Source organism: Neospora caninum, chromosome VIII (assembly GCF_000208865.1).
Source record: "Neospora caninum Liverpool complete genome, chromosome VIII".
In the NCBI taxonomy this organism is placed as follows: Eukaryota; Apicomplexa; class Conoidasida; order Eucoccidiorida; family Sarcocystidae; genus Neospora; species Neospora caninum.
Window position 1 is genome coordinate 6202698 of NC_018395.1, and position 68598 is coordinate 6271295.

General features: G+C 60.3%; 5 protein-coding genes across 5 annotated transcripts in view; 1 reads left to right on the top strand and 4 right to left on the bottom strand.

Annotated features, from left to right (window-relative positions):
• Window positions 1–1349: 1349 nt before the first annotated feature.
• NCLIV_037830 (putative RNA recognition motif-containing protein) lies at window positions 1350–10391 on the bottom strand (the record flags this gene model as incomplete). The annotated part of the gene is made up of 3 exons (XM_003883984.1): window positions 1350–6586; window positions 6975–7221; window positions 8310–10391. 3 exons carry the CDS (start codon window positions 10389–10391, stop codon window positions 1350–1352), a joined length of 7566 nt encoding a protein of 2521 aa, XP_003884033.1.
• Window positions 10392–16701: 6310 nt separating this feature from the next.
• Window positions 16702–51852, bottom strand: NCLIV_037840 (hypothetical protein; the record flags this gene model as incomplete). Its single annotated transcript, XM_003883985.1, has 25 exons — window positions 16702–16803; window positions 17082–18402; window positions 18919–19764; window positions 20523–20911; window positions 21299–21464; window positions 21781–22075; window positions 22432–22693; window positions 23215–23552; window positions 24069–24174; window positions 24418–24573; window positions 24805–25038; window positions 25375–25545; window positions 25977–26172; window positions 26482–27812; window positions 28358–31119; window positions 31593–35236; window positions 35612–36213; window positions 36761–37433; window positions 37617–38053; window positions 38428–40533; window positions 40830–44618; window positions 44852–47470; window positions 47835–49122; window positions 49412–49890; window positions 50359–51852. The coding sequence occupies 25 exons, from the start codon at window positions 51850–51852 to the stop codon at window positions 16702–16704; spliced, it is 25806 nt and encodes an 8601-aa protein (XP_003884034.1).
• A 6167-nt stretch (window positions 51853–58019) lies between these two features.
• NCLIV_037850 (conserved hypothetical protein) lies at window positions 58020–59567 on the bottom strand (the record flags this gene model as incomplete). Its single annotated transcript, XM_003883986.1, has 1 exon — window positions 58020–59567. The coding sequence occupies one exon, from the start codon at window positions 59565–59567 to the stop codon at window positions 58020–58022; it is 1548 nt and encodes a 515-aa protein (XP_003884035.1).
• A 461-nt stretch (window positions 59568–60028) lies between these two features.
• Window positions 60029–61612, bottom strand: NCLIV_0378 (glycosyltransferase family 28 C-terminal domain-containing protein; the record flags this gene model as incomplete). Its single annotated transcript, XM_003883987.1, has 1 exon — window positions 60029–61612. The coding sequence occupies one exon, from the start codon at window positions 61610–61612 to the stop codon at window positions 60029–60031; it is 1584 nt and encodes a 527-aa protein (XP_003884036.1).
• A 2387-nt stretch (window positions 61613–63999) lies between these two features.
• The window catches only part of NCLIV_037870 (conserved hypothetical protein), a gene marked incomplete at both ends in the record, with an annotated part of 14261 nt that continues 9662 nt past the window's right edge, over window positions 64000–68598 (top strand). The window contains 2 exons of the mRNA XM_003883988.1: window positions 64000–68142; window positions 68423–68598. The exon at window positions 68423–68598 is cut by the window's right edge and continues 643 nt beyond it. Of these exons, the coding sequence (XP_003884037.1) occupies window positions 64000–68142; window positions 68423–68598 (4319 nt within the window). The remainder of the gene's footprint in view (window positions 68143–68422) is intronic.

The window sequence follows — 68598 nt, forward strand, 5'->3', positions numbered from 1 at the left end:
CCCACCTGCCGCCCTATCCCTTCCCAATCATATCCCGTTGATGTGCTCCCGCCAAGCCTTGTTTTTCGGACGAGACAAAACTCCCTTTTGAAGACGAGAAAACGTACCAACAACGCATTTCCTGTTTTTCCCGTTCATCCCTCTTTGCCCTCGTTGAGGAACCGGCTTCGTCCACCCGAAGAATGCACGCAAACAAGGTAGCGTGTGCTTGACAAGGACCCACCGAACACATGAGTGTTCTGAACCTCCCACTAGAAGACCGGCAAAAAGGTATTCCTTCTCTCCGAACGCCTCTGGAAGCGAGTCCGCCCCATGAGGTGGAACAGGAAACGGCCAGCGGGGTTCGTTCCATGCACAATACCAGAGTCAAGACTACCCGAGAAATACACATTTTACACAATCATCCGTAGTCCCATATACACACGCGAGGGGGGCGCTACGGGAACACCATGAGTCTGTCTATCCCTCTTTTCCACGTGTCCATGGCCTATACACACATACACTGAACTGCTTGACTTCCCACTGCACGCCTGTCGACCGGCCGGTGTAGCGACCGCAGTCGAAGGAAACGCACAAATCGGTGAACAACGTCGCACAACCTACACGGCTCACGACCGGGCCTCGGTGAGCCCCGAAGGGAACGTGAGTGCCAGGCGTACGCTACGGAGACAATAACCGAATAAACAGACGTGACAGCTGGGGCGCCACAGAAGACACGTGGCTGCACCTCTGCGCGTTCCCCACAGAGGGCGACCTGGATTACACCCCTAACTGGACCACGCGAAATTGAATGGTCCTCACACCAGAGGCCTGCGACACACTGAACATTGTGCCGGGGACGTGCAGCTGAAAGTAGCGCACTGTCAACCGCAACGCCACGTCCTCTGCACATGGCTTTTCGTTCTGTCAAACTCTGGGCGGATGAGGCTTTCTCTTGCTTCCTCTCGTCGCCTCGTAGGTTGTGAGAGGTGGGGCTCTCGAGACATCACCCGACCCCACAAACGAAGATGCAGGAAGAAAAAGAATAAATGCGTACGTTTTGCTCACGGCTTTATGGCTGCGGGGCCACTCAGTGGTTCGTGAAGTGCGCGAACGTCGACGGGCAGCGGAAAAAAATAGATGGCTGATCGTCGCGTCTTCCACGGGATGTTGGGCACAGCTGGCGAACACAGAAACGAGAACCGTCGAAGCGTCCTGACGCGAAAAAAAAATGTCGCCTGGACCCTATAACCGCACCTTTCGTCTCAGCCATCCATCCATCGTGTTGTCCGTCTTTTTGCTCTTCAGAGCGGAGGTATTGCGTGTGCGGCGCACCGGATCGTCAGAGATGCTCTGTCCTCGCTCTCCGTTCAGAGCCAAGTTCTCAGTCCCTCTGCCTCTTGAGTCGGACAGACGCCCGAGGACTCTGCTCTCGCCCCGTCCCCACTGTGTTCTCTCTTCCCCTCGCCGCTTTCGCATGGGTGTTTCTGCCGCTTGCTGCCCACCGGAGCCGCCTTGCTTTCCACCTCATTGCCTTTCTCTTTGCCTTTACCTGCATGCTGGCCCACGCCTCTCGGCGGTGTGTTGTTTGCACTGGCTGCCACCGAGCTCGCAGTCGTCCCAGACGTGGTCGGGGTCGCCGTTGGTGGCGTGCCGTTTTGAAGGCTCGGATCGGCCCAGGCGAGAGGGAGGCCTCCGCCCCCAAGCTCTGTATCTCCCTTCGTTTCGGGCACTCGAGCGGGAGCAACGTCCGGAAGGTGCGAAGGCGCACTTGCGCCGTTCACTCCGTCACCGTCACCACGCTCCAAGACTTTTCCGTCTGTGGCGCCTGATACCCACCAAGCCGCCTCCCCGCTCATCCCCTTTCCTGCTTGCGTGCCTCCAGGCAACGTGCAAGCAACCGACAGACGTCCAGCGACTTCTGCTTCCGCACCGAGCCAGGGCCCCCGGATCCCCTGTGCTGCCGCGACGTGCACAGCGACGGATCCAGACTGGAACGGAAAATCCGGCCTGTGGTGAAGCAACTGCTGACGGAGCGCCTCCACCTCTTGCTCCCTCGCCAGCTGCTGAAGAATTTCGACAGATGCACTATACGAACCGGCGTCTAGGCCGACGTTCCACCCCACGCCCGCCTGGAAAGACGCGACGTGTCCTGCGGCTCTGCACTCTCCACCGTTCAGTGCGCCGACGGACGCTGCCGAGGTAACGGGGACCGCAGAGCCGCTGAGATGGAGCTGAAGGTCGGACGAGAAACCTTTTGCCGGACAGGGGCGAGACACTTGGGAAAGAGTGGCAGCGCTACCCGCGGTGGGTGCGTACTTGCTACACCCTTCCGAGTTCCCCAGGCTGTCTCCGTTCGGTGCACCATGAAAGTCGCCACTGACGTCCGTGTGTCCAGCGCAGGACACAGCAGACACACTTCCAGCTGCACGCATGAAGCTGAGGCTCGAATCTCCGGCATCCTTCTTGGTCGCAACGCTTGGCCCCCTGGACTTTCTCCCTGATCCAGAGCACGTTCTGTGACTGAGCGCTTCACCAACGCCTTCGTAGCTTTGGCCCGACACTCCGACTGAGCCGTCTGTGCCCAATGCATGCGCACCCAAGCTGCTGCCTACCACGGCTCCGTTCCCTGCACCCCCGAGGACTGGAGGCAGATGGCAGGAGAAGGCAAAGCCGCCACCAGACGCGATTCTCCCGAGTCCCTTGTGTGTGGGGTCGCCACACGCTCCTCCGGATGATGGCCCTGCAGTGAGAGTTGACGGGCAGGGACGCAAACTGTTTGGAGCGACGCCTGCCACTCGACCACAAATGTTCTGCATCGCCGCTCCTTGGTGGGAAGAGGCTAGGTTTGCGAGAACGGAGTGCTGAGATTGGGGCATGTTTAGAAATGAGCGGTCACTCTTGTCTCTCTGTGTCGCATAGGCACTAACTTGTTCGGACGGGAAGACGAACCCCTCCCGTCTCTCGCTCTGCACTGCACGTCCAGCTACATGAAGAAACCCAGCCCCACCAGACGTCAAAAGAGACAAATCCGTCCGTTTGACTCGCCGCTGAGACGCTTTGAACGTCGGGGGCGGAGGAGCGATAGGTCCCTTGCTGCCACCGTTGCTAGCGTCATTCACGGCCTTTCCAGTAGGGTTCGATTCCCTTTCATGCACCGGAATGACGTCGTCTTCGAGAGACGGGAATGGCGAGGAGGACAAAGATGAGGGTCTGAGCCTAGCGTCAAGGCGACCTGAGATTCTTCCTTCGTCGTCTGGCAGCTCATGCGCGCTCGATCCAGAAAACCCGAGAGGCCAAGACCTTTCTCCATTCCCCATCGCTCGATCTCTCGTCGACGGGAAAATTGCAGGGATAGTAGGGGATGCCCCGTTGGCGGCACCTTCAGCAAGGGTTCTCGGCACTTCGTCTCGTCTTACACCATCGCCAAAATCCTTCAGAGACGCCTCGCCACTGGAGCCCCCTGCCGCCTCTTCCCCAGGCTGTCGGCCCAGCGAGGACGGGCCCTGACGGGACGAGTACCCCTCTATCTCGTTGAGGGCAGACTCTGCCGAGGCGATACCAACCCTGAGGCTCGCGGCGCAAGATGGCGATCTGCGCGCCTCACCTGTCTCGTGTCTCTCGCCTCTCACGGCATGGTCTTTGACTAGCTCTGCTCGTGTCGCGCTCGCTTCTCCAGCTTCAGCAGACCCGAGCAGACCAAATCGCGGCAGCGATGCACTCCCCACAGTGCCACCAGATGAAGTACGAGAGGAAGGCGACGAGATCGCCTTTGGGGGTGACAGGCAGTCTACGCGTTCAGGATTGGCCGCACTCCCCGGCGACGCCTCCAAGAAAAAAAACAGGGGCGACGAAGCGTCAAGCGAGGCCTCACGCGAGCGCGGAAAAGGATCGACACCCGAGCTGTGCACGGTTCCCTTGTGCGTGTCCTGGGCGTTGCGTCCAACAGCTACAGCATCACCGTGGCAGTCACCTTGATCTCGTAACACACTGCCGTCGCGGACTCCTTGACGCCCGTTCTGTGCAGCACCCGAAGCTGCGTTTCGCCCTGCCTCATTCTCCCACTGTTTCGCCTCTGTGGCGCCCTGCTGGCGGCCCAGGCAGTCTGTATGCAAATCTCTCGCCTCCAGTTTCTTGCCGGGATCCGCAGCTTCCGGGATCGGTAAGCGAGGGGGGGTATCTCTTGCAGTGCCTTCTCCGGCCTTCTGCTCTCCCGCCCCGCTTTCCCTTCCGTTGTCATTCCATCCTGCAAACTCTTCCTCTCTCTTTTCTCCGGCACTCGCTGGACTCGCCTCGCCCGCTTCTGTTTCCGCCTTTTCCGGCCAAACCCCCGAAGCATCTTGCGTGCGAAAGAAGCCCGCGGGAGACGTCAGCATCGACACACACTGCGCTAGCTGATGCACCAGTGTCCGCGAGGTGACACATTCGCGGGCTTGTGGACCAACGTCTTTGGCTCCCCCCGCTTTTCCGGCTGCTTGCGGGGCGGGACCGAGCTCAGAGCGGGGACTGCATGCGTTTGGTTCCTCAGATGGAGGGCACGAGAGCGCCCGGCTTCCAGTCTGACTGATGCGATATTTTCCGTCCTCGGCTCCCCTCGACACCAAACAGAAATCCGAAGACACCACAGTCGCGGAGCCCAGATGAGACGAGACACCTCGAGTGTCTGGACCGGGTTTCCGTGCGTCATCCGTGTTTGCCGTGGCGTCGCCTTTGGCTGTTTGCCGTCGGACGTTCAGGCGTCTGGGAGAAACAGCATCGACAGCTGGAGACGGACCGCCCTCCCCCGGTGTGAACTTTGCGCTACCTTCTCGGCACTGTCCACTGGTGCTCAGCAAGAAGCTGAACTCTCGAGACTCCGTGCGGCTCCCAGGGTCCTCGCTCTTAAAGAAGGCGGCTGCAGCTTCACTGCCTTCGCCAGTGGTGCGACCGACAAATCGTAAAGTGGTTGAGTCATTCTTGCCCCGAGGAGAGAAAGCGTGGGAGTTCTGAGAGAGCAGAGTACCAAAAAGGCGGTCGGGACCACCGCAGAAGGCTTCCCATTCTCCCACATCGGCGTCCTCTCCAGGCGTGGAGGAAATTGCCGTATACCCATGGACAGGCAGTCGCGTTCTCTCGTCCGTCGCCATTCCCGCGTCTTCTTCCTCACCTGGCTCGGTGCCCTGTCCCAGCGGCGGAAGGGGACCACCCGCAGCGTTCGGCAGAGCCGGCGCTGAAACACCGGGCGCTGTCTGTTGCGTATGCTGAAGGGACACAACATGGCCCTTTGCGCCTGAGCCGACTTCGGCTTCCGGCTGGGCGGCAGGCACCTTAGGCTGGTGCTGCGAAAGTCCGCCGACCAGGAAATCGCGCAGAGTGAACGAACTGTTACCTGTGCCCGAACCCAATGAGCCGGCGGCTCCTCCAGCCCCAGCCTCGGACTCCACACTCGAGCTCGCCACCGAGGGAACGTGCGAGTTTGCCACCTGACTGCCTTCACTCCCGTCTGCTGTCGGATGCCCGTCTCTCTCGCCCTTCGTGGCGTCTGGAGACGAACAGTCCTGACTTGCGGACTGCGTGAGAAGAAGAAGCAGCTGCTGTTTTTGGCCCGGAGTCATTGTGCTGAAGGCCTGCTGCAGGAGCAGTTGCTGCTGGGCCGTCATGCCCCCTCTGCCGCCACCACCGGACGCCGCCAGGAGTGAACACAGCCCCGCTGCAGTTACCGCCAAAAACGGGTCAGACGGTGCAAAGGTGACGGGGCCGGGGCCTCGTGAGCCGCTCGCGTGGCCTCCAGAAGTCGAGGAGCACACGGACGCAGTCGACGTGAATGCAGGCGACCCCGCTGACCCTGTTAGGCGGCCTGCCGCGCCGAGCCCAGTGTGCACGCCTAGCGCTCCACCGACACCCAGGAAACTTCCGCCCATCTGCTGACTGACACTGGAGGTACCAGCGGGCGGCAGGCTTCCAAAGCGTTGCACGGGCGAGCTAGGGACGGAATAGGGGAAAAGCTGGTGGCCGCCGGTCTCTGCGTGGGGTCCTGGCCCACGTGCCACAGGTCCAGGGGAGATGATCATGTTTTGTCCTTGCACCATCGCAGCTACAGAGGCGCTGCCTCCACCCCAGCTACGCCCTGACGGCAACCCTCCGCCGGTGGGCAGTTGTGCGAAGAAAGCGCCTCCAGGGCCTTGGCCGTCCCAAGGAGTTGCGCCCAGCCCCCCTCCCAGCACTGGGTTCCAGTTCGGGCTCGGGCTGGCAACGGGGGACCCGTTGTTAGCGATCGCCTTGAGCGCGGAGTCGAGCAGATGTTCTTCGCCGTTCTTGAGCTGAATCTTCAGCGCCTTTCCTGCCACCACCAAGCCAGAGAGTTGCCGGAAGGCGTCAAACGCAGCGCTCGTGTTGTCGTAGGAAGCGAATCCAAAGCCGCGGTTGTAGCTGCAGCAAGAGAGAAGCGTGGAGTTTGTGTTGCTGCTCCCAATCGGCCCACCCGCCGGAAAGTTCGACGAAGGCGGCACCACAGCGGAAGACGCAGGAGGCACTCGAATGCCAACAACGTGACCAAACTGGCCGACGAGAACCATAAGCTCGAGCTCCTTCCAGCACGCTGGGATGCCGTAGATGAATAAATTTGCCCCTTCGAGTAGAGCAGCACACAGAACGCACAGAGAAACAGAGATATCACGGCTCGGCCTACAGCTCATCAGAAGGTGGACGAGACGTCGAGGGGGGGGGGTAGGCGACAACCAGGACCTCGCCACAGAACGATTTCGAATACAGACGGGCGATGCCTCGTCAACCAGGAGAAACACGAAAACAGGCCGTCCATTTCTTCCGCAGACATACGCCCTACAAAACCTGGATGCGACTCCCCTTCCCCTTGCCGCCTCCGCGCTTCTACACGCCCTCTCACTCGTTATTTCAAGTGGTGTAAGAGCCCCGCAGGTCGCCTTTGTGGCAGTCCCACAGCTCTGTTTCTCCTCTGAGACCCGCACCACCCCGAAACTGAAGCGCTGGAGACGCACCTGGGGGACCGTCTCTCAGAAGTGTGAAGGTGGTTTTCCTCGCTTGCTCTTGAATCACTGCAGGGTCGAGCACACATGCCTTTCCTGGCACTGTCCGTAAGCCCTGGATCGCCGAAGAGGAGCCCAGAGTTCCTAACGCAGCGAGGATGCCTGTTGCCGCATTCGGCTGACTGTCGTCTTGGCCTCCTGCATGGGGCGTGACACATTGCACAGGACAGCTAGCCATGTATTCGCTAGTGGCGAGATCCTGGCGATAGCCGTTATGCGTGGTGCCATCCCTGATCGCTTGTAGCCCCAGTACCCTGCAGTTGCTATCGCTCGACGATGTTTGGCCATGCAGCTTGAAACGCTGATGCTCCTTTTTGCTGCAGCGCTGTCGCCAGCTGAGTAAAACATATTGCCTCTTTCATCACCTGGCGAAGACAGCAAAGTGGTGCGCAGCACGAACGAGCAGCGCCCCGTTCTGTCCATGTGGCACTGACCTGAACTGGATGATGTGGATGGTGCCGAGCCGCTGCCAGCTACAGAAAGATCTGCATGGCTCCATCCTGTCTTGAGTGCCGAAAGCGAAAGTGAGGGAGACGAAAGCTGGCCGAAACGTGGAGGTGTTTGAATTCCTCGACCGCCGCCATTCACCGACCCGTCAGACGACGGTGGGACATTCAAACACGGCAGATCCATCTTCGTTAAAGGAAGGCGAGTTAGAGGAAAATCTTTCGCGCAGCGGCAGCTGACGAGACGGTGAAATTCTGCATGCTGCGCCGAAAAGAAAAAGAACTCGGAAAACCATAATGCTGGCATCCCGCAGTTGTTTCTGTGCATGTGCCATGTACGGGAACGGCAAGACACACAGTTGGCGGGCGGCCAGTCAAGCTGGAATGAAAAATGACGAAATCTACACAACTCCGTCGGCAGCCGGGTATCTCCTCGTCGCAAAACCCCCCTCGACGGCCTAATCCCAAATACCCACGCATTCAGACTTCGTTGGAAGGCAAAGAAAAAAATACGCAAGAAGTTCATCGTCAGTGACACTCCACGGGGGCATGCTGACAGCCCGAACTACCAACGATCCACCGCGCCGACAGGTTGCTGCTCTCCGCTGTCGACAGTTCAACCATGTATTATTTAACTCAGTCAATTCGTGTTAGGTTTGATATTCTGTACCATCCGATCTAAAATCGTGATGTCTTTTTGTTACGTGACGAGCGGTGCTGTCGACAGCTGGTGTAACCCTGCTTCGTCTGTTCCTTTTCGACTCTACAGAGTTCTCCAGGACTGTCTCACGAACCCATGCTGGAGTTCCTTCGAGAAGTGTTGCGCAGTCCCCGGCCTTACCTCAAAAGCTCGTTTCCCGTGCATGGCGCTGGCGGCTCGGTCGGCCATGGTTGCCGTTGCGAAAATAATGTACGCGTACGCCCACCTGCCCGGGTGAGGGTCGTACTCGACTCCGAGGACAGTGCCGTATCTCTCGGCGAGCCTCTTCACAGACGCTCTTGTGATGTCTGGGGGAATGTTTCCGACAAACGTTCGGCCGGCCTGATGGGGAAGTCCCTCACTCCCTACAGGAGGGCACCCGTAATTCACTGGAGAGCCTACGCCAGGAAAGAGCGAAACGGAGCCCGCGTGGCGCACTCCGCACGCGCCGGGGTTCGAACGCAACACATGGGACAGCGGCCCGCACGCAAGTTTCATCGATGCTTCGCTTCCACTCGAGTTGTCACGGTCCCCAAAGCCGCTGGCGTTACTGGTGCCAATGTCAATTCCCACAGGAGAGCAGCCCAGCTGCGACAGATCCGGTTGACGCCCGTTTCCGTGCAACCTTCCATCCGCAGGCGCTCGCCTGTCGAAGCTTCCGTTGGGGACGAACCCGTTTGAGAGAGCCCCCAGCTGAAGCAAGTGTTGAAGTTGGAGCGGCGAAACGAGGTTCGTCAGATTCTGGACCCCAGGTGAGCCATGCAAGTTCGCCCCGGCGTACGGGAACGCCGGGCTCACGCTCCCGGCCGGTCGGGTGTGTGGCGAAGCCGCCGACAGAGTGCTGTGGGACGGGCATGTCGTTGAAGAGGAGACCAGCGACGGAGAGCGCCGCGGCGAGGACGCCCCAGCGGTGTCGGGCGCGGGGTGCCGAGCGACGGGGAAAGAGGGCGAGATGGGAGAAGCGAACGGAAAGTTCTCGTCAGGAAACGCTCGCGACACGAAATGGGCCGCCTCTCCCACCGGGTGGATGCCCGCACCTCCGTTTCCATGCTGTGCTGTACCAAGAAACAAAGACTGGAAAGGAGTTGGCGGCGCCAAGGGCGCTGCGCCGGCAAACCCGGACCCATGCCCGATTCCCCACAACCCTGAGACGCGCTGCGCTACAGGAGCACCTGGCGCACCACGGAGAGCAGTCGCGGGACACGCACTCTCTTTCAGCTCTGCGGCTGAATCTGCGAAGGCGACGGCAGACGCGTTCTCAGGAAGTTGCTGGAAACTGCCCGGGAAGCTGTCCTCGTTGATTGGATGCAGCAGTTCCGGTTGCGCACCCCGATTGTTGTCGGAGGACACATGACTCCCGCTCGGGGAAACAGCCGGGGGGCTGCCGGTACAGCCCAAATGTGCCAGGGCGCCCTGCCCGGGGGGAAGCGAAGTGCTGATACCCTTCGCGCACAGATTGTAGCTGGTCGGCGTTCCAGAGACAGATGGCGCCGTCCCCCACGAAGACGAGATGGAGAAGTAATCCAGCGTGCGCGCAGGAGACACTGGAGTTCCGCGGTTTCCATTGCACAGAGCTGCTGTCTCTTGGGAGAGGGAGAGACATCCGCCGTGGGACCCAACGGGGCCCACGACTTCCTCTTCACACGGCCGTAAATCTTCACGAAAGACTGCAGGAAGATCTGGGGGGAAGGAGCGCGTGGACGCAAATAGGTTGGAGGGGTCGGAGCCTCGGGCGTCGCTGCGGCCGAGCGCTGCAGCGTCCCGCGGGAGGTCTCCGAGACCTGCGAGCATGCGTTTCATATTTCCGTTCTTGCCTTCTCCCCGCTCGTGCTCGCCTTGCCGTTCGCTCCCCCTCGATTCCCACAATCGAAGCGCTCGGCTGTTTCCGCGGAACTGTTCTTCATATTCAGGTCCGCTTTGGCCGTCCCCGCATGCATCCCTCACCTCGACTGGGGCTGACTCCACGCGTGTCTCCTCGCCCCGCGCTTCAGGGGCGACGTCCCCCGCGTCGTCCGCGCGACACGCGTTGTGTGCGTGAACTTCGGAAGTTGCGACATCCTTCGTCTCCAATCCGAAGTCGGATTTCCCCAAACGCGGCCAGGAAGCGCCGATCATATTGGGGACTGCTGACTCACGCGGGCGGGTCTCCGTGCTCCGAAAGAACTCGTCTGTACGTTCGTCTCGACTTGCAAGATGACGCGGTTCCTCGCCGTCCGCGCTCATGGTGAAGTCCCGTTAGAAAACCGAGGGTCCGCTCTGACGGTTTCTCTCCGACTGTCACACACTAGTCATCTCAGGCACGCGGGAAACCTTTCGACACGACGCGACTAATTTCGCATGACCCGAAATCGGATGGGCGGCCCTCTGTCCGAATTTCGAGAGGCACAGGCCGAGCGGACAGGAGGACACGCGCCGCTGGGTACTAGGTAGCCAGTTGAGACCCCGCCGCGCGTGCTTACACGGCACACAGCCCTGTCTCTCGACGCGACAAGGACAAAAGAGCACAGCGCTCGGCTATCGCCACATGGAAACGTAACAGGGAAGTGAACAAAAGGAAGCAGACCGCTCGAGGCACCGAAGTTGCCCTGTCAAAACGAGTGCGCCGGGAAACGAAAAACAAAAGTTTGCGTTGTCTTTGAATCATGAAGCGCGCAAAGGACACAACGGAAAAAAGGAAGACACTCACTTCTCATACACTTGATCTGAAGAGAAAATGAAACTCTATTCAGGCCGTATCCAGGCAGTCCACCGTTCTATTCACTTCGTTCTGACACTCTCTCTGCCTTCGGTGGACACGAGACACGGGGGGACGTACCGAGGTGCGATACACGTGTTGGCGTGTCAAGAAACGAGAACATCGCGAATGTTCACAGACATGGTGCGTACAAAAGGGTCGCGAACCTCAAGCAACAATGGCGGCACGGAGAACCGGAGGAGCGAAAAAACCCGTGCACGTGACTGCCTCAGAGGCAAGGTCTTCCAGAGCCAGAGCATCTAGATCGCTCCGGACAATTATCCCGACGAAAAAGAGCGCTGGAGGGCCTACCGCTTGAACATGCACGGCAGAAATCTCCTACTCACAAAGGTGACGGAGATTAGATCCAGTTTTGCCTCACGATTCCAACGTGGAAGACAAGTTTCCCCTACACTAACAAGGACCGTTGGGATATCCAACTCGTGCTGCTTCGGGCTCATAGTCACCCTTCGTAGCTTTCGGTGGCGGGGAAGATGTGAACGACAGATCCCCGTATGTCACAACTACCCTCTCGCCTTCACCTATAAATGTGCTACACGGAGCTCGAATCGTTTTCAAACGGTCCAGCAGATCGGTGCTCACCAGTTCATCCGTGTGCAACCCGGGAAACAGACGGAGCTTAGTGTCTCCGCTTCCCATCGCCTGCATAGGGGATGTCCACAGGCTAGTTTAAAAGAAAACGCGCATGACAAAGAACCTTGTGTGAATCCAACCAGTGCGGCCTCTGCTTACGTCTCCCACGTTGAGTGCCGAGAAAAAACATATACAGCCTAGACACACACGACAGTCAGCGAAACGTAATGTCTACACACGGGCGCGGTGCGACGCTTCACACGTGTTATTTCTGAACCAAGGGTGTGACGGAATCATCTGCGTCACAGGACAAAAAATTGTTATCCCATACAACGAACCGCCTTCTCTTTGGACGGGAATTCAGGCGGAAAGCTCGTGCGACCGTCGAGGATTTCCTGGAGAGAACCACCCGAGGCCAGCCCGAGGGACAGCAGATCCGGAGTTCAAGAGGGCCGAGAGAAGAGCGACGGAGAAAGAGGAAAGGCCAAAACAGGACGCGAGAAAAATCAGTGGGGTGACGGCAGTTTAGCCGTCCCCTTGGCGAGGCGCTTCCTCGCGCTCAAAGGAGCTCCGCGGAGGCGGGTTGGAAAGGGACTCTCGGCGACGACACTACACAAAAACAGCGCTGGCGCTTGTCGCCTCGAAAAAACGGAGAGAAAGGACAAGGTATTCTGCTCTGTGTGGCGCGAGGGCGACGGACACGAGTAAACGTTTCCTTCCCGGTCTCCGCTTGAACCTGACAACTGACAGAGGCCAATGACGGTGGCGCAAGATGACCACATACACCTTCCGGAGAGTGTCCACGACGGAAGCGAGACGGTCGCGCGCAGCCTCTGCTTCCACTCGGAATGAATCTTCGCACACTGGGTAAAAAACTCAGGAACGGGGTGGCTCGTCCCGTTCACCCCATCCACAAGAAGGCATCCGCGCCACACATTCGGTAAGCCTTCACGCCGCTGCATAAAGGAGTGGGAGGAAAGGACACTGACGAGACGGTTGCCGGTGCGGAACCTACCAGCCGTCTCGCATTTCTGCCCGGACCGGAAATGGGTTTGAGAAAACGCGTTGCGCTCCGGAGTGTTTAAAGAGGAGTTTGGTGTGTTGTTGCTCTTCACAAGCGTGTGCCCAGTCGCGTCCGCTATTCGCTCGTATTTGCGACCGAAGAATGCATTCGGCACACTCCAGGAACTTCCACAGGACAACCAGCACCAGTCGACACCACGGGTAAACCAACCGCACATTCACTCCTACTTAGCGCTTGCTGGTCGTCGGGTGTGCGGCTTCGATTCAACACACCAAAGGGTCGGACCACGCGAACTGCTCAGAGACCAGTCAGCGCCTTTAGGCGGCGCAACTCTGCGGGCGCCGGTGGTGTAGGGGCGGCGAGGAGACGGGTGAACCCCCCAGGGACGGTGGGAGGGGGACCATCGTCTTGTACCGGACAGTCTCCTGGCAGCAGCACCGCGCGGCTGTCACGGAAAACGGACAAAAGCGACACTTTCTGGTGTGTCTTTATTGCAGTCACGTCGCCCGCAGTTGATACTTTGGGGGTGGGTTGGAGAGACGCCTTGGTCTGTACCCGGAACCAGGGACGAGAAAAAGGTTTTCACTCAATGTGTCGTCAACACCCTGGGTGCCAGTGTGCGCCGCAGGGTGGTCATCGTGGACAAAATGGCGTCGCCACCACAGACCACCATGTGGCGCAACCCGTCGCTTGCCGCTCGTTTGCACTCTCTTTGCCCGAGACGGTCGTCGACTGCCGGGCAGGGTGGCAGCACGACAGGCGCCAGCTTCTTCTTGAGTCAGGCAAGTAGAAAGTTGATTTGTCTCCGGAAGAGAGATGTTGGCGGTATTATGCGCCTCGTCGGCCCACCTGAGGCGAGTAAGATTTCCCACGAGCGCAGATATACGCGTGTATGGCGTTCGCGGTTGTGGCTACACACTTCGAGGGTGGCGGCACTCGTTAGTCCCCGGCAAAATCAAGGTACTAGCTAGCAAGGGAAGTCTCGAAAGACCACCTTGAGAGAGTGTGTCCTGACGAGACTCGGGTGATCCGAGTCAGGAAGGACGGAACCGGACAGAGCATCACACCCACGGTCGGACTCACCAGCCTTTTTTTTCCCGTTCATCTGCATCAATTTTTGAGAAGACACAGTCCTGTAATGCGCCTCAGTGGCACCGGAGAGAGTCGGAGTGACACACATCCTGTTGAATCGATTTCTTCGACACACTAGGCATTCGTCCGTCGGACCAATGGCCAAGCGCGGCGGATTCTGTGGACACAAAGGCGCTAAAAAGAGAGGCCCGGCGTTTCCAATGGGAACGAAGACAGGAACAACACCATCAGATTGCAGCTCCCCGTCACACCGATCTAGAAGCAGAAAATTGATAGGAGTAAGGGTGGAAAACGCCGCATAGTATCTCGGCAGCACTGGTTCAAGAATAGCAGCCTGAAGGGCGAGCACCGAAAGAAAATGAAGAGTGGATGTCCGGGCAACTGCAAGCGATCGTCGATTCTGTGAGAACTCAATCACTGCAGGTACAACGCGAAGCGTTCGCCATACCAAGTACATGGGAGTGAGTATCGGGCGAACAGATGCTTAGGCGAGGAGACGCTTGAAGAGTAAAAGCAACACTCCAACCGCGAGACTGCGCGAATGACCGCGCAACGACGATGCGCCTTGCCATATGAAACATCTTCTACGCGCGTAAACATCTTTGCGCCGGTCTAGCAGAGCACAGGTATCGTTGCCGCCAACACCCGGGAGACCAATGGACCTCCAAAGGTCGCCAGGGGAAAAGGCAGAATGCTGCCCCAGGAGTCAGAAGAAAAATGAAGATTTCTGTGGAAGCGGCACACACCTCCGTCCCGGCGATCACGGTGTAAATGGCATGTGTCGGGCTCAGTAATAGATACAGTTGCGGGAAGGCGTTGTCTGTCTGAAAGCGTCTTTGCTGCGGGAAAGAACATACTCGTCGTCTGGTGCGCGTTGAAAACACGTTTGATGAAGTCGGACACTGCGACAGGAGTGTGCAGCAGAAGATCCAGGAATCGGTCGAGATCCCGAGTTCTACATCATGCTACGCACGCTCCTGTCAAATCAACAACCTATAGAAACATCGTGGGAGCCCTTGCTTCCACATTCAGATCTTGGACGAAAAGCAGCAACCAACAACTTATTGAAAAGGGGCCCAGCTCATCCTCAGAAAAGCACTCTCCGGCAGATCGGAACTGGAAACCATCAACTCGCGATAAACAACTGCGGCTACCAGCGAGGTGGCAAGCGCAATCTCACACATGTAAAACCAGTTGGGTATTTGCAAGCGCAGCCAGAAGATCCGAGGCTGGGCATTCAAACAAAAACAGATGACAAGAGACATTTGGGGCGGAAGAGTGAATAAATTTGACGAAAGTCTGCCTGTCGCCACAAAGGGGGCTTCCATTTTTCTGTACGTTCTGCGCGCAAGCGGTTCCTTAGGGTGGTGTGGAGATCCGGGAAACGGCATCAACAACGTATTAAGCAAACTCCTGGGCCGTACTCAACGCACAGCAGCAGGCATCCCAATTTTACCGCACGTCTTCATCAGACTTACTCCTCAGAGGAAGGACTGAAGGACCGTCACCTCACTTGCTACTTTGGGGGCGCGGGCGTGCTCCTGCGAGCAGCCAAAACAATTGTTGTGGTGAAGTACGCATGACAAACCCTGCTTCTAGTCAGTGGAGCCCTCTTCTGCCTTCTGTAGGATGCTTTTTCAGGTGCTTTCTAGTTGGCGTGCATCTGCTGAGGTGGAACCACTTAACGACACTCTACCCTTCTTCGTTAGCAGCCAAGAGCTAAGATCAAAGCTGCCATCGATACGCAGTCCCATTTCAAGGAGAGGAAACGAAAGCACAGACATCTTTGCCAGTATGTTTCGTTCCACGGCATCTGCCGGATACGCTACGTAACGAAACAGAACTAGATATATCCTACGTTTTACCCCTTGAATACCTAAAGAACTGGTCCCGTCTGAAGGAATAACTCACATATGACCTGTCGAAGTATAGCGCGAGCATGCGAATGGACTTCAGGTTGTGGAGAGACGTTTACAAACCATAAATGCTGTCTATAATTCTCAACGGCAGTTCCCTGCGTGTGTGTGTCTGTGACTAGTCTTTTCTGGTGTACATTTTCTTTTTTCCATTGCTGTTGACATCGGTGTCTCCCTGCAATGCTTCTCTTTTCCCTTCAAAGGGCCTTTACCACATCACTGTCGCCGTTAGGCAGTAAGCTACTGGGAGCGAATAACGGTTGCCGGTGAGAGAAATCCAGTTTTTCCGTGGCTTCACTGCGTCTCAGCGACCGATTGAGCGTGTTGTTCAGGACTGACTGAAACGTAAAGCTTCCTCTGATGCTGAGATAAGACGATAGAAATCCCTGTGTGAGTTCTTGCCTGATTCTGCACACGGTAACCAAAGTGTCGGAGTCTCCTAGTCAAGCCTTAAAGCCGTCTCGATCAAAACATGTGAAAGTGGGAGCAACAAAAGGCAGAACACACTGGAGGTTTGAGTCGAATAAAAAACACAAGCTTCCTCGCGAAAGCCAGGAACCCACAAAAACGGATAGGCCGACTAAACTTGAAAAGTTGTTAACCGGCCTGCATGACTGACTCCTTACATACAGTCGGAGTGTATGTATCACCCAATCAACTCCCCCCGAGTTTTGGAACATCGCAACATCGCGTTGCTGAGTTTTCGAAGATCGTTCGAGACTTGCGGAAAAAGACAACCAATTTGACAAGCAAAACGAAAACAAAACAGACAACGCGGAGGGACGCTCCGAGTTCAGTGCCTTACAGCGTGCGGCCCCCCTGAGCAGGAGGTGGAATTGCAGACACGCGAAAAGCGAACACAGAGTAACGACGGAAGACAGCGGTGAAAAACAGATAAATCTCGATTCGTAGCAAGAGAGAGATTCACACTCGCGGAATGAATTTCATACTAACGTGCTGAAAGCTTCAACCTCTTCCGCGTGCAGACGCAAAGCGCTCTTTCGATGGCGGGTCATTTTTTCATCTCTGCTTCACATGCATCCGTATACACAAAGCTACGCATGTGCGCATTCACCTATACCCCTAAAACATGAACAAGACTTTCTATGTCAACCGAAGAACTCGAACGCAAACCCGCATCCTTCAGGCTTCAGAGTAAAAATAACGTGGCTTTCAAAACCATGCCTGCCACGTTGGTTTCATCATTGCAAGGAACTCCTTCTTGGTCGCAATGCTCAGCAGAATCATCACGTGGTGGTTCACCGGCGGGTCCTCCTAAAAAACAAAACGACAAGCGTGTGACGAAGAAATGAATACACATAGACTAAAACCGGAGCAGACCGAGACGATCACGAATACATCCGTGCGTACAACTTACGGCTCCTCTGAGTGTACGCGTGCATACCAGTATATAGCTAACTGCCAATCCGCCGACCTATACATATATATGTATATGCATTGGTATCTCTCTACACCTATAGCTACATCTGCGTATGGCGAAGACGAGCCCTCGCGACTCTTTTCTTGCTGTTTTCGGCGTGTACGCTGCTTACCCTGTCTCCTCCCTCGCCAGGTGCCAAGGCGCCTGTCGCCTTCTCGGCGGCAGCAGCTGGGGCGCTCTCGATGCGCTCAATGGCCTCCAGAATCTTTCTGGTATTTGCCTCAGAAATATCTTTGAGCGCGCGGGTCGGCAGGCTTTGATGAACACGCGAAGTTTTGCCGCCTTTTCCCGGATTGGCTGTGCTTTGTTGCAGTCTTCGCTGGAAATGAAAGGCCGTTATGTCGTCTCGAATAAAGAGACAGAGGGCGCTTGACAGGTGATCTTTGTAGCAGCGGAGACACCGAATGAAGGAGAAGATGACACTCGGCAAGACGCCTAGACGCCCGAACGGGCCGATTAAACTCTCGATGTTCCTGGTGAGGCGGAAGGGAACGCGCTCGACAAAGTCAAGCGATAGGGTCGTTCCGTTATAGCAGGGTTTCAGTTCGAGCTGAGACACAACGCCGGTCTCGAGCGATAGGCGGATCTTGCTAGGGTTGATATCTACCATCGACAAAATGTAGTTCAACAAGCCGAAGAGGCCGACGCTCTGCGTGAAGCGCTTTCTGAAGATGAAGAGCTCGTCGTTGTTGGGGAGGAGATTGGTGACAAAGAGACGAAGGACGTCGGAGGACACGAGCTCGCACAAATCGTCAAACGTTTCCTGCGACGCCTGAATCTGGCATGCACGGTAGACGTCATTGTACCACGCTGTCACACGCTCGTCCTCTTGCTCCTCCTTCTCCTCCGCCTTCTGTTCATTCGCTCCCTGTTTCTCCTCACGGCCCTTCGACTTGACCTCGCCGTCTTCAGTCTGTGCCACTGCCTCGCTGCCGCCCTGCTCGGGCGTTTGCTCGCGTGCCGCCTCTTTTCCCCCTCCGTCGCTCGCGTCGAGTGTCTGTTTCTCGGGCGCTTCTTCGCTTCGCTCTTTTCCCTCTCTCGTCTCACTATCGCCTTCGTTCGGCGAGGAATTCGCTTCTTCCTTCGCGTCGGTCCTCTCCCCCTCGCGCTTCGGTTGGGCGGCGTCCCCCTCAGTCGCCTCCGCAAGGTAATGCTGCAAACCCTTCGGAATGCTCGAGACCCCGCGCCGCTTCAGTTCGTGCGCCTTTTCGAATAAAAGCCGATGGAGATGGAGCCGAATGAGCTGCCGATGCAGCAAGACAGGAAGATCAGGGTCGACGAGACATGCCTCGGATCCACTCGCCGAAACTTCCTGCAGGATCTCTTGAAGAGTCAGCAAGCTCGGAGGGTCTTCCATCAGGCGGCAACGCGGGTGAACGGGGATTTGCGCGTGGAGCGTGAAGGACAGACCACGGCTCCGGGTATCCTTGAACCTAAAAAAAAGAAAAACGAGGCACATAGAACCAAGCCGCGTCAATGCCTCGGACCAGGAATCCTCACACGGCGGCCATCTGGAGACGACGCCGGAAAGGAGACACGATGGCATCGAAAACGGAGACGGAAAAGCTGAACATCAGCGCACTAGTTACCAATGGGAAAAGATGAAAGGTAAGAAGCATGCAGCGGAGGAGGACGAAGGCACACCCACGTTCCTGTGACAAGCTAGAGGGGCGCGAGATTTACCGAGGAGCCTATGTTGGACGCAGAGCGACGCCAGCTTCGGAACAACACAAGGAACCGACTGCGAGAGTCCACCCACGGTCTGACGGGTATGCAGGCGTTCGCTCTGCAAACGGAGCCCGTATCTGTTGGTTTTCCCCATTCTATTTCATTTTCCCCCTCGCCTGCGTTCGAGGCCCCCCCTTTATCCCTCTTAGTGCGCATCGGTTCCCCTTTGGGTATTCGCTTTCCGTTCACGCCGTCCTGTCTTTCGTCTGGGGCGTGCGTACTTGTAAAGGAGTTGATTGATGAGAGACAAGAGCTGAAGAAGCCTTTGCTCGGTGCGTTGATGCTGTGTGCTGTACGGCTGGACCACGAAATAGTAGGTGCTGCCGTTGCTGCCGATGAATCCAAGCCTCTTGAGCGTGTAATGGGAGCGCGTGGAGGTTGACGCCTCGCTGGCAAAGCCCTCGATGTACACCGCCTGGGACGACGCTGCGTACGTCGAAGCAAAGGAATAGGACAGCAAAGACTGCGAGCCTCCATCTCTGTGTCCATCGGTTCTTCGTCCACTGTCTTCGTCGTCTCCCTGGAGCAGGGAAGCGGCCGCGCCACCGGCTCCGTTGCGCCCGGCCCTCGCACTGTCTCCAGAGCCCCCCTTCTCCGTGGTTGAGGTGAGCCGAGAAGAGACGGCTGACGGTTTCGCGGAATGCAGATTCGCCTGGTGAGGGCCTGCGCTTGTGCCTAGACTTCCAGTGTCGAATTCCGCACTCGACGGGTCGCTGATGGCTTTCCATAGTTGCCCGGGCACTTCGAGGCGGACGTTGACGCGGAGGAACAGGTCGCACAGAGAGTAGGAAATGTCCTCGAGCGGCAGCGACGACCCGCGCTGAAGCAACTGCGTGCGCCGGCCCAGCAGATCCTTCCACTTCTTCAGCTTCACAATCACATCCGACAAGTCAATGGGCGCTGACGAGTCGAAGGAGAAATCCTTTTCAAAATGCGGCCACAACGCCTCCATCAGGCGCCGCGCCGCTTCGTCGTTGCCGCTGTACCCCGGCGGAGATCGGCTGGTGCGACTGGACGTGTGGGCAGACCGCGTATCCGCTGCGGAAGGCCCCGAGGGTTGCCCGTACCTGCGAGGTGGAAAAAAAGAGAGCGAGACACCGGGATGCCGAGTCGCCTTGGGAAAACACACTCGTGGTTGCATGCACCTTTTCGCGGCTCCTCGTCCAGGAGAGACGCGAACAGCCGAAAACACCATGCGGACAAACAAACGCATACGTTCCGCCTGCACGTTTCTCCCGCTTCCCATCCGGTTTCGTTCTGCAAATGTTCAGACTTTTTAGGTTGCCCCGAAAGGCGATTGCCGCGAATGGAGAAAAGAGAGGTGCGCGTCCTCTTTCGCGAAGCGGAACCAGGACGAGACGAAAGGGAAAAATAGACGTTGCAGCCAACCGTGTTTTGACTTGCCTTGTTCACCCTGCCGGTACGTACTTGAAGACGCTTTTAGGCCACAGCCACCGGACGCTACTCCCAGCAACACCCGCACATAATGACGGTTGCCCTACCTCCACTTTTAAACAGACATAGCTACGCGCCCGTACGTTGACATGTATATACACTTGAATATGAGTATATCGACGTGTTGCCCGTCGTGGTGCACTCGAGCCCTGAAGTCTTTGATCATGCCCCTGGGGGTGCGGATCAGAGCTTGTGTCGACCGGGTTTCTCGTTTGCCTCATTCAAGTCTACAGAGCGTCTGGCTGCAGTGTTTCTGCCCGCGACGCGGCCACTGGGCGTCATCGCTTGTCGCTGAGAAAAGAAAAACACCTTTCTGAAGTACCGTGGCGCGACCGTTCGTAGCTGCCGACCGGGGCTGCAGAGCGCTTACCGGGCGCGGTATCTGGAGAGAATGTTGACCTTGAGGAAATGCGCAGCGACGGGAGGTAGCCTCGTGTGGGAGTGACTGATTTCCAGGCACTGTTGAAAGAGTGTCCGGACGGCGCAGAGAATCTCGTCCACGGAAGAAGGTTTCGCCTGCGTCACGAACTCTTCCGCCAGGTGCTCCAGCGCGACACACTGGGGCGTGAAGGAGGTGCGGAAGAGCGACATGAGACGAGAAAGATACATGAGCGGAGTGGAGAGGGTGGAGGAACCGGAAGACGAATGCTGGGCATGGTACTCTCGCCTTTCCATGTAGGCTGTGCGGATGTCGAAGTAGACGGCTTGGGGCAGCTGAAGCATCAGCAGGTAGAGGACTGCGTCCATTTCTGGCGCTTCCTGAGAACACACGAGGGGAAACGCTTCTCGGGAGGTTATACAAGATGAGCGCGGATCGCAGATGTAATAATCCGAGTTAAGCGATGACATCTATACTAACGAACCGGTGTTTCGGCTTCGCCTCAGTGTTTCTTTGCCGCGAGGTGGTCTTCAACTGCTAGACCGCTGCACGTTTCTCTGCGCTTCTCTATCTGTTTCTTCCGCCACGTTTCCGCCTCTTTCCTTCCCCCGAAGTCCGCCACGCAGGCGTTCCTCCCTTTTCGGAGAGTTCGATCGCGCGTGTTCTCTTCTCCAAAAGTGAGGAAGGCGTCGAAGGACTGCGCTCTGCCCCGACTGATTCCAGCTGGTGCCTTCGCGGTCTCAGCGGCTTCATTCTCGGTTCCTCACCGGCCGGTCGAGACCGCTGAGGAGCTGCGGAAGCCACGGGAGGAAGCACTGAATGGGGCAGGAGGGCGCGAGCTGTCGGAAGACCCGGGCGAGGGGTCTTTTCGGACCGACGTCGTACGAAAGGATCCAGAGAATGCGCGACAGATAGAGACGCCCCTTCGCCGGCCTGGAAGGACAAAACCTGGCACTGAAACAGAATGAGGGGACGTTCCCCGGGGCGTCCGTCCGCTGGCCCGTTTCGATTCCCTCCAAAGTTTACACAAGACAGCGTCCTGCAGATCTCCTCGCACCCGTCAAGGGGTACGCCATACATCCCCACAGACACGCGCCGTCAAGCTCAGTCGATCGAGAGGCGCGGCCCCCGGGGGCACAGCATCTGTCGTTCGTGTCTTTCGCTCCCGTCTCTGTCTTCCCTTGAGTCGGGCTGTGCTTCCGTGTTCGCGCTCGGCGCCCCAGAAATCGCCCCACGAAGGCTGCCTTACCGCAGCTGTAGGTTCATGAGGAACCCAATCATGGCAGAGAGGAGATACCGCACGAGCGCTTCCTCTTCCTCCGTCTTCTTCGTCTCGCTTGCCGGTGCGCTCGCGCCATCGCTGTCTTTCTCAGCCGACGTTGCTTGAGACGAATGAGAAGCCGCGAGCGCACTGAGCGCCGCCGGGCCGTTGTGGAGGAAGAACAGATTTTCGTTCATCTTCGCCCACGTGAGCCACGCCGCGCCGTAGAGAGGCTGGACCGCCAGTGTAGACCGGAGGAGGGAGTCGGCGCCTGAGAGCAGCTCTGCAGCGGGTCACAGAGCAAGGCACGACGGTTCCATCGGGGGGCAGTGGACTCGCAGGACCAGCAGGAAAGCGACATGTGGAAACGGGCGCCAGACGGAGAGGCAGCAGGAGACACGAAACAGAAGACGAATCCCCCGACACCCATTGGAAACGGCATTTTGAGAAGGCTCACACGCGAGTGGATCGAGACGGAGCAAACAACCGCGGAAACGGCCATACGCTTGAGGCACCGGGAGGGAAGGGTGAGAGTAGGGCGCGGAACGTCTCGCGCTTCACGAACTGGGCAAGCCGCCGTGGACCGAAGCTCGGAAACCTCAAGAAGACATGCGCGCCCGACAGACATGTCGGTCCTACCTTCGCGACTAACGCCTTGGAACGCCTGGGGCCGCTCCGAGCAGTAGAGGCGGAACATGAGGACCGCCTTGAGTCTCAGAAGCTGGAGTCTCTGAGCGTCGAGCTGCTGCTGGACATGCGGATCTGGGCAGAGCGCGACGGGCGAGGCAGCAGCGGAGGAAATGGAGGAGGGGCCGGGGACGTCAAAGTCGAATCCGTTGAGCATTTGAAGGCCGGTGACATACTGTGCGGGGTCACCCAGACAAAGCTTCGCTTTCTCCGTCTGAAAAGCACAGCAAAAACGGAAGCGTTCGCCAGTCAGTGGATGCCTTTGACCTGCTTTAAAACAGCGGTGCACCATCAAGAGGAGCAGCGTCTCTATGCATGCAGCGAAGCTGACGTCCCAAGCGGCATGGCAAAAACACGCTGACCCGCCGCGGCTGCTCAGCCTGCCGCGGCGGAATCCTTCAGGCGCGGCAGCGCACTCGAGAAAAAATGCCTGCGACAAAGCCGCCTTCAAGACTGGACTGCGGTGGCTTCGGATGCGACCGAGCGTGAGTGAAGAGAAGAGGAAACGTCCACAACAGCGCGAGACAAAGTCGGTCCAGCGCTGGAGTTCTACACGACCCCGAAGCGAAACTGGAAAGAGCACCGAAAATCGAGTGTCAGAAATCGCTGGGTGCCTCGGAAGCGATGAACCTTGCGGGCGAAGGAGCCGCTCCACGGGGATTCGATCTGCACGAATAGAGGCACGGGAGCAAGGCGTGGCGTTTCCTTTTGTCTCTCATTTGGCCCTCTGCGCACCATCGCAATGAAGGTTTCTGTCGCGTAGGCAGGGTTTTTCATCGCGGGTAGGTTGTCGAGCTTCATCAGCAGCGCAAGGGAGACCTCTCGTAGTCGGTTTTGCGACCGCGCAATCGAGACAAACTTGAGCATCGTCCACGGCATGTCTTGGACGTATGCCGGCCAGGAGGCCTTCTGCGAGGGAGTGAGGATCGGCGAGGAAGTCACGGTGGACTGGATGATGGAGAAAATAAAGTTGCGCCACACAAACAGATCGTTCCAGCTGTCGATCGAGTCCCAGGAATTCGGAAGACGCTCGCGCCAGCTGTTCAGAGTCGTGCGGGCGGCAGGGAAGTCGCCTGAGACAGCGCAGATAGGACGGCGCGAAAGCGGTCAGACTGCGGCCGAGAGGAGCCACGAAAAAACTCGGTGTCTCTTAACTGGAGTCATATGCAGTATCCTCGGCACGATCATCTCTCTGCTTATTCGACTTGACTGAAAGGGACAAGTATGAGGCAGAGCGTGCGCAGAGAGGCGAAAAGGAGGAACGGAACCGGAGAGATGAAAAACGCGAATGGGGCGCAGAGCCAAGTGAAGACGGGTTTGGAACCAGCGGGAGAGACACTTGGCCACGGGGCCGAAGTCGGCCACAGAGAAAGAGTCGGCGCAGAATTGGATCATAAAAGAGCACGACGATCAATCCGATTTTTAAAAGAAAAAACCAAAGGGAGCAGAGAGGCCCAGAGGTGAAGAGCAAAGCCGCCGACGGAATGGCAGCCGCGAGCGCCAGCCCCTCTCGTCCCGGAAGCGTGAGGAAAACGACATGTGGTCGGCATGAAATCACCACCAGCAGCCTTCCTTCGGGTCTCTCTCACCTCCCTTCTGGAGCCGCCGGCTGAGATGGACAACCAAGTGGTAACCCTCAAGAAGCTCGACGTAGAGCTGGAACTGGACAAGGAGCGCGATGTGCGCGTCGGTGATCTGTGAATTGAGTGTAAGGGAGAGCACACGCAGACGAAAAAAGGTCCGTTGCCCCTGTTCCGCTGTTTCGAATTCCTCTCTTTCCCTTCTTTCGAAACGCAGAACCACGTCTGCAACCGAGAGACGAAGAAAACCGCGGGAAGCCTGTGGTTCGGCCTTTCTCGTGCCCGCCAGCGGACAACCGACAAAACCTAAAGAACGGCATGTGCTCGGTGCGTCGAGTCGCGGGACGAAACACCGTACCACAGAAGGCAGCCTTCGCCAGGAGGAGAGAAGAAGCCGCTGGCCTTCACAGCATCGCAAGTCCATCTCGCGGAGCTTCTGAGTCTGCATCCAGGGGGCGGCTTCGCTGTCCTGCCGGCCTCGCGGGTAGACGACCTCGTGGAGAGCCTGATAGGCCTGTGAAAAACAAGAAAGAAAACACTACCCTTCTTCAGCGCTCTGTCCCCGCAGCGGCCTGGGCGTGATTGACGCCAGAGAGGCCTGAGGAAACATTTCGGTGCTTTGAACTGAACACACCAGAGCACGGAAATCCTTTGCAAGTCGCCCCTTTGTTCCGTCGTCAGCCCGAGTTGTACGAGGAAAGCAGCACATCGTGGAATATGATTTGCTGCGTGCATTGGCGCGTACCTGGCAAAGCTTGGTGTAGGGTGTATGAACACCGTACGAGTCTACCATGTGCTCGAGGAGGTCCCAGTTCTGCAGTTTCGACGCGCAGTCCAGTCCTAAATGCGACTCCGAGCCTAAGTTGCTGGCGTACTCGTTGAGCGAGTTCCACTGGTTCAGGTGCTTCGTTGTCGACAGCCAGCACACATTCCACCAGAAAACCTCTTCTTTCTGCTCTTCGTCTTCTAACTCGGTGCGCTGAAGAAAGAGACAAGGCAACCCGGAAACAAGAGACCGGAAGTCACCCGGTGCACGCGTGTCAATCAGCCATACAGGGCCGAGCGGGTCAGCTGGACGACGAGACAGTCAGGCTTCCACAGCGCCGGCCATGCGACCGGTTCCCCAACAAAACCCCCGAAAAGAGAAGAAGGAAAAACGGAGACGTTATGGGCGCTCTTGCGCCCAAGGTAATGAGGCTTCCGCTCTTCTATTCCTGGTCTTCGCATCTGGACGGGCCTCTTTTTCGTAAACGGCAAACCTCCGAAAAGGCGAAAAAACAACAGAAAAGAGAACGCGGAAGGCTGCGCCACTTACTGGGGACGCCACGGTCTTCATTGCTTCCACAATGCGATTCTTCGCCTGATTGTAGAAGCCGTGCTGGAGGAATGCGAGTGCCGCACTGCCCTCGGCGGTTGTTAAGCGGGAGGCGATCACGCCTGCTTCGTAGTCGGGCTCTTCCAGCTGCGCATACAGCTCGTGGAGATACTGCAGACAGCCACCGCGCGACGGCCAGGCGGCGACAAAGACATGGGACGGGACAGCGCGAGAGAGTGAGGGAGCGGCTCAACAGAGGAAGCAGAGAAAGCACGCAGGTGGGGAACAAACGAACACGGGCAGAGCAGAGCAGTGGCCACCATGAGTGAATCAAATAGCTACGGCGGATTCCGAGTGTTCAACGACTTGGCGACAGAGACGCGCGAGGTGGAAAAATAAGCAATCGAGAGCTGGACTCGAAACGCGACACTGCTGAGACACGCACAACATACGTAGAAAAATGCATACATGCGTGTACACAGATGTAGGGATCAAAACAATAAGAAATGGATACAGATACAAATAGATCTGCCAGCACGGCAAAACTTTCTGGTGTTGGAGACAAAACTCCTGGTGTTGGATAAGCCGTCAGGAGGCCTTACGACGGAAGCCTGGCGAGCAACGGCGCCACTTTGAAGTTGCCAGAGAGTGTCCTCGTCCATCTCCTCGTCTTCGACGTCGCTCTCGTCTTCTTCCTTCGCAGACTCCGGAGGCAGTGGGCTGCCTTGGGGCGCTCCGTCGCCTGGTCCTCTTCGCGCCTCTTCTTGCGGCTCGTGCTTGACCGCATTCGGCGGGCGACTGGAGCCACACACGACGACACGGAGAGAGGGTCCACGCCAGGAGGCGGAAACGGCGTGAGAAGCGTAAATGAAGACAAACCGTCGGAGGTTTCTGGCAAGAGCCAACACGCGCCCACTTCGACAAAACCAAGGCGAGGCAAAGCGCTGACAGAGACAGAACTCGCACAGGGTGTATGTGGCTCTCCAGTTGGACAGGAGGGACACGGGAGACCAAGTGAACTCGTCGGGCGTGTCGCGTCCCGGCGATCTCGCCGCCGATGTTTTGCATCCTATCCGGGCTTTTCCGAGTCCTCCTTTTTCCACTTACTTGGAATTCTCTCCGGTCTCCATGTCGACGTCGGCCTCGGTCGTGGCCTTTGCTTCTTCTCTGCTTTCTTGGGCCCTCTCGGCGCGAGGCTCTGCTCCACGCTCGGCCTTGTTCCCGGCGCTGTCTCCATCGCTAGGGCAGGTCGCGGCGTCAGCGATCGCGCCGGCTTCTTCCTTTTTCGGGCGAGGGACGATGCGCTCAGAGAAGGCGCAGAGGAAAGCGTTTTGAAGGAGAGGCAAGATCTCGTGGTAGCAGGCAAATGTCTTCGCCAAGTAAAAGAGCAAGTCGGTGGGGAAGACGGGGATCGGTGAGCATTTGAGGAAGGCAGAGAGAATCGGGTGGACGGTGGCTGCTCCGGCGTGGCCAGAGCCAGTCGGAAGCGAAGACGAGGAAGACGACGCCGACAGGAGATGGTACTGCTGGCGCCGGTGCGAAGGCGGAAGCGAAAAGAGGAAGGGAATGCGCAGGTGACACGGGTTGGAGAGGAAGAGCGTGAATGCTCGGGTGAGGAGTCGCCGGGACTCCGGGCCTCCTGCGCGCCACAGCACTTGGAAGAGAGACGCCCACACACTGGAACAAATGCGAGGGGCGAGGAACGCCAGGTCCAGGAGACAAGAGGAGGAGGAGGAAGACAGGGAGGGGGCAAAGAACGGGGAGACGGGTCGGGATGACGAGGCCGAAGAAGCGGGGAAGAGCAGCAGAGTCGACGCGGCAGACAAAAAGCGCGTGTGGAGGCGAAGCGCCGCATCGAAGTTCTCTTTCCACTCCACGAACGAGGAAGCCTGCGAGGAGAGGTCTAACACCAGCGTCGAAGCGTCGGCGGTGCCGGAGCTACCTCGCGCCTCTTCGCGCCTCTCGCCGCAAATACCAGACGGCCCCGCGGCGAACCCCAGGCCCTCTCTCTTCTCGCGCGCGTCCTGGTCCCTTGATCCTGTTCTTGCCTCCATTCCTGCCGCAGTCGCCTCTCCTGCGACAGCCTCTCCATTCTCTTCTCTGTCTGCTTCCTTCTCAGCTTCTTGCTCCTGCACACTTCGGGTGCGCGCCCCGGCGCTCTTGTCCGCACTCGGCAGAACGAACGGCAACGAGGGAACCGGGAAGTCCGTCGAGCACATAGAGGCATAAATCTGCGTCGCTGCCCGAATATAAGGCGAGAGCTGACGCCCGCGAGACGCGAGGAAGAGCGAGGCGCGATCCAGGGAAAAGACCGAGTACGAATTCCACTCCGCAGTTGCGTCCAGCCAGGAAGCAGACGATGACGAACCGAGCAGTGGGAGGGCAGGAAGAAGTGGCGGAAGACGGGCGCCTTCGGAATCGCCAAGGAGTTCCCGACGCTGCGATTGGAAGCCAAAGAGAAGAGGTAAAGAAGGACAACATGAGAGGGAGAAAGGGAGGAAACACGCCGAAGGCGGTAAGGAAGAAACGCACGTGAGAGAGCAGAAAGAAAACGCATGAGACAAGGCCCAAAAGCGAACGGATGCAGGACCATGTGCACCTAAGCAGACGACGACGCCACGGCCACATATATTGGAAGACCACGATCCACGCAAAAGCCCCACAGCCAAAGATCGTAGATGCCACCGCTCCTGGTCCCTTGTCCGTTTCTCTTTTCAGCGTTCTGCTCTCTGCTGTGTGTGCAAAAAGGGTTCGCCTGTATGTTTCACGTGCTGACCCGTTTCAACTCCAGCTTCCAAATCTGGTTTTCACCTTTCCTCCCGGGCTCGCTCTCCCGTCTTCCCCGTACTGCTTCTCCACCTGCCTCTTCTTCCTTTTCTTCTTGGCCCAGTGCGTCAAATTGTCCTTCCCGTCTCCGCAGCCTGTCCAGTGAGCCCTTTGCCTTTGACCCGCGCCCGCCTCTTCCTCTCACTTTTCTTCTTACCTTTAGATCTCCAGAAGCCATGAGCACGAGAGTGACAATCGAATGGAGAATGCCCGGCCGTCCCCCCACAATTTCCCACGCGTCGCCCATCTCCAGGAGACACACCAGCCTCTCGACACTCGCTTCCATCGCCTCGCCTTCGTCTCTTCTCCACCTCTTCTCAGGCTCTGTGTGCCTTTTCTCGTTTTTGCGCCTTCCGTCTTCTGCCTCTTTCAAAGCACACAGCGGACACGACTCTCCCGGGGCTTCTCCCGCCAGCGCTCGGTCTTGGCTTGGAGCCGAGAAGGGCGGAAGCCGAGCGTGCAGGAACTCGAGAGCTGCGTGCCGGACGGCGGGCACTGCGGACTGGGCCGCGAGGAGGAGACAGCGAAGAAGCGCCTGCGAGAGGAAGAGGTCGTCTAGGTGCTCCGCCAGCAACCCGTTCAGACACGAGAAGCAGACACCCCTCGATTTCCGCCTCGCCCGCTCGCCACAGACCGCACGAGGCTTCGCCCCGCTGACCGCCTGTGCTTCCCCATTCATCGCCACTTCTTCGCCGCTCGCCGCTGGCTCCGCCCCGTCACCGTTCAGCCCTTCTCCCGCCTGGCCCGCGTCCTCGACCTCATCGGCAGCTGCGAGGAGAAGCGAGACGCGCCTGTGGACGCTGTGATAGTCGCGCGCCAGGGGTGCGTCGAAGCACGCGAGGCGGAAGATGAGAGAATGCACCAGCACGTGCGCCTCCACCATCGGGTGCCCGTCGCCCGCGGGCGCCAACGCCAGAAGCAAGTTTTGCAGGTCTGCGATGGCAAATGGCCCGCAGTTCCGCACGCGCCTCGCCGAGCACACCCCACAACGCGTCTCCTTCGGAGAGACAGACGGCGGCGTTCCCACGTGGCTCTGTTGCTTCTCTGTCTCGGGCTCACACTGCTTGACCTGGCCCTCTGCTTGCGCGGCGCCGGACGTCTGACCCGTCGCCATCGCCCCGCTGCCTGCGTTCTCGCTCTGCGCAGCCGCGACGCCTTCGCCTCCCTTCGCCGGCTTTTCCTCCAGCGAGGAAGACTCCGTTGCCGCGGGTCTCTCTCTCCCTGCTCTCGCGTCTCGTCCGCACGCCTTCCGTCTCTCCTCTCTCTCTGCCCAGACGGCGGGCCGCGTGCTCGCAGCGAAACGTCGGACGATCTCGGGGAGCGTCGGAAGGTGAGCGATCCGACGGATGCGTGAGAAACGACGGGAACCCCTTCCTTCTTGTGGATACGCAGCTGCAGCTAGCACGCCCCATAGCGTCCACTCTCCTTCGTCGTCGAAGGTCGGCTCGCCGTCGGGCGACAAGGACGGGCCCCGCGTGGCGCGAAGCATCTCGTCTTCGAGGGAGGTCACTGAGGGCGCCAGCGGACGGGCCGAAGACGAGGCGGCAGCGAGAGACATCCCCTCGCCACCGGATGAGAGCTCGTCTTCACCGACCAGCCTTCGCTTTCGCTCGGCGGTCTCGTCCATCTCGACTTCCATCTCTTCTCGCCTTGCACGTCGACCGCTCCCCCGAACAACGTAACGGCCTCGACATCGGACAGCCCCGCCGGGTGTCAAGCGCTGAATCGCTTCTCGCGCTGCCCGACTGCTTCGGCAGCAGCAGCCGCTCTCATCGTCGTTCTCGTCTGTCGCCACGTCGCCCTGTGTCCGGGTCGTGACGTTCCTGCACGCGAGGCACGGAATCTCGTGGAGGTCCACGCCGTCCCGGTGAGCCTCCCCTGTAAGCTCGCCGTCGCGGTCTGTCGCCGCCGAGCTTCCCTGCCCAGCAACGATGTCCTCGAGGGAAACTGCGGGGTGGATCATGACTCTGGCGAGCGCGAGAAGCGTCGGAAGGACGAGGAGAGTCGCCGGCGTGGCTTCTTCTCTGCTTCTCTCTGCAGTCTCCCGCGCACTCTTCTCGCTTCCGTCTCGCCGCCCCACAGGCCTGCCTCCGCCGCCGACTGCCCGGAACAGCTCGCCCAGCATCTCCGTCGCGACAGGCGTGACGCGGAGAAGCGAGGGCGAAGCCGTCACAAGCGAGAGGAGAAGCCCGAAACTCTGCTGCAAATCCGAAAGGTGCTCCTCGGATATGGACAACGGAGGCACGAAGAAAAACTGCGTCTCGCGCCCTGCGCCTTGGGTAGACCCGTCGCCGTCGCGTCGTCCCTGGCTGCCGACCTGCGCGGGCAGATGGCCGTTTCGGAAGGCGCCTGACGCGGCGAGGGGCTGCGAGCGCGAAGAAGGCAGAGCCGTCGATCCGGGCGCCGCCGTTCCCCGATTCCCTAGAAGGGAGAACTCGCGCAGAGCGTAGACGACAGACAGCAGCGCGTGCAACGAGGAGGGAAGCAGGAAACGCAGGAAACCGAGACTGGCCGAGACGTCGACGGTCGCCAGGGAGCAGAGCGCGACCGCGAGGTGTACAGACACGGGGAACGACATGGCTAGGCGACGGGGCTCGGCCCAGACGCCGAGAGACTGGGCGGTTTGCGCGTCGTTGCGCCGGTCGGCCGTCAGGAGGAAGAAGAACGGGTAGGATGGGAAGGACGAGCTCGCACACGAGTGGAACCCGGCGAAAATCGCGCTCAACAAACGGTAATAAAAGTAGTCAACAGGCGAGGACACCCGTGTGGTGCGCGTCGAAGAATGCGCGGACTCGCGCGGCAGCGGCAAAATGACGGGCAGCGTCCACCACGGAGCGAGAGGCGAACTCGCAGCTTGGGCCGAGGGAAAAGGCGAGGTGAAGCTGCGCGAAGAGGCCCACGCGGCAAACGCCATTGGACCTGCAAGAGACACAAGCCAGCGAGAGAGGAGAGACGGGCATCAGACCATGAGGCTGCGTTGCCACACGCGCACACAGCAAGAGATCGGCGAGGGCGAAACCAGCGACAAAACGATACGAATGCGAGAACAGAAACAAAGGAAAATGAAAGCACCATCGGAAGAGCCCGGGTCTCCAGATCGAAGTCCCAGCATGAAGCGAGAAGAAGAGAGAGAGGCGCGGAGAACACGGCCCGTGAGAGTAGACGCACAGTGCAAGCATGAAAGACCAAAAACAGTGAGAGACGACGAAGAGAAGAGCGCGTGCAGACAGACGTGTTTTCAGTGACCGAACCCCACTGCAGACAGAGACGACAGCCGGTGACGAAAGGAACATGCACTTCGTTCGCCGCCTCGCGGAGGCTCCCAAAAGCATCCGCTGTTCCCTCGTGTCCGTCCACCCGTCCTACCCCCCAGTTTCAGTTCCCTCTCTCACCGTCTCGAACAGCCTTGACCAGATGTGGCGGGGGCGGGTGAAGAAGGACAATCTTTGCCACGAGAGCCTGCAGGGAGAGAAGCACTCGCCCGTCGCTGGAACCTGCAGCGGCGAGAAGGATAATCTCGACGATTTGCGGCAGCGCAGCTCGCCAGGCGCATTCGTCTCGGAGTCTGCCTTCCTGCGTCTCCTCTTCGTGCCCAGGCCCACTGGTTCCCGGTTTCTGGTCGCGGCTCGCCTCCGCGTCCGGCTGCTCTGTTGCAGCCCCCATACCTGCCTCCTCTGCGTCCTGCGAGCCAGACTTTCCCGCGGCTTTCCGCGCCTGTCCACTGACTGGCGGCCGGTACCCACACGCGTCGGCGGTACACGCCTCGCAGGCGCACACGGCGCCCCGCTGCTGCACCATGACATGGCAGAGCGCGAGAACGAGGAGAAGAAGCCTGGTGAAGGCGGACGCGCCGCCCGCAGTCTGAGCAGCGCTCGCGCCGCCGCTTTTGTCTGGCTGGCTTAAGTTTCGGTCTCTGTCTCGCTCGCGGTCTTGCCCCGGCACGCGGTCGTTCGACACCGGAGGCCCGGTCAGCCACGATGACAACCCGTAGGTCTGCGCGGCCTGGCAGCAGAGCCGCTCGACGAGGACCAACGGCACGGAGGCCGAAGGGCGAAGCTGCAGGAGAAGGGCGAGACACTTGAGAGCCCGAGGCGCTGCGGAAGTGGTGTAGACTCCTCCCGACGGAGAGACAGGCAGGGGGGTCAGACACCGCACCAACTGGAGCGCCATCTGGTTGACTTCCGACGGCGTGAGCCTGCTGAACAGGGCTGCGTCGACTGTGTGCCCAAGAGAGACTGCTGCCGGCGACTCGGAAGGCGAGTCGCCTGCGGTCTGCTGGGAATGAACGTCCTGACTGATTTGCTGTTTTATGGCGGCCGCGTGCGAGTGGAGTTGCTCACAGCAGCGCGAGAACCATCCATTGCTGCGAAGGGCGCCCACTGCGACCTCGAAGACGCTCCGGATGCGTGAGATGCGTCGCTCTTCTTGCATCTGCAGGAAGGCTTCCTTCCTTTTCTCTTCCTCGTCTGAAACGGACGACTCTTCATCAGCCGATTTCGGTTCACGCCCTCCCTGCTCGAGGGCCCCCGCCTCGGCATTCGTCTCGGCGTCGCCTTCGCGCTGAAAGAGCCGCGGCTTCTTGCGGGCGACCTCAAGCGCCCCGCTCTGCCCGTCGCTGCCGTTCTGCGCGAGCGCCGTTCGGGCGGTGCACGCACCTCCACTGCGCAAGACCGCCGAGAAGAGCACACTGCGCAGTTCCCAACCGAGAAGGACGGAAATCACATTTAGCACGTGGGCACGTTGCTCGGCTGCGCTCGCACCTGGGGCGGCGCCTGCTGGCGGCGCAGGCTGGGAACGAAGCACTTGCTGGTTTGTGCTGAGAAGCAGAGGAATGAGCGTCTGCCGGTACGGGAAGAAGAGCGTCTCGGAGGTGTACAGACACTGCAGGGGGTGGAGAAGGAAGGGGAGAACTCGCATTTCCTGCATGGTGCGCAGAAGCACGCGAATCCACGGCGGCGCAACGGGGAGAGCACTGCCCGCCAGAGGGCCCTTTTCTCTCTCTTTTCTCTCTTTCGCGAGACCCGTGCCGCCTGCACTCGACAGCGACAAGGGAAGGTGGTCAAGGGCGGCCGAGGAAGGCGCTTGCACGAGAGAAACGGCGAACGTAGACGAGGCGGGGAGACGCGGAAGCAGCCTCGAGAGCGCGTCCGAGATCATGTCGGGGACAGGCGAGGGACACGCGTGAAGCAGCGACGAGAACAGATGGAGGTGCAGACGCGGCGTCGGGGTGTACAGACACCCGAACCCAGACAACACATACAGCGCCACGTGCTGCAAGCTGACGCTGCTGACGCTGCAGGAGCGGGCAAAAGCACACAGACTCTCCTCGACGCTCTGCCTATCCTCAGTTCCCAGACGGCCGCGAGTCGCCGGCCGAAGCGCTTCTCCACTCTGCGGCGGCTGCTGCTGGAGCCAGCAGAAGCGCACCAACGCAACCTTCGCGGGGGAGGCCCCCGGTGACGCGCTGGCCTCCGCCGACGGTTCGAGGAATGGGAGGAGGAGGGAAATCAGACGGAGAATCTGGATCGCTGTCCGGTCGTCGAGACGCGGCGGGAACAGACACTCAAAGAGACTGTCGTCATCCCACGTGCACAGCCTTTTTCCTCCCGGCGCAGTTTCAGTGCCCAGCGACTGTTTACCCTCCTCGCCCGAACCGTGAAGGGGTGTGCGGAGGGTGAACCCCGACGCGAGGATCGCGACATGGCCCATAAACGCGACCAGTGCGTCGACCTCAGCCTTGGTGAGGGTCTTCGCGCCCTGGCTTGCCACGCTGGCGTCCGCCTCGAGGTCGACGACACGGGACTCAGAGGCCGAGGACGAGGGCAGCAGTCCGTGGAGCATCGGAATCACCACAAACTGCAGCTGCACAGCGAGAAGCCGAAGATGGGGAGTCCCACGCGCCTCGGGCCCTTCCAGCGCCCTTGTCGCCTTCGCGGGGCCCCGCGCAGCGCCTGCCAGCAGATTCAAACACGCCTCAGCCTTCCGCGTCTCCTCCGCAACGAGGGCGGCGCGCCGCCTTCGCCTCGCCTGAACCTCTGGAACTTCTTCGCCGGCTTCGCCTGGTTCGCTTCCGGCCGGGCTCGCGCCGGCGTCTCCAGGGTCAGGCGCGACGGCGACGGCGGCGAGCAAGTGCTCCAGGCATGCGGTCAGGAGACGCCGCTTTTCACTCAACGAGAACGAAGGCAACGCGACGGTGACCAGGAAATCGCGCAGGGCGCCCAGCGGCTGGATGGAGCCGCCGTGGACGTCGAGGGCGAGGCAGCGCACGAGCACAAGCGTGATGCGGAGGCGAGTCTCCGACAGGCAGGGTTGGAGATGGGAGAGCAGCGACGAGTAAGCCGAAGGCGAAAAAACGATGCCGTCTTCGGTTTGCTCGAAGACGCCAGACGCGAGGTCGGAGTGAGAAACGGGCAGAAGAGGCGACGAGCTGGACGATCGCGGCGTCGCTGCGAACCACGTCTCTTCTGAGGCGGGCGAGGGCGAAGAGGAGAGAAGAAGCGTGAGGAGCGCGGGATCAACGGTGGCCTGGAGCGGCGGAAGCGTGAAGTGGAAGAAGGCGACGAGCAGCTGAATGGCCATGGAAAATTCCGAGCTGTCCGCCAAGGCCTCGATGTCACGAACTGAAGACCCCGATGCCGGCGCAAGGCCCTCGGGAACCCCGGCTTCCGCTGACAGAGGCCGCACCTCGCTCTTGGCGTGTTCAGAAGTGCCTGAGCCCGTCTGGGCCATCAGGGCTGCCACGACATCCTCCACGAGGTCGCACACGGCGGCGACGACAGTCTCGCGCTCTCCTCCGACGAGCTCCGTTTCGGTTCCGCGTTGCACACTCTGCAGTCGCTGGTACTGAGAAGCCAGAAAGTGAGCAAAGAGGAAGTCGGGCTGTTGCTGGCGGAGGCTCGCAAACAGCCTCAAGATGGCTCGAATCGACGCGGAGGACGCCGGGGACGGAGGCGAGCAGAAACGCGATGGAGACGGTCTCACGTGCGGGAGACGAAGTGCTGGCAGCAGGGAGGTCAGGCGACGACAAATGTGGAGCCTGCGAGAGGGGCGAACAGGGGCACGAAGCAAGGATGCGACGCAGGCAAGAAACAGGACCAAAATCTGACGCCAGTGAAGCAACAGGAAAGGGACAGAGGAGGAGAGGGAATCACAAAGGCCGTGACGGGTAAAAAGGCGCAAACGCGGAAGGCAATCACAGCGGAAAGCGCTTTATGGACGCAGGCGTGCCGCGTCGCTGGACATGGCCTGTTTCAAAACAGATGTTCTGCCGTTCCGGGCACGCATCGCGCTCGTAACAGACTCGGGAAACACACAAACACGTGCGCGCACGTCGTGTATACACTGGCGACACCGGCGCGCGTCTCAGGGCACACCGCTTGCTCCTTCCCCAGTCGAAGCCGTTGTGTCTCACCGTAGAAAGCGGGTATGGCGCATCTGCATGAGCTGCTGCAGGATGACCGCGTGGGCGACGTCGTCTTGGCGTTTGCTTTGCCTCTCGCCGAGGGGTCCGAGGAGCACCTCAGCGGCCTCCGCAGCGAATCGACACAGAAAGAAACCGAGAGAGAGGCGATACGGGCAGGACACCAAGACGGTCGGCCTTGCGCGCGCCAGGACGTCCTTCTCTTCTTCTTGAAGCTCGTCCTTTTCAGGGCCTGCCAGTCGCCTTTCGCCCTCTTCCCCGGAGACACCAAACGCCCCAGTCACGCCCGTCCCGCCTGCCGAACGCTCCTCCATGCACACGTCTTCGTCTCGTTCTCGCTCCGGCTTCTCGTCGCCTGTGCTGGACGAGGCCGCCATACCCTCCTGAACTCGTGACGCCACAGACGAGGCAGAGCCAGCAGCGGCTGAAGCACCGGGGGACGAGGCGAAAGAGAGAGAGAAGCGAGACATCGGCGAGGTCATCTCGAGGAGCACGGTGCGGACGAAAGTCCGACTGCAGGCGGGGAAGAAGGAAAACAAACTCAAGAGGGCAGCCGCGATTTCCGTGGCAGCCACGTTCACGGTTCCGCAGAGCTGAGCAAACAGCACACGAAGGACGGACGACAGTGGTGAGAACGTGTCTACACAGGGGCGGGGAGCCTCGCGAAGCAGTACACTCAGGAAACGCGAACTGGGGAGCGAGACACGGGGACGACCGAGGTGCCGAGGAAAAAAAAGCGGATTTTGAGAAAAGGTCGGAGGAAGCGGTAAACTGCCTGCCTGCGGGTCTCTCCATTTCTGCAGGAGGAGACGTGTGCGCGTCATCCCTTAACTGCCCCGGGCGCTAGTCTTCGACACTCGAGTGCAACGCTCCCGCATAGGCCAAGCCATTCCCCTGGGCACTGAACTGGTTGGCAGAGGGAACGGCACACGAAGAGTATACGCTGCGCCGTTCTACGGCGCAGCGAGTGTCTCCTGTCTCGTGCCCGTCCTGTGCGTCTGTTTCACCCTTTTTCCTGGAGGTTCCGCTCCACTCGCGTTCTCTCTGTTTCTCTGTCTGCTACCGCGGGTGTATTTGCATGCTCTCGCCTCCGGTACCGCCTCCGCTCTTCTTGAAGTGTTTTCGTTTCCTCTCCCCTACCCTGAAGTACTCGGCGGCGGCGCCTTCGCCGTAGACCCCCGCAGTGCCTTTTGCGCCTCGGACGCCCGCGGGTCCGCCGAGTGTGCTGGGCTGAGGCCGCGGAAGCACTTGCTGGCCTCGTTCCTTTCTTTCGCACATCAGAAAGTTCCAAAGCTTGCGTCGCTGTTGGAAGAGTCCCGCGTGCTCGAGAGACGCCACTGCTTCGCGGTGAGAAAGGAGAAACCAGCTGAGAAGGTGGTAGGCGAACCCCGGGTCAAAGAGGGACGCGACGGCCGACGCGGGTGAAGGCGAGTGCGGCAGGAGCTGAAGGAGGCGCGCCAGGCCTTGAATGCGGGCTCGCATAAGCGAAGGCGCGACGAAGCGAATGGGCGCAGGAGGCAGCGGCAGAGAGGCGGACGTCTGAAAGAGAGACGCGGCGTCTACGGCGGTCGAAGACCCCAGAGACGCGGGCGAGGGAGCGGCGAGGATGAAGAAGAATGTGTTCGAGGGGGAAGACGCCAGCAGCGATGCAAGAGCAGGGAAGGCGGACGCAGGCCGGCACGACAAAAAGAAGCGACGAATGGAAGGCAGCGCCCGGCCGAGAAGAACTTCCGGGCTTCCACAGAACGCCAGTGCCACGCGCAAGGCGTGCGCGGCCCCTCGTGCCACGTCGACTTGGGCGAAGAACAGGAACCTAGCAGCACACAGACAGGAGACGTTTGACGGACTTGAAAGGCAGACCAGGGGAGATGCCGGAAGACGAATTGAACCCAGGGCGATACCTGCCAAGGGAACTGCCCTGAAAACCCCATTTCCCCAGAACGCATCGATGTCTCTGCCCATATGTATGGTCTGCCGCCATCTCTGCACATCTCACCTCACGAGCATGGCCCCGCAGTGTTCCCGCATCGCCCGGCTCCGGTTCAGGCCTTTTTCAAGAAGAAACCCTCCTTCGTCTGCTTCCTCTTGTTCGCTGGTCGCCTTCCGCTCGTTCTCCTCTCTGTTTTCGTCTCTGCGTCCGCGGTACTCTGAGTTGGCGTCGGGCTCGCCCTCCTCTCCATCGCTTCCCTTCACTGAAACCTCGACTTCCGCCTTTCCAGCTTCGTCATGCCTTCCGCCCGTCTCCCTCCCTTCCTCTCCAGGCTTTTTCTCCTCAGCCGCGCTCGAGCCACCCGCGGGTCCCTCGCGACTGTCCGCGCTCCCTCGGGAGTTCTGGGCAATCTTCTGAAGCTCCGCGCGCGGCCGGGCCAGCAGTTCTTGCCAGTCAGGGTGTATGAGGGCGAGCTTCAAGAAGCGGAGAGCGAGCAAAAGGGTCTGGGAAAGGCACAGGAGGAAAGGGGGAACCAGGCGACATGAAACAGCGCGAGGACACTCTCGCGGCACAGCTCTCAATCGAGCCGAAACGCTGCACGGGGACTGACAGGGACTGCTGGAGCTGGCCGCGCACAGCACAAAACGTCCTGCGAGAAGCCAGAAAGACGCGCGACGCCTCCCTCTCTCTGATAACGGCAGTCTACCCTTATTCACCACCACTGCCTCATCGACCCCATCCAGCAATTCCCGCGACTCGAGATGAAAGGCTGCTTGAAACTCCAATTCGAGAGTCAAGCTCTTCAGATTCCCCAGTGCGTCCTGGCGGCCTTCTCCTCACTCCCGTTTGGTTGCTTCTGCGGCTTCTGGACTCCTACCATGGTGTAAGCCTCGTCCTTTGTCGCCGCGGTGCCCTGTGCAGCCGGGCCCTCAGAAGCTGCAGCTGCTGCCATCGCGCGAACGCCGCCGTGGGCGACACTGAAGGCGACAGGCGAGAGAGACGAAGACGTGGAAGCCTCGTCTTTCTGGAACTTTCCACCCTCCGTGTCTCCTTTCTGTGGCGCGCCTTCACTTCCCGATCTTCGTTCGTCACCCGGCGCCGCACTGTCCTTCGCCGCGTCTCCTTTCTCAGCTTCGCGGTTGCTGGCGGCGAGCGCGTCCTCGGCGTCTCCTTGCTCCTTCGCGGCCGGCTCAGGCGCCTCGGGTTTCGCGAGGAGCGGAGACGGGTAGTTGCTCGCCTCGGCCTCCAGACCCTTCGTCAGCACCGCGAGAGCGTCTTCAATGATCCAGCAGACGACTGCGGCCGCCTCGGAGTGCGCAAAGTCATGTGCGACTTCCTTGCTCCTACCTCCAACACCACTCCCTGCGCTTCCCACCAGCCCTGCCAAGACGGCGCCGTCCTGACTCCTCGCCCCCTCGCCCTGTTGGGCCTCTCGCGTGAGTCGCCCGGACGGCCCTGAGGTGTACGGACAGAGGGCGTGAGGCGTCGGCCGCAGTGCGGCGAGGAAGCAGTTGCAGTCCAGGAAGGCCGCCTGCCACTGCAGCGTGAGTAGGGCGACAGGGCGAAGCGTCACCCACTTCAGGACGCGGTTGAGAGCCGACGAAGACGACACCGAAACAGGCACAGCCACAGCCGACGAAGGCGCGGCCTTGCCTTCTGCCTCCGACCCGTCCTGCGCTTGCCCCGCGCCCTGCTCGGTCTCGCGCTGAGACGCTCTGACATTTGAAGCACTATCGCCTTCTCCGCGCGCTGGCCCCTTCGCCAGCAGAGTCGCCGCGTCCGTCCCTAACAGGCGCGGGACGAGCACGAAGAGTTGCTGGGCTAGACGCCGAGACTCGGGGCGAACTTGGTAGAGATTCGGGATCACCAGCTTCTCGAAAATCTTCCACAGTCCCGTCCACACTTCCTCTTCTGGTTGCCACGACGGCGGCCCCGGGGACGCATCGCCGCCTCTGGGAGCCCCCGCTGCGTCGACTTCCGACCTCGACGCCGCGGGCAGAGAAGCGGCCGCAGGCGGAGAAGCTGCCGAGGTCGCCTGCCTGAGAGTCTCCCAGGAGAGCCACTCGCTGCGCTTCATCCACCAGGGTGACCCTGCGGGGCGGCTACGACGGTCGCGGTACGCCACCGGGCTGCTCTCGGAAAGCGGAGGAGGCACCAGCGCCCGTGCGGCTGCAGAGAGAGAGGCAGTCGTCGAGTACTGGACGCTGAAGAGACAACCTTCTGCGGCGAGGCGCAGATTCTCTAGGAAGGAGGCTGGGGGCGAGGTGAATCGCCTCAAATCTCTTGCTTCCTGGTCGTCTTCCTCGGAGTCCACTTCGCTCATTTCGTCTTCTCGAGCGCTGTGGAAGGCCGCGTCCCCCTCGTCTTCGACATCTTGTTCCCCACGTCGAGTCGTTTGCTGCCTCTTCCTCTCGTTCTCGCCCTCGTCTCTGTCCGCATGCGCCATCTTCCGCTTGCTTCTCGCCCCTTCGCCGCCGCCCTGCGGCCCCCCTCGGTCGTCTTCTCGCCAGAGCGGCGAGGTCTTGAGGCCGAAGGCCAGCTGCAGAAGGGGCGGGCGAACCGAGCCTGCGTAGCCGCAGACGGCAACTGTGAAGAGCAGAATGAGGCACTCGGAAGCGAGGAGCTGCGTCACCGGTGCGTACTGAGCCGTCGCATCTTTCGAAACGAAAATGGCCGCCTCCGCGATTCGAATCATGTTCCGCTGGGCCCACTCGGGTGGCAAAGTGCGGAGCAGCCGAATGAGCACCAAACACCCCGCTGCCTTTGACCGCCACGACTCCGCAAAGCACAGGTGGATGTACAGCTGACAGAGTGAAGAGGCGAAGAACGACTCCATGGCCTCTGAGACAGAGTGCGGCTGCACGAGGCAGAACAACCGCGCCGTCTCTTCAATCAACTGGATGCACCGAAGCGTCGGAAGCAACCGCGAGGGCTCGAGAGACAGGCACGGCTGCAGGCCACGGAGGAGGCCTATCGGATCGATCTGTGGAGACACACGCACGCAACGCAGGCGCACAAGTCGACGGAGCACTGTGTGAGCCTGTCGCCGAAAAGCAGCGACTCCGCCACCCAGATCTACGATTGCATGCAGGAACATACCCACGTGTGCATACACACGAGCGCCCCTGTACGTGGCAAAAGAGGGCTTTCAAATGGAATCCCGAAGGCATGTGGTCCAAGGCTGCACTTCCTCTCAGTGTGTAGCGGAACAGCTTTCAGTGCGGGGCGAAAGGGTGCCATGTCCACCCTGCGAGTTTGCTCGCCCGCGCGCCATCTCACCTCGTGGAGCGCCGCGGGAATAAAGAGAGCTGCCGACTCCGCCTTGTAGATCCTCGCCGCCGCGATGAAGGCCAAGTGTCGCAGCAGCCCCCGTAGGAACTCCATGGCTCCTAGACCGTCTTCGCTCTGTTCTTGGTCGCCTGGTCTCGCCACGAGTTCCTCCACCTCCTTGGAGCTACACTCGCCGTCCGAGTCCTCCTCGCGACCTTCCTCGAGACGCCTCTCTGCCTCTGCCTTCGTTCGCCTCGACTGCTCGATACGTACACTCGTCTGGCGAGCCAGCAACCTATTCTTTTGTCTCAGCAGGCTTCCCTCTGCCTCGCCGTCGCAGGCCAGGAGAAGAAGCCCGCGGAGAAGAGTCTGAATGAGTTCCTGTTCTGCCTGTCGTTGCATGCTCGTTCTCATGGCTGCTCTGTGGCGGGGCAAGACTTGAGAACACACCAGAGCTGCAGTGCCGAGAGGCGAACTGCTCGATACCTCAGTTTCGCCGTTCGTCTTCCCTGCTGTCCCCTCACCTGCGCCCGCGGCGTCGGGCTCCAGTCTCGCGCTTCTTCCCGACGCGCCTGCGCTCGCTCGGGCCCGTTCGTAGTCGAGCAAGGGGCGAAGCGCCGCAGTCGGGAGGGCCCTGTCGCCAAGGAAATTCGTTCGCTGTTCTTGAAGCTCTCGGAGCTTCTGCTCCAGAATCTGTCGCTCGCCCGCTGCAGACAGGCGGCCCGGTCCCTCTCTTCCCGGCTCATTCAGGCTGTTTGGACCGCTCGGCACCGCGGCAGAAGACGCGAGAGCGGCTTTGAGGCGCCGTTGAATCGCATGCACTTGAGGATCCAAGGACAGGGGAGGCGACGAGGCGCCGAAGGTGGCGGTCGCCTTGTTGACGCAGGCCAGCCAAAAAGCGGAAAGCGGAGTGCTGAGGTCAAGAAGAGCGAGAATCGCCAGTTGGAGAAGGCGCGAGGCCTGCTGGCGATAGAACGCGGCAACGCAGCCTTCGCACACGGCGGCGCCCGAGAGCTCGAGGTTGAGGAACGATCTGTCTCGCGGTGCGCTCTGTCGTTTCTTCCTCTGTCGTTTTTCGCGCGCGACCAGGGGGCGGTGCCCGCCGTCCCCTTGGGCTCCTCCTGCCCCGTCCTCTTCTTCGCTGTCAGCCTCGTCCTCGGTGCTGGACGAGCCTTCAAACGTCTCTGTCGAGTTCGACGCAGAATCCTGGTCGTCTCCCATGTCTTCGTCTCTCACGCCTTCCTTCTCTGCCTCTCCACGCCGCTCCAAATTCCGTTTGAGCCGCCTTTGCACCTGCATTTCCAGTGCGTGCTTCAGCGCCCTCAACGCTTCACTCAGGCCTCCCTCCGCGTCAGGGCGTCGATACTCTCCAGCGGGTTCGCCCTCAGCCTGTTCGTTCGGCTCTCCGTCTGTGCCGACCTGTCTCTGATGCTTTTCACACAAGCGCGCCTGTGAAACGCTTGAGACCGCGTCTCCAGAGCCGAAGCCAGAGAGGCCCAGCGCCTGTTCCTGGGTCCTCGCGAGATGCCGAGGAAGCAGCGACGCCGTCAGCTGTGGGGTCGTCGCGTGGTACAAGTAGGCGGACTGACTCGAGCTTTCTGCAGCTTCGAGCATCGACACAATCACCCTGAGAATTTCGTCCATGTCCAAGCCCGCGACGCGTATGCCAACGTCTTCTTCGCACTCATCTCTTTGCTCGCTGGCCTCGTCATTTCCTCCTTCCTCAGGCACAGCAGTCGGGCTCGCGCGGTCAGTGGCAGAGCGCGCCACGGAGTCGCCGCCTCGAACCGCGTCGCCCGTCTCCCCGCCCGGCGCTGGCCCTTGTGGGGCGGTCCTGTCGGTCGGGCGCCCCTCTAGCCCCAGTGAGACCCAGGAGACAGCCTCAGCCCGAGTGTCGTCTCCACGCGGCAACGAGGAGACACCTCGAACCGGCCCACGCGGCGTCACCATCGGGAGCCCGAGAACGAGCGCATTGCCAAAGAATGGTCGTGGGGCGCAGATGTGAGGAAGTTTGAGAAAAGCCCGGTTTTTGCCCCCGAGTTTCCCCAGAATGCGAATCACCATCAAGGCGTGCTTCTCCTGCTGATGCTGCAGGTGCATCCACTGGATTCCACTCGCGGCTGCGGAGCTGCGAGGCCCGAGCATCGTTCCCTCTCCACACAGAGTCCCCAAGGTTCCGCCTCCCGTGCCGACGCTTCCCAGGCCTATCGGAAGCGCCCCAAAGGTCATTTGAGGCAACGTCAGCAGGAGCGGACTGCCGCCGCCGCCAAGCCCCCCCCTGGAGCTTCCGATGTACCCGCCCTGTCCACCAGAGACAGCGCTCCCCACCACTGCGCCTGGGGCGCCGGCGCCCGCGGCGCCAGGCGCTCCCGGCGCGTACGCGAAGCCGCCTGGCCCGGCGCTTCCTGGGCCAGCCCCGGGGAACGCGGGCGGGTACGACTGGAGAAGGCCGCCAGCAGCTCCTGCGGACGTGGTGGCCCCGCCGGAGCCGCGCCGCGCCGCCAGTTCCTCGGCCGTGTCAGGCGCAGCCCCTGAGGCGTGGTAGAGGCGAAGTGCCGGGAAGCCCCAGGTGGGGGGGAGCGATCCGCAGCAGGCTTCGGCGAGGACGGGCGGCTGCTGCAGGAGACGCAGGAGCGCGAGGAGCAGCGGGGGGCGAGTCTCGCTCCTCACACCGCCGTGGAACTGCGAGGCGAGGATCGGATAGATGTACTCGCCCCGGAGGTTCTCCACCCACAGTTCGACCGTCCGTAGGGCGAGCGTGACGACCTCGGGGTCGCCGCAGGACAACGCCGTGAGGACCGGGTGAACGAGCGAGGAGAGGTGAGGCAGGAGGTTCTTCAGTCTCGCGGGCGCCATGAGACACACTTCAACCCACAGATTTCGCAGGAGTGGGACGGCTGAGCCGGCTGCGCGCTGGAGAGCACGCGACGTGGAGAGAAACTCTGGTAGAAACGGAAGGAAAGCGGTGTACAGAGAGCTGCTGCGGCCGGACGGGGTCGTCTGCCGAAACAGCGCCCGCAACAGACCCAGGAGCAGGTAAGGCTGGGGAGCCTCAGCTGCGAGAGACAGCGTCGTCTTGCACAGACGCAGGAGATCCTGCGTCAGGCGAGCTTCGCATTCGGGCCACGCGACAACGGCTTTCAGGAGATAGCGATACAGTCGAAGATGTGTGCTGGCCTCGGTCATCCGCGCATACCCTGTGCTGCTGTACAACAGCCCTTCCTCGCCGCCCACGACGTGTCCGGTGTCTGTGGGCCCAGAAAACAGCGGGGATGCGTCGCCTGCGAACGGCGGGAACGGCGACAAGTCCCTCGAGGCGCGAGGCCTGTCAGAAGGCGCACGGCGCGGAGTCGAGCGAGGGGCAGGCGCGGAGCTAGGCGCTACGAGATGTATCATCTTCTCCAGCAGATGGATCGCTTCAATCGAAGCCTCCTCCATATCCAAAGCTGGGGGTGCCCCGAGCGGAGACCGACGCCCTGCGACGCACGTGGGACGCCGAAACGGAGACAGCGAAGACAGGCCGGTGGACGGCCGCAACTTGGGATCACAGTTCACATCTCGTGAAGCAGGTGGACAAAAGTTTGGAGCCGGGAGCGAGGCGAGAGGGTAGACCGAGGAGATAAGGGGAGAGGGCGTCGAAGGACTCGGGAGCAGTTGGTCGAGAGGCAGGAGGGAACGGAGATAGAGAGAGCTGCGAAGGGAGAAGGCTGTCTCTGTGAGACGTGGATCGCCTGGAACGAAGGCGGCCTCCGCGCACGAGGTCTCCAGAGGTGTCGGCAGACAGGAGGGGGGGACATCCTGAGAACACGAAGCAGATACAGGAAACGCCCGCATAAGGAAACAGGGCTAAAGGCGTCGGGTGGCTGGGGAACGGAACACAGGGGCAGATCGCGTCCAGACGAGAGAGAGAAAACCAAGGATCTCCGAGGGAGCGACGGTGTCGGGGCGAGGCGACGGTGCTGGCCCCCTGACATGCGCTGGCCGGGTGTCCAAACTGCCACGAGTCGCCGATGTCTTCTCTCGCGACTCACCGCGTCATCTTGAGTCCAGGGCCGCTGCTCCTGTTGCTGCGGCTCTTCCCACACACTGAACGCGATGGCTTCTTCTTCTTCAAGCCTCTGCATCCTCTCGCGTCCGCATTCTTCATCGCCACGCCCTGCTGGTTTGTTCCCTGTTATTCCCGCGTGGAGGTCGAGACGGTGATCGGCGACAAGAAGCGCTCGGTCTTGCAGCCGTGGGGGCGGCAGATCGAAGATGTCCGCGAGGAACAGGAGCTGAGAGCTAAACCCTTTCGTCACGCGTCTCCTGTCTTTCTGCCGAGATTGGCCAAACGCGCGGCTATGTATGTGGCCGCTCTCGTGGTCCCTCGCGCTGAGTCGAGTCCTTTGCAGTGGGCGGCGTTGCGCTCGGGGCTCGCCGCCGCAGGCGAGAATCGCTTGCAGGCCGCCGTCACGTGTGAGCACGCCGGCGTCCAAGAGATCGACCGCATGCGCGTTGCCTGCGCGATGCGTCGCATTCCCTCGGCTGCGTCGACCGGGTCTTAAGTCTCGCTCGCGAAGCCCGTGACGATGGGCGTGCGGCGGCGTATGCGGAAAGACCAGGGACGTGAAGACGCCCTCCCCGGGCAGCGGAAGCTGGAAGTCTAGGGCGGACATGACCAGATCACTCATCTGGGCCTCCCTCGAGAGCAGTTTGCATGCGTCGAATTGCCGATACACGCGAACACGGTTGGCGTCAACTGACCAGTCCGATTCGTCCTCGCTCCCGCCCCCCCATTCCCTTGCACTGCCGCGCAGCTCTTCGCCTCGGTCTTCGCTGAAGCCCTGAAAATAAAAGTAAGACTGCGGCTGCTTCCGGCCACCGAGAATCGGCGGCTGCAACGCTGTGCATGCGCGTCTGCCTCCTCGTTCGGGGGACCACAGTGGGGTCGCGCCCTGCACGCCGAGCAGTCGTAGCTGGAGGGGCGAAGAGACCAGCAGCGGGGGAAGAAGCGCGTACTTTCGTTCGCTCAACACAGGCAGCGACGGCAGCAAGAACGAAAGAAGAGCCTCGGCAAAGAAGACGCACGTGTGCTGGTGTGCGAAGAAGAACTGCAGGGCCATAACGGTGCTTGGATTGAGGCACGTCATCCCGTAGAGCCTGCCGATATGCGCCAATGCAAAGTCTCGCAGATTCGCTGGGTGGAGGAAGGTGAGCGAGGAGGCAACGACTTCAATCGCCTCGCGCTCTTCGCCCTGCGCGCAAGACAGGACGAGCTCGTTGTACCCCTGCTGCTCACTGACAAAGAGATGGCAGGCAGTCCCCCCCCGGCCCGTCCCAGCCGCCCACGCTTCGCTGCAGCAGCAGTTCCCGCGGCATCCGCCGCCCGCACATCGCGTCAGAGGAGAGAAAGACGCAAACCAGGGACTCTCGGATCCAGAGTCGAGGCCATGCTTCTGTCCCGCGGCTTCATGTCCCCCTTCGCCGTTCCTCGCCACCGGCTTCCCCCGCGCCCGACTCAAGGGCCCATGAGGCCCCGCAGTGCAGCAGAAACAGTTCGCGTCGGATTCGCCCTGCGACGGCGGCGGCGGCAGCGGCCAAGCCGTCGCAGCCGCGGTTTGGTCTTGTGCAGCCATTGCACTCGCCTTCGCCAGCAGTGCCGGGAGGTCCGGGACGCGCAGAGTGAAGGCTCCTGAGCCTCCGCAGCGGAGACAGGAGACTAGACACGGCGCCGTGCATGCGGCGTAGAGGCGGCCGTAGGCCCGCGCACACACTAGCCCGTCGAAGAAGGCCTCTGAAAGAACCTCCAGTTCCGCCACGTCGAGCGCGTGGCCTCGAGGCAACAGGCGGACATCAAAGGCCATGCGCGCCACGGCAGTCGACGCGGCAGATAAGCCGGCGGAAGCCGCAGCCGCCCCAATCGGGTCCGCACCCGACGCGGATTGGCTGCTCGAAGGACGCGGCGCCGGAGACGCCGCTGCAGGCTCAGGCTTCCCGCTGGACGTGGACGGCTCGGCAGGCGACGCGGGTGCAGGCGCGTGTGGGCCAGGCGGTGTCGTGGGCGATGTTTCGTCCTTCTCGCGATCGCCCCCGCCTTGAGCAGGCGCGGATGTCGCTCGCCCCTGCTTCCGCTCTTCTTCGCGCTTCGCTAGGAAACGCGAATGGGCCGTCGACGCAGCTGCCTCAGCTGCAGCAGAGGCGGCGATTTCCACTTCGATCTCGAGAACAGCTTGGTAGTAGAGCGCGCACCTGAGGGCCACTGCCGTGGTTCTCAACGTATTCTTCAGCTGCCTGAGGAGATCCGGGAGCGCCTGCGAGGCAACGCCCTGGAGGCTGTGGGCTCCCAGGACGTCTGCCGCCACGGTCGCAACGGAGACATCCGCTGCAGCCTCTGGGCCGCAAGCGTCGTGACACAGCGGCGAGTGAGGCGGAGGCGCCAGAAAGGAAAACTCCGGTAACAGAGACTCCGACGGCGGGCTATGGTGATAGGGAAGCAGCAGCGCGTACGCTGACAGTGGCGGATAGAATGCGGGCCTCGACGGCGCCGCAGCTCCGCACGCATTCGAAGGCGGGCTGCCTCCCGACACGTCCAGAGGATAAGAGATCGAAGACGGGGGCGACGACGAGGGTGAAGGAAGAGAGAGATTGATCGACGCCGCTTGCGCATACAGCTGCAAGACATACACCCGACAGGGATGCACACACGCAGGAACGCAATTAATTTCAACAATGCCGTCAACGGCCGACACGCGAAAACGAGACACACAACCGAATCCAAACCCGAAACCTCTTCGTCGTGTACACAGCGCCTTACACGGGAATTGTAAGTCCACCGGCACGCACGCACGGGAGGTTTACCACATTTTCTTCTACACGACCAGGACTCGGTAGGTTCAGAGGGTGTGCCTTTCTATGGCTGCGACGTTTTGCGGGGCTTCCGCTTCCAGGACCAGGTGCGCACAGGGACATATCGGTTCATGCCTGAGCGCGTGGGTACACCTGAGGTTCCCCAGTCGCCTTCTTCCTGTTCCTCACCGCAGGAAGCATCGCTCGCAGTGTCTTGAGCGAGATGGCAAGAATCCGAACTGCTTGTCGCAAGAGGCTGCGCACAGCGGCCAGGCGCTCGTCGACTCGTCTGCCGAATTCTCCGCCTTCGACCGATCGCCACGACGCGGCGATGCTCGGCGCGGAGACCTCGGGGAGCGCGGGTGGCGCCTGAGGTGACTGCGACGTGTCTTTGCCAGGTGGATCCGATGTGTCTTCCGCGGCACTTGGGGCGTCCCAAGTCATCTGGGCACTGCTTTCTTCGCCTTCGCCCGGGATTCGCACCTCCGTTTCTTCCCTTTTTCCTGCTCGGTCCTTCTTCGTCTCGCCCTCGTAGAGCTCAGTGACCACGTGGGTGGCCGCAGCCGCTGCGTGAACGGCACCTGCATGGTGGGCATTCTTGACAGCGACTTCGATGACGTAGCTGACGATTTTCACGAGGAGTTGTCGAGTGTACAGCATGTTGCCGACCGAGTTCTCTGTCGGACACGTCACGGAGGCCATTTGCTTTCTTCTGCCGGCCGAAGGTGCGTTTCGTCCCAGGTTCCGGAGATCCCTATCCCCCTCGCACGCTTCAACTCCTCTCTTCTCTCCAGCTCCTAGCACAGTCAGCAAGTCCGCATTTAGGGCCGCGCCAATTGTTCGGAGGAGGGACGCGAGGAAGGAGACATCCCACGTGGAGAGGTCCGAGGCAAAGGCAATTAACAGGTCGTGGATGTGTGTGAAGGCGTAGGTGCGCAGCATGAGGGCGTCTGCACTCGACGACACTGCGGCCAGCTCGTCGCGAAGGATTTGCCTCAGATAGGGCGAGACTAGGCGCCGGAAACGCGGCGAGGAGACCAACAGTTTGAGGGATTCGTGGACCGTTTTCCGCTTGAACAAAAAGGGCGGTCCGAGCAATCCCAAAAGGCGCGGAATCAGTGCGGGAAGCGACGGGGCTGCCTCACGCGCGAGAAAGTAGGCAAGGTCAGAGACGGCACACGAGACACTCGACGCCGACGCGGAGTCTGTGGTGGGAGGCGTCGAGGCGGTCCGCGCATTCCCCGTCTTCTGGGATGTCGAAGCGGTCAAGACAGCCGGGGCCGGGGCCGGGGCATTCTTGATAAGGTAACAAAAGAGGAAGAAAATGCGGGTTTGCGCGTACAGAAAATCGTAGAAAACTGTCCGACCGCCATTGTGCTGAGCCTGTGCCTGGTACCACGGTGCCGCAGCTCGCCTTGGCAACACCGGCGCTCCGGGGACCTCCATCTGCACGAATTCCAGCATGTGTTGGAGAAGCCTGAACAAGAGCAGCCGCATCGGCAGCGCATGCAGCCCTTGGCGACCGTTCCCAAAGCTGCACATGAACTTGCGTTCGGAAATCGATCTGCGACATTGTATTACGAAATGAGGGTCACACGCCCTCCTCTCCACATGTGCAGAAGGTAGGTGTGGTATCTATCGAAACGTACGCAGAGGCGCCATGCACGGGCGACCGTCTCGGCCACCTGGTGCGTGTCTTCTCTGTGTCTCTTGCTCTCTCTGCTTCTGTTTTCTTCCCTGTCGCGCCTCTCTCGCCTGACGCTTACCTCTGCAAAGACTTTGGATGCTGAAGGAGCAGGAGCATCATCGGGAGCCGAGTGGAAAGGGCGATGAGGCAGTAGGCGATGTCGCCAGCAACGCGGATGGAAAGGACGGAAGGCACGAGCTGACCCTCTTCGCGATTAACAATGCCTAAGGGCAATTCCCCTATTTCGGGGGGCTTCCCTGTGCGCTCGCACTTCTTGACTTGCGCGCGGATCGCTTCCATCAGGTGGATGTACAGCTGAGGCAGCGTGTCGTGCAGAAGCTCTCCCGCCCGCGGAAGCACCGCCGGAGTGGGCGAAAACGCCGTGCGCTGAGGCCGGCCCGAGACGGCAGACGAGGCGGGAAGAGACGAAGACGACGCGGCCTCAGGGCGGCTCGGCGAGGACGAAAAGCGCGCGAGGTCGATCAGGACCGAGAGGGCTCGCACCGCATTGTCTTCGCAGTCGGACAGGACTACGTGGAGGCACGTGGAAGCGATGTCCTGCAGACAAAACGCGTGTCGACGGGAGCATGTGGAGAATGCGAGCAAAGCACAGACGAACGCGGAACAAGAAAAGTCGATAGTGGGACCGCGCAACATACGAGACGGAGAAGGCGCAGCACGCAGACAACGAAACGGGATAGGTTCACAGTGTAAGCCGACGCACGCCAAACACACGGACCAGCCGATGAACTCGACCAAAAGGCCAGAATGGAGGAGCTAGCCCGGGGGCTGTTCAGAACGGGTGCAGGTCGAGGAGCCCCATGCATGCGTCCAGCGCAAAAGACGACACACACGCCCTCTACCTATGCCCATCTGAAGAGAGACAAACGTAGTATGTAGGCTGATCGATGCGCCGAGGTGGATATAGCCACTGAAGTATGCACGGGACATATCTCTTGTCGGACAGTGGCACGTCTCGTGGCCGTTTCCCTGGCGGCCAACAACGTGAAACTGCGGTTTTCCTACCATGTGGCCGGGAAGAATGGTTTTGTCTGAGGCGCTTTCCTCGGCTCGTTCCGACCGTTTCGAAGCTTCCTCGCTGTCGTCTGTCGCTTCGGAAGATGCACTGGGGTTCTCGATAGCCCCGCATGCGACCGCTGCCTGTGTGACCATCGCCATGGCTTTCTCGAGCTCCCGTCGCGCTTCTTCCACCTTTTTCCCTTCCTCCTGCATGCTCGCCTCGCTCTCATTCTCCGTCGACGGCGGAGGCTGATCGCTCGCCTTCTCGTCTGCCACCGAGCCGGCCGCTCCGGAGCTGGCCAGAGCCGCAGGGAGAACACTGTAGGGATAGGAAGCAGTCCCGATGGCGACAAGGCGAAGGAGAGTGAGAAGAGATTGCCGAAAGACGTACACTTCTCCCTCTTTCATGACTGGCGTCACTGAACGGAGTAGAAGAAGCGTCGCAGGCAGAATGACAGCAGCTGCGCTGGACGCCTCGGGACCGCGATTTTCTGCGAGGAGGTCGATGCACTTCCTGACAGCGCGGACTCGAGGCGTGAGAAACTGGGAGCCCGACAGGGAGGAAGACCCGGACAAGTCGGAAAGAAGAAACTGGCCGCCGCTCAAATCACTTCCCTCTCTGCTGTCAGGCACGTTCGAATCGTTGCACATGGCCGGCGCCGCGCGCAGGAACTCTGTGAGGGTTTGGAGCGTCGTGGGAGAAGACGGAAGCATGTGTTTTCTCCTGGCTTCTTTATCCTCCTCCCCGATCCGACCCGCATCGTCTCTCGCCCCGGCCGACTGCCCCTCCGGAGACGGCCCCGCGACCGGAGGCTCGGAAGCCAAAAGTGGACACTCCACCGCCGCGGAGACAGCGACAGGGCCCGTCGCGACGGCCGAGCCCGACGCGACGCGAGGCGCGGTCTCCTCGACGCTACGAGCGATGCCCGGGAGAGCGAAGCCTCCGCCTGGAAGGCCTGGGACAGTCTCGCCGGGCGGCGGCCCAGGAAATGCTGGGGCTTCCTGCAGCCGAGAGACAGGCACGAGGTTCCCCTCTACGGGGGCAGAAGGACCGCCGCCGGGGCGAGAAGGCGCCGCCGTGCCGTGGACTGACGCCGGCGCGAAAGCGGCGGCGGCGGCAGGTCCAGGCCCCGGCGGAGGGCCAGAGAGAGGGTGAGGGGAACCAGAAACAGTTTCGGAGACATACTCACGCTGAGCCGGCTCGCCGCTGGGCACAAACCCCGCGTGGGCTGACAGACTAGGGAGCTGGGGCACGGACTCATAGCCGAGATGTGGGAACGGCGCGGCGGCAACAGGCAGAGGAGAGGAACCTAAGTGATGAGCAGTTTGAGGCGGCGGAGGAGAAGGAACGGACGCAAGCCCGACCGGAGGGAAATACGAGGGGATCTGGGAGGGGTGCTCCTGGGAAGCTGGCGCAGAGAAATGCGAAGGTGGTGGCCTTTCTCCTGGAAGCGAAGGTGGCCCCGAAGGGGGCGGATCGCCTGACGCGCCGTCTTTCATATTGACAAGAAAGAATGGCGGGCAAGAAACAGCGAAAGAGGGTGGAGATGACTGTCAAACGGACAGTTTGTTTTTAATACTATTACAGAGGACAACTCGGTTACGGCAAGAAAACGCTCTTTAGGCGCCTGCACTGCCTGTCGCATTTGCCTCCGTCTCCTGGCGTCCAATGCTGTGTGGCGCATCCTCTCCCGTTACCAGCGAAATCGGTCGCAGGGAGGCCTAAGCCTTTTCACTGAAGGAGGTCGGCCGGCTTCATGTCTCCTGGTTAATCACCCGTAGTTTGGAAACGGCTCATCAACAAAAGCGCATGCCGATCACTCGCAAATCGATGTGGGGTCGCCTCTGTGTGTCGAGAAAGGCGAGGACAGAGATATTTCAGTGGCATGAAAAAACACGGCGTGAAAGTGCGTAAGCTTCAAAGACGGTGTTGTTCAACTAAGGACGCAAAAGCCTTTGAAACGTTATCGATGACTTGCGAAGACGTTCGTTGAAGAATCAACAGATCTTTGGACTCGAACGCCACTTAGTATTAGCAAATGCTCTCCCCTCGTCCTCGCTCTCGTTCAGAGGCCTCCACGGCCGTCGCGTGTCCTCGGCCGTGACTGCGTGACTGCCTCCGGTCTGCGCTGCGGATGGGCACGAGGAAGTCTACAAGGGAGAGACAGAAATGAGCCCCACATCTGCCTCGGCCTGCCTTTCAGTTTTCCTAGGTGTCGTGTTTTCTCTCCGCTGCAGTGTCTGTTTTGCCCTAGCGGGCCAACGAAAACTTGCACGCGTTACGAGGGCAGTTTCCCGAGGCAACCTCCTCTGGGAGAGGACAAGACGAACGAGACAAAGAATGGAAGACGAAATCACGAAAGAGGAGCGAAACAGATACGCAGTGTGCGCAGGTTAGAAAAAAACAACGGGGTGAAAAGGCAGATATGTCGGCAGTGCACTCCCCTTTAACAAGACTGCCCTGAGGCTGAATTTCTTGCCCAGGCGATAGCCGTCTGGAACAATGGATGAGACGGCAGCAAGAGAGGCAGACCAGATGAAAGTGGACGAGAAGAAGGGAGACTCACTTTCAGAGCCGAGAGAGATGCTCTCTACGTGGTCCTCTGCTGGCTCTCGTCTCGTAGATGCATGCAAAAACGGAGGCCGGCACCGTCGGTCCCGTTGTGCGACTTTCGAACCCGTCTCGCTCTTGTCGGCTCAAAGAACTGCTGAGTAAATTGAAGGGAAAAGTACGGAAATGAAGGGGAAAGAGGGTCACACACTCGAAAATAAAGAGACTTGAGATATATATGGCAAACGTTTCAGAGGAAATCAACTCTGCTTGGCGTAGCTTTCATGCAAGGAAAAGACGGGGGGGCTTGGCGGGCGCCCGAATAGGTGAGAGAAGTATCACGAAGCGTAAGGAGAGAGCTGGATAGACCTCATACAGCCAAGAACAAACATGAGACGACAGGGCAGGCGAAATACAGGGAAGTTTGCCTTTTTCCTCAGAGCCCGGGGCAACTTTTCCACAAACGCAGAAGCGGTGCCTACAGAGAGAGACACAATAGGTTTCTCTTGGGGCTGCGGATGTCCCTTCCTGCACCCTGCCCCGAATATAAGAACGGCGCACACTGTTGACAATCGGGCAAACGTACAACGGCAAGCAAACAGATTGCGATGGCTCAGAGGAGACTGTGCGAAGTGGTGTTCAACGTCTTTTAGGTAGCGACACACTCCCGGGCTTTTGAGTACCAATCTTGTATTGGAAGATCTGCTCTTGCCGGATCAACTGAACGTACGTCTGAAAGTTAGACGCTTTTTCCGGGGACCGAACTACAGCTTTTCGGTCGCACGAAACTCTGTTGTGGAACATTGGCGGCTTCACATCGACATGCCTGGCGGAACATTCGGCACCGATCGGGAATATGATCTTTTCCTGCAGAAAACCAGAAAGCATGTCTTTGAGAGGGACACATGAAAGTAAGATGGACGGATCTCCAACTAAGAGTCTAGCATCGCACACCTGGGTGAAGTCGATTTTCAAAAGCGGTATTTGAGGGTGTGCGTAAATGTAAAACTCTGCACCTTGAATTCTGGCAACACAATAGCAGAAAAGAAACATCACTGGCGCACGGGGAATCATCGAGTACTACTACGAACAATCAAACGTACCGGGGCCTCTCTTTTTTATTAGCCCAAGCACGGAAGTCGATGATCTGCTGGTACTCCTTTGAGTTCGGAGGCGACACAGAGACAAGGGGAACGAACTTCTGGGAGACCAACTCCAGCAACCCCTCTGCGACTCATGGATTAACGATGCGGTGCTGCTTTCCCCTCTTGCCTGCTTCTTCCCTCAGCGCAAAACCGTCAATTGTAACTGAGAACCGTAAACCGTAACTCTCGAACGGTTCTGCACAAGCGTAGGTCGTACACGCAACTCTATCCGCTCATATCGCTGCGTCAGGTGCTTCGAATCCGCATAGCGGTTCTATGTAGACACAGGTGTACTGTCCTTAATCAACAGGCTCGTGCTCGGTTTTCCGTCGGAGCGTAGAAAAACAGAATGCCTTGCATCTGGAATGTAGTGCTGCACGCCTCGAAATGGTGTACGATGTGCGCCTTTGCACAAAAGGTTGCTCGATATTGCACGGGTCGCAGCGCTCGGCTTTCCCGTCGAGAGCGCAGCAGAAACTGTTCTAACTCGGGCAATGCGCCCTAAACCGCTTAGAAGAACGCTACACGAGTCTGAAACTAGTCCGGGTCCAACAGGTAACCGCTGTCAATCCACCAGACTTAGAGGGACTCCCGGTGACGATAATCCCTGGATCCACAGAAAAACGGTCCCCAAAAAGATTGAACGTGTGACGGATATGTCTGAATGCTGGAAATGACAAGTCAGATCAGCCACGTGTTCGTGGGGTGCCGACCGCTCTCAGCCCAATACAGACACTACCAGGGTAGCCTAGCCGTCGTTTCATCTTTTTGTGCTGAACGCCGCCAGTGTCCAGTCGAGCTCGTCTTGCCCCCCTTGAAGACATTCATTTTTAGATATGTGACCATTTCCTTGGTGTTCCTATGATTTGCAACCTCCTTGGGGATCGCCCTTTTTCTCTTCAGCAAATAAAATGGTTTTTTCTTGTTTTGCATGGCCCATCGAAGGGGTATGGAAGGGGTGTTGCGGGATTGAATCCACCCCGGATTCACGGTCATACGCAGCTGGCGAGTTCGCAAACGTGCAAGTAGGTGACCGCACTGGAAAGCGCCCCAGCACCGCAACTCGACGCGTTTCTTACTGCTTCCCGGTTTACACTGAAGGATGGTTTTCGTTTCGTTCTTCAAGTCTCCGTACTTCTCTCTACACAATACCTCTGGGGTTATTTTACTTGGGTTCGACGACGGGGGCGGGGTGCCTTGTGGAGACGTACAGGCGGACAAAAAGAGCGTCAAATGCTTTGGGTGTTGTTCTTTCAGGCTGGTCATCAGGCGAGTGCACCGAAACCCGATAAAGCAGCAAAGAGCCACAGCGAACGTGGGAGGATGCGAAGACGCCGCCTCAGGACATCTGTGACGTACAGCCGCGAACAGGACTTTTTACGGCAGGCGGAGCTGGACCTGCTCGTGCTACCATGTTGGTTCTGCGCTAAGACCAGAAGAATCCTTGCCACTGATGAAGGTAGATCGAGAGGCAGCATTCCCACGGCTTCAAACAGGTTGATTTCTACGAAGCGGATCCGAGGCAGTTCGTTTACTTTCCTGCAGGCTCCGCCTCATTTAGGCGATATTCCACTCCCTCTCGATGTCGATGATGGACCGCTTAGTTTTCATGCCGCTACGCCAGCTCCTGGTTCCAACCGCAAAAAGGTGTTGAATGCAACGGATACCCGACTGGCAAAGCGCGTTGGGAGGTTCCTGCCATTGCCAAAGCTACCGGTTGAACACTCGGGGGAGGCGCCAGCCTCACAGGTATACACAGAGAAATTACTTCCTCACAGCGAGGAGCGTGAGCCGAGACAGCAGGCTTCTGAAGAACAGGGAAACAGTAGAAGGCCAAGTACAACGGTTTCCAGAACGCTTCCGGCCAGATGCTGTAAAGAGCGACTCGTGCCTGCTAGATAATCTGCGCTGGTGAAATAGTGAATGTGTCTTCCGTGAGGGCGCGCGGCTCACTGAGAGAGTGCCTGGACGGGGTTCCAGGGCGGACAGTCAGAGCGGTACGAGAGCTTCCGTTGTCGCGGGGGCGGGAGTGGCTAAACGTCATTCATTGTGCGGCTCCTGGATCATGTAGGGTCGTGCGCTGAAGCGTGGTCATGGTGGCTTGCTGACGACTGCGTGTGCAGGAACAACCCGCGTGCCCAGGGCTACAGTCCGTCGCGGAGGACACGGCTCGAACCGCCGAGACGCCTGTCAAAAAGGACTCTGTACTTCCACTAGGCGAGGACAGCAGTATCTTCCCTTTGTGCGACTCGTGTAACGGGGCCATGAAGGTGAAACTCGAGGTACGGACTGGTACAGAGAAGCGTGGAACGTTCCCTGCATCACCCCGCTAACCACCGCTGCCCCGCATAATTGGGGTCCGCGTAGGCGTTTTCTCTAGTGTGTCGTTCCGTGCTCATGTCTCTCAGTAGAGTAAAACAGTGCGCAAGCAACGTATCAGCTCTGCGTTGCCTTCCTGTGTCTACAGCTCCTTCGCGCGCCATCCATCGGACAAGTCCTTAAATGGTATCTTAAGGCCTCCAACAGTGTCGCCCACGGCCGAATTCGTGTATGCCGCTGCGCCAGCGGACAGCAATTCCATGATCAAGGCGAGCCTCTGAACTCCCCCACGCTGGTAGAGTGGCAGCGGAGTCTTCTACGGGAGCTGTCAGATTCGCAAGACGTCTCCCTAACTTCTGAGGGGACCGCACACTTCACGGACACGCTCGCAGAACCCAGTGCAGCTCAGGCTGATGGCCCTCGAATGCCGAGGGGAGTCTCCTCTCCGGAGCCCAGAAATGTGGCAGGGTGTCCGTGCTTGCTCGCGTGAACCTTCCGTGAAGCTTCCAGTCTGTGGTCACTTTGTCAGCGCGGAATCTTTCCAACACGTTGTGGAAGAGGCCATGAAGGAGAAGACCAACATGATATACAGCAGTGGTGCACAGTGGCGCGTCCAATGCCCTCTGTGTGGAAGCAAACAGCTGGTCGGAGCCTCTCTCTTGAGCAGACTTTACATGTGAATGCGAGTCGATGAGCGTGTGACAGACACGCGTGGAACAGCCGTGTACATTGACTAGATCGCGTGAATGTCTAGGCAAGAGGTGCATTCCATCTCTACTGTTTCAGACGTTGCAGTTGCTTCTTTGCGTTTCGTGGATGTGCCTTACCGCCAAGCAGCTACTGCTGCTGCTAAGAGATTTTTCACAAAACGCGTCAGTTTTACTTTTGCAGAAAAATCACCATGTACTGTCTCTGGATGGCCCGGGAGCCGAGTTCCGCGGACCTTGCCCCGTTTAGCTCTCTCTGATTCGTCTTGACTAGCACTGGTAACCTAGGTTCCTCCGCAGGCGTCCAAAATGGTCAACTATTAGCTGCCGCAGCTAGACGCTTTAGCGTTCTCGTGTTGCCCCTCTCAAATATGGAGCATGCCTGTCACCCGGGCCTGTTGACCGGCGGCATCTCCGCCCAAGGCGGCCGTTCACCAGCTGTGCACCATTCGATGGCGTCCCGGCGACGCTCCAACTAAGATTCCTTAGAGTGTCGCTATTCCAGCCGTTGCACTAGCTGTCGCTCTCTGAATCCAGCACAGGCGCCTGAGCTGCAGGGTCCTGTTGAAACTGTTGCGAACCGGCGGTGTCGTCTGGGTGAAAGAGAAACATAAATACCGGCAGGGCAGCTGCTGGCAAACGCGCGGCGAGCTGTGAGGCAGACATGCAGAGAAAGATGAGGCACGAAGCCAATCAGTCAATATGGGTCGCGAGGAAAAAAAGAGCTCACACACGATGACAGTTCCCGCGAACCACTTGAACGCTTCATTGCAACCGAGGCAACCTATACACTGAACCACGCATCCTCTCAACCTAGTGAAAGCTCCAAAAGTCTGTCCTTCGAATTTCCAGTTCACAGCTGCGTGGAAGACACGAGTCTCGAATTCGTGCCCGTTGAGGTCTCATCCCCGGGGTTGACATGCATGCAGCGTTCCGTCTGTCTCTTTACTGAGCCTGTGTCGCCGCGCTTTCGGCGGATCGAAAGGTCTCCGTGTAGAGTCCCCACAAAGCAATGCGGCCCCCGACACCCCCTCCGGAGGCGAGCACGCCGCTGCGGGGACACCAGGCTATGACGCTCGCTGTGCCTGCCGTGTCGCCCTGGCTCGCCGACCCCCTCGAGGCCTCCAAGGTCCCCAGACACCGCGCGCTTTTTGCCTCGAAGAGACGCACGCCCCCGTCACTCGCGCCGACCGCGACAACGGCGCCGTCGGGCCGGAAGGCCGCAGAAAGCAGTAGCCGCGAGCGCGCCAAGTCGCCTTCAGGGTGCGGGAGACTGGGCGCAGAGAGCTTCGTGGAGGCGAGAGACACGGAGCCAAGGCCCGTTGGGTTCTTCTCGGGAAAGAGATGGAGAGTCGTTTGCAGGTGGAGGTCACCGGACTTGCGGATCTTTAGGACAGAGAGCTCGCCGTCAAAACAGCCTACCCAGCACTGGTTGCGGTGCACAGTCAGCGCAGAGGGAGGGGACGCGTCCCGAGAAGAAAGCGGCGCTGAAGAGAGAGGCGCGCGAGACTGGCGGAGATCCCAAAGCGCCACGCAGGGGCGCTCATACGCGGCGACAATGTGGGGCGACGCTAGCTTCGGGACGTGGGCTATCGCCTGGACCATCCCCCAAGGCAGGCTGGGGACGGAAGTTCGAGAGGCGAAGGGGGACCTTTTGAGGAGAAGCGCAGGCCGCGCAACGGCTGTTTGCTGGCGCGCGCGGAGATCGAAGATGCCAATCGCCTCAGCCTCAGCGACCGGACAGGCGAGGAGCGGGAGCCTGGGAGAAGCCGTCGAGGCGGCAGACTGGGGCCAAGGCGGCGGAGCGCGCGGCGGAGACGCGAGACAGGAGGAAAACGCCGCAGTCAGTGAGGACGTCTCGGAAGGCGACAAAGTGGAGGAGCTGGAAAGGGATTCCGCTCCGCAGTCTTCGCTCGGACATTCCGCTGGGCCCTCTCTCTGGCAGTCGCTCGTTGCCTTCTCTGCCTCTTCGGCCCCGCTGTGAGGATCGCCAAGGACCGCAAGACGACAAAACGAGAAGGATCCCGTCCGGAAGCTCTGCTCCTCTCGCAGCGCCTCCAAGTCCCACAGGGTCACAGCGGAAGACCGCTGGTGAGCCAGCAGTTTGTCCACGCCTGTCACTCCGCCTCCCACACCTGTGTCCTCGCCATCGCATCGCTTTGTGGGTAGACGTGCACCAACAGGCGACTCCAACGTGCGGCCGCCGAGAGCCTCAAGAAGCAAGACGGGGGACGGAGACCAGGAGGAAGACGACAAGGCAGAAGAGAGAGACGCGCGCCTGGCTGCCGGGTCCGTGGGACTTCCGCTGGCCTTGTCCGAAGGAGGAAGAACGAGACACGGCCGTCTGGTGTCGAGGTCCAAAACAGACACTCTCCCCTCGGTGTCGCCTACAGCCAGGCGCGAAGGCGCCAGGAAGGCAGCCGCCCCCACGGCAGCCCCCTGGGATGCCTCGGGACTGCAGCCCCGCAAAGTGAGAAGCGGCGCAACTCTCATATCGGCGACACAGAGAAAGACAGCGATTCTCACACAGGAAGACAAAGACAGAGAGGGGGAACGCCCGACACGAACAAGGCCGGGATGAAGGCGAAAGCCACCCGCAACGACTGGGGGTGATGGCAAAAAGGAAAAGGCGACAGCGACGCAACAGCAAGAGCTTCGGAGAGAAGGAAAGAACCGAAACGCCACGGGAGGGATGGAGGGAGCAGAGGCGAGAACGAAACAAGCGCAAACAGACACCGACTTGAAATTACGTTTTCTCGCTTGCTAATTTGCGCCTACGAAGGTGCTCCTTTTCCGACATCAAGGGTAACAAAAAAAGGGTAGCCCGACGCATCGACTCACGTGTGCAATTTCACAGACATTCGCGGAAGCACACGCAAGCAGCGCCTTCGCCGCGTGGCCCATGCATCCACAGCAGCACTCGAATTTTACCAAAGTCCCTCTCGGCTGTTTGTTCATTCGCGCTCGGCTGTATTCCCTGCCTCCTGGCCGTCTCCATACACAGGGTGAAGCCCCACAGCGTCTTCTACGGCAGCGTAGAAACCACTCAAATCTGCAGGAGGGAGAGGGACGAGCCGCAGCGGCTTTGACCAGTCCGAGGGTTCGTCTTCCCCGGCGAGTGCTTCCCGTCCTCTGTCCTGACTCTCCCCTCTGCTGACGGAGACACCTGCCTCCGCGTGTTTTTTTTTCTCCTCTCGTCCGTGCTGTTTTTGCCCGCCTCCTGCGCTGTGTCCCTGTCTGCTTCGAGGCCACAGGAAACTTAAAAAACTTCTGAAGCTCCAGCGGGGCTCGTCGTCTGCGCTCCCCGCCCCGCTTCGCTCGCCTCTCTGACGCGGATGTGTGCTTTCTGCCGTGGACGATGAACTGGAAGCGAGAGGGTCAGCCCGCGACGGGGACTCAGCCGACCACACAGCCAGACAGATGTCCTTGACTCGCGTGTGCAATTCATGATTTTGGCCAGCCGCCGCTTCCTCTGCCTGTCTGTCTGTCTCTTTGCCGCGCACAGGCAGGGGAGATCCGTGTGCCGATCTCGGAAGTTTCGCCTGGCCGCGGGGCAGAGAGGAGACCAGGAGACAGTGGGCCCTTCTCTCGAGCTCGCGACCGAGCTCCAGTTGGTGGTTATTCATGAGAGAAGCGTTGACGACGGCGACGAGCCGCTTGCGGAGCCGGAGTGCTTGGAACACTGTCCCTGCTCCGCAGTGCGAAATGACAAGAGACGCAGCGGCCAGTTCAGCCTCCAGCGAAGGCAAAAAGCGGAAGAAGGAGATCAGCAGAGAGCGCGAGGAGGCTTCGGAGGCCGAGCGAGGAGGCAGATCCGAAGGGAGACGCGGAGAGGCAGGCGACTGGAGAGAGGTGCCCACCTCGGGTTGGACGGGGTGTACAGGGTGGGAGAGAAGGTCGGAAAACGAAACCCCGCAGCTTCCAGAGTTTTCGTCTCCACACCAGGTGGCCGCCGACACGGGCAACCTCGAGCAAGAGCAACGAGGTGCGTCGGCCTCTGCTTCCCGACGCCGTTTCGTGTGCTCTCCCTCCGCCCTCGCTTCTCCGTCGCCTTCCTCGTCGTTTTGTCTGTCGCCTTGTCCCTCTCTTGCTGCGCCTTCTTTTCTCGAGTTCGGATGTTTTATCTCACATGCAGTGTCGGCAGGAGACGGCAGGGCGGACGGATCGGACGGCGTCGGCCGCGCGCCACAAGATGAGCAAGGAATCAGGGCAGGAGACGGAGAGGCAGACGCGCGAGGGACGGAAAGCGGAGGACGCGCAGGGAGTGTCCCTCTGCCGATTTGGAGAACAAGATGCTGGCATCCGAGCGAGAGAAGGAGCAGAAGAAAGGAAGGCTCGAGAACTGCGGCGATGAGCTCGTCAAAGGAAGTCGTCCCCACGGTCACGAAGACGCGCTCTGGGACAAACTTTCGGGGCGACAGCGAGAGACAGGCAGCGGAAGCGCCTGACCGAGTTTGCGGGGAAGATGAAGGAAGACTCGGGGGAGTGGAAGACGTCGGTGCCGCAGCCTCAGCCAGGTTCGGGAAAGGCGCCTTCATGCTGCTCCGTCTTTTCCCCGACTTGCCTGACTGCCCTCGCAGAACAGCACGGCGCGTTTTGAGCGATGCAGACTTTTTAGCAGTGGATGCCGAATGTCGCGGAACTTTGAACCTATGTTGCTCGGCAAAAGAAAGAGAATGCAACGTGTACAGGTGCTGCCGGCGTTCTTACGGGACAGGGCGCGAACACGAGACGCAACGGAAGGCAACCCCACGGGGAGAGAGAGCTCCGAGTGATCGTGCGGTTTGCTCTCTTCAGGCAACGGGAGCGACAAGATAGGAAACACAGAGGCGATCGGTAGACGAAAGGGAACGGAAAATGGAGACTGCGAAGAGGAGACGAGGGCGATTCCGAGGGACGACGACCGCGCGAAAGGAAGAATGCATCGGCAGCAGTAAGCCGCGAAAGAGCGAGATCGGCAGGCAAAATTGATCACAACTCTCTGCTCTGAGGGCCCAGTCCGGGAAACGGTGAGCGGAGGCGAAGGTCTCCAGACTCTTGAGAGTCGGCAGGGAATTGTGACACACGTTCCTCAAATGAGATTGAAAGTGACTGCCTTGGATGCCAATCTCGATTTTTCTCTGGTTTCAAGGAAAAGCGTCGTCCACCCCGTCTATGGCGGACGATGTGCCCGTTCGCCTTTTCGAGGCCTGCGAAACTTTCGCCGGGTTGGCTCTGCCGGCTCTCCGTTCGTTTCGGAATTCGCGAAACAGGAAAAAGGCGGGTCCCGAGCGGAGGAACTCCGCCTTGGTTTGCTGGAAGAAGAAGTGCGGCAGAAGAAGAACGCAAGACAACGCCCGTGGTTCTCGCGGGTCACGCTGGTGGACGAACGCCGCAAGGCACATGCAGCGCGGCTCAAGAGAGAAAAGGAGAAAACGAGGGGGGGACACGCGATTTAGAAACAGCGGTGGCTGTCCTTCTGTTTTCGCTGTCTATTTTTTGCTCTCCCAGACTGGGCTTACCGCTGTCGCAAGACAGAAAAGAAAACGCGAGGAAAGACTCGGTCGAAACCTTTTAAAGGGGCGGAGGCACTGCAGAGAGTGGCTCTAGCCCGACACTCCCACCACTGGGCTGTCTCCAATTCTCTTCGCTTCATGCTCGGTCGTTCTCTTCCCGGCCTTCTTCGTTTCTCCCCATTGAGGACATCTCGACACTCTTGAAGGATGTGCGTCCCCTGCATCTTCCTCACTTCTTCCCCCTTCTTTTCAGCTGTATGTACAGCTGACACCCGTGCTCTGTTCGCCGTTCCGGTTCCTCGTTTCCCTGCCGCTGCCTCCCGCTCCCATACGCAGGTCGGCGGAGTTCCGTCGCCCGCGGCCACTCACGGAAGTGACCCGGACAAGGGGGCCGTCCCTTTGCTTTTTGAAAGCCCGCTTTTCTTTCGAAAAAAGGAAGACGAACTCTAAACGTCAGAGATGGTCGAGGTCCGAGCGACAGACACTCTGGCGCCAGGCTCCTTTTTGTCCCCCTGACTTTTTCGCGGTGCTTCTGCGGCATGCCTTCCGTCATCTTGTCTCGATACAGTTCGCCAGTTTCCTACCTTCTTCCCCTCGCCTGTCTTCATCGTGACGTCTCGATCGCCATAGGGGCCAGAAGGAGGCTATGTTCGGCGCCTTGCCAGGCCCTGTTCGCTGGTGATCCTTCCAGCACGATCCGCCTGTTTTGGATTTCCCTGTTCCCCAGGGGCTTTCTCGTGCTGCACAGCCACAGCTAGAACCAAACCCCTCACGCAGTCTGTGTGAGAGTTGCGCAGGAACTTCTCGAACGCGCGTTGTGTGCACTTGGCCTTCGTCTCCACATCGCTCGCTGGCCGAAGGCGCTTTCTCTGTCAAGACAAGCAACGAGACGAACTGTCCTCGCCCGACGGGGCTCTTCCTACTTTCCCCTTCTTCCGCGGTTCCGATTTCTTCTTTCGCCGCCGTGGTTAGCCTTCGTCATCCTCTGGACGCCCTGCCCCCAGGAGGCGAACGGCCAGGCAGCGCGCGACAGCTCGAGAGGGAAAGTCGCCAAGACAGGAAGCGATCGGCAGAAACCGGGCCCTTCGTTCGCGAGAACGCCACCAGGAGCAAACCCGAGGGCGCCAAGCAGATCGGGATGATAGTCTCCTTTGAATGATGTAGAGTCTGTCGAGCCCAGCGAGGGTGAGGCAGTGAGACTGCTGGCCCGCGTGCATCTCCTAACGCTCCCTGGGTCCGCGCTCGGTCTGAGTCTCTCCCGTGGTGTAGGCATTTTGTTTTCCAGGTTTCCCGTACAGAGAGGTCGACCAATAGAGAGTGCCCCACTTCTTTCTCGCCAGAGTTCCTTCTGGAACCCGGCAAGGCGACACAGGGCAGCGTTTCTCCCTTCTCGCTCTGTGTGTCTGTCGGTGTCGCTCTTCCTCGCCATCATGTCCCTGCTGCCGCCGGATACAGATCTCGCGGACTACTCCCGCATCCGCGTTCTCCTCCTGCCGACCGACGGCACGCCGCCGGAAGTCTTTGCGCGAGAGGCCTCGGCCCTCATCGCGGCCTTCTCCTCTGTCTCGCTCTCTTCCCTTCCGCTGTCGCCCCACGACCCGTATCTCCAGCCCTTTGTCTCCGGCGTCGCCTCGGGTGCCTCCCAGTCGGCTTCGGCCCGCGGAAAAGACGGAAGAGGCCCCGCGGTGCCCGGCAGCCGCGGCGGCGCGTGTGGATCGCCATCGCAGCAACTCGCCGCCGCCGCCTCGTGCATCCACTGCACTTTCCAAACGCCGCAGTATGTCCTCAGCGAGTGGGCCGATCTGCACATGCATCGGCAGATCCTGGCAGCCATCGCGATCTCGGCCTCGCCCTTCCCCGCCTACGAGGCAGCGGCTGCGGCCGCAGCGAGCGCCGCGGAGACAGAAGATACAGAAGGCGGCGACGCGCAGCATGGAGACGCCGAGGCGGGAGAGGGTGAAGGCGCGGAGGGCGGCGAGCGGCAGGCTCGTTGCAGGAAGTCCGGAGCCGTCGGGGACACCGGCGCTGGGCGGAGTCCCAGGAAGCCGCAGGACGCGAAGAAAGAAGCGCGGTTGCGAGCTGCGAAGGCCGCCGCACATGCAGCCGTGGCGGCTGTGCGGCGAGAATACGACGTTTTCCGCAAAGTGCTCGAAGAGGACTACCCCTCAGTCCTGGTTCACCGCTTGTTTGTCGTGCCGCACGGAGACTCCGTGGCGTCTCAGCTCTCGTCGCCTGGTTGGACAGAGGGACAGGAAGGCGAGGAGGGTGGACTGGGTACCCAGACGCCGGGGGAGAACCTCGGCGAGAGCGGCGCTGCGTACGGATCTTCCTTTCCTTTCTCTTCGCCCTTTGTGTCCTCTGTGCCTCCGCAGCCGTGCGACGAACACATTGTCTACTTCCCTCCGCCCGTCTCGGGCTCGCACCCTGTTCTCTCCACTATCTCCTCTCCCTCGCTCTTCACAGCGGCGAAAGAGGACTTCTTCCTCTGTCTGCTGAAACAACTGGGCGCCCTCACTCTCCGGGCTCCCGACCGCTGTCCCCCGTTGCTGACCCCCCTCGACAGTCCCCTCCACCCGGAAGGCGGGTCGTGGAGCGCAGGAGGGCTTCTCTCTCTTTCGACAAGCTGCTCGGCCTCGGTGGCTTCATCTTCGCCGAGAGGCGTCAGCGGGGCTGGGGCGCCGCCCGCTTCAGCCTTTCAGACGGCTGGTGCCCAGCAGGCCGTGCAGCCCCTACCCCTTTCCGGGGCGTCTGCGCAGTTGCTTTCTCCCGCCGCCTCACCAAGAAGATCTCCGTTTCCTCTCGGCGCGTCGTCTGCCTCCGCCGCCCTCCTCCGCCTCTTGCCTGCGCGGCTCCAGAAGCAAGTGGGAGACGTCCTCCTTCTGGGCGGCGCCCCCGCGTCGGCCGCCGCGCTGTATGTACAGGCCGCGGAGGCATGTCGCGTCCAGGGCGACACTGTCTGGCAGGCAGCGGCTCTCGAGGGCCAGGCCGCAGCGCTTTACGCCTTCCTCCGGAGTGCGCTGTTTCAACTCGAGGCGTACGGCAAGACCCCACCGCAATCCGCCCACGGCGACCGAGATTCGGGACCGAGAGGCGCAGACGACGGGGCGCCGAACGCGCGGTCGCGCGGCCAGAACGGCTCGGCTCCCGCCCCGCCGGATGACGCATCGGGCACGGAGACCGTGACGGGCGGCAGTGCGAGCGTCCACGGCGGTGGAGGCGCCGGCGGCTCGTGGGGCGGGGCCTCGGGGGGTCAAGACTCCTCCGGGTCCGTGTCGTCCGGCGCCAAAACGTCGTGGTGGAACTTTGACGCGGGGACAGGACACAGCGATGGAGACGCCCACTCGCCCGCCTCAGAAGCTCTCATTTCGTTCCCACCTGCCATCGAGGCGATCCTCACACAGTGTATCAGCCGCCGGACTCATGCCGCGACGGCCTCGTCCGTAGGCGGGAGCCTGGGGACCGCCGGCGTCGGGCTGGTCGGCGCCGGCGGTCTCCCGTTCCCCTCCTTCCTGCCGGGGGGCGGAGGCGGCAGCAGCGCAGCGGTGAATTCCAGAGATGAGAAAGGCGTCTCCTCATCGGGAGCGCACTTCTATTTCTCAGCTGCTCAGAGCGGCGCGGCCTCAGCCGGCGCAGCGCCGCCCGGGGCTTCCGCCCTCGGAAACGCCGACCGGGGCGGCGGGAGTTCAGGAGCAAGCGGCGACAGCCACAGCGGGACCAGTGCGAGCGCCTGGTCGATCAAAACCGTGTACAGCGCGCGGAACCCGAGCGGCGGGGCGACGCCTGGTCCGGCGGGGCAGGACGGCGGCGCCGCAGGCCCGAACGGCCATCGCGACGCTGAGGGCTCGAGAGTGAAGTCGGAGGAGACGCGGGGCGCGCCGCCTGCGGACTGCGACGGTGGTCAGCACGTGAGCGAGGGAGCGCTCGCGGCTCGGAAGCCTCGCTGGGGCGGAGACGAGGACCGGCTTCTGGACGAGGCCGACGGGTTCTTCCCGCAGGGGCTCTTGGCCTCGCCACAGCTCGTCTCGGCGACTGCGGCTCTCATTCAGTCCGCCTACGAAGCGGCGTGCCTAAAGTTGCGAGACGCCGCCCAGCTGTACAACTGCCATCCGGGATGCGCGCTGTGGAACGCGTCGACGACCTTGCTCCTCTGTCGCCTGGTGGCCCGTTTCGGGACCAAGACCGAGACTCTGCAGCTGATCAGCAGCGCCGCGGAGAAAGCGAAGCGGCTCGAGGTCCAGGACTTTGTCACCTGCTTGGCGTCGCTCGCCGCGCTCTGCAGCTCGATTGGCGCCTTCCGCAAACTCGCCTTTCTTCTCCATCGGGTCTGCATGGCTCTTCTGGAAGCCAAGAAATGGAGTGCCGCCCACTACGCCGCTGCCCTCACCGCGCCCTGGTACCACCTTGCTCTGCTCGAGTTGCCGCCCACCGACCACGTGCACCCGCTCGCAGTGCCGAACGCCAAACCTGCGCTTCTCGCGGCGGTCTCGCTCCCGCCGACCGCGCCGCTCCTGTCGCTCAACTCCCAACTCGTGACTCTCCGGGGAGGAGGCCTGACGAGGCAGTCGACTGCCGTGTCCCTCGCCAACATTGTCGACGCGCTGCGGCGAGAGCGGCAGCGAGAGTGGAGACTGCGTGAGCTAGCAGACGGGGACACCGCTCTGCGAGAGGACGCCGACGGCAGAAGGCGCGATCCAGGGGCCGAGGCGCAGTTTTCTGGCGAAGCGGAGGCTGAACAGAGACAGCGAGCAAAGACCGAGGCCGACGGGAAAGCCTCCCGACCCGGGATCGTCGACTGGGATCTCCTGGCAGACGTCTCCCTGGCCTCTGCCATGGACTCGCCGATGTTTGCACACTCGGCTTCATCGCGATTCACTCTCCCCTCGTCTTCAGCCGGAAAGCCGTCGCTGCTGTCGTCTGCGGTCGCTGCGTTGGGCGTGCGGAGCAAAACTCCCTCTGGCCTTCCGGCGCCCGAACTCAGCTGGGCTGGCCGGCAGACCGCCAGCCCAGCTGAGTTCGGGCGCCGTGACCCCCGCCTCTCGGCGTTCGCGCTTTCCCCGGAAGACTTCAACTTTGCGATCACGCTGCTGCGCCTCCGACAGACGCTGCGTCAGCAGCACTTCACCCCGGGCTCCGTGAGTGGCTCCTCGCCGTGGTGCTATGCATCTCCGCCGCCGCTGCCCTCGCGCGCTGGCCCGCTCGATCGTCCCTTCTTCTACCCGCCTCGCCCTCCGTTCCCTGTCAGCTCGCCGGCGTCTCTCGACTTCCTCGGCCAGCACCAGCGCCGGGTGCGATTCACCGAAGGCGGGAGTAGCTTGGCCGGCGCTTCCCCCAGTCTCTCCTTCGCCGGCGGCGCCCTCTTCCTCCCCACTTCGCCCGTCTCCGCGGCGCTCGGCGACGGCGGCCTGCGGGTCTGGTGGCCAGCCGTCCAGTCGCGCGTTCTCCACATGCTAAAAATCACCACCGAGCACCTCGGAGAGCCGGGGAAAGTCGCCTGGTACGCATGCGCGGCCCTCAAGATTTTGTACCCCGTCCTCGACCAAAAAACCCAAGCCAGCACCATCATGCTGATTCAGGTACGTCTCCCGCGAACTAGTGACGTCCCGGGACCGGCAGCCAGGAACCAAAGAGGAGAGACAACGAGGCTTTTCTATATCTTCCTCGCTTGGCTTGCGACAGTGAACCCCCGTCGATGTTCCGTTTTTCACCTTTTCCCGCCGAGTCATGTCTCTTGATCGACGTATCGTCCGCTCGACGGTCCTGATCTCCTCCGCTGCGCTGCGTCCCATCGCTCTCGCGCCGTGTTGGCGGCAGATCTGTCTCCGTTTCCGCGTCGCTGTCACCATCCCTTTTCAGGCTGCCGCGGGCCGGCGAGCGACGCCTCTGGCCCTTCCACCCGCACTCACGATTGTGTCGAAGCGCGCCTCTCCGTCGCCCGCGAAGCTGCTGCTGGAGGCGCAGAGAAACGCGACTGCGCGCTCGGCTTCTCGCAAGCGCGCCGGCGGGGACGGGGCGGCCGGCGGGGTGGGGCC